Consider the following 51,075-nt stretch of genomic DNA (forward strand, 5'->3'; position numbering starts at 1 on the left):
TCTATTTCATGTTTCCATCTGCTGGTGGGCCATCACGATAAGAGTATGCATGCATAATATGATGTTAATTCCACTACGAGAGACACTTGATTATCACTAAAATTAGCTGAAGGTATCATTATTGGTTATCGGCCAAATAAGCTTACTCATGCATTCCTAGTTTTTTATAGTATATTCAAAGATTTTATAGCTTACATAGAAAAAAGAATATAGTTTTGTTTTAGATAGCTACTGACCGACTGACTGATTTAAAAAAAAAAAAGAAAAAAAAAAAGAAAACCATGACACAGATATGTTTGCCTTTTTGAGGACATATTTAGCAAACAGCATTGTTTTTAAATGAATAATATATACATATTTTTAATCATTTATGTTTTAATACGGGTATATTTCCGAGGTGGCAATCTGAATCACTTGCAAGGGCCCACTCTCTCTACAGGCCCCTCCATTCAAATGACAGCTGGACTGTGGTGGTATTACTATTGTGACTGGCAACAAGAGCAAAAGGCATCTGCTATCATCGATAGGATGCACAGACTGACTATAATATTGTTTGTGTATGTTTCTGTCCTGTCCTTGTCAGGTTTCACATAGCAATTCATTTTTTTGTGGACCAAAGCATAGCTTTTGTACGCAAAGTTTTATTTGATAGAATTTTTTCCAGCTGGCGCTCAGTAACATAATGTTAGTTCTTCATGGTTCTCTAACGCAATGTGATTGGCTGCTGACTGATTGGTTCAAAGTAGATTATCTGGGGAATTAAGTGTCGATTTGCTGGGAATGGGAATTAATTGATTCAGGAAATCAATTGATTTATGGCACACTTTTTAAATAACATACTTTTGAATATTTGGGCTTGGGGGAAATATCAAGTATTTTCAAGTCAAAAGGCATAAGTCCTAGTCTGGAGTCATTCGTGTTTAAGTCCAAGTCGAGTTGCAAGTCTTTTTTTTATATATTTATTTTTTGTCAAGTAAAGTCATTAAATTTGTGACTCGAGTTTAAGCTGAGTCAAAGTCATGTGACTCCAGTCCACACCTCTGCTGTCATGACTTGTAGTGGTGACATGATACCATATGTTACAATAAAACAATAATAAATTGGTAAATAATGTTTAATGTCACAGTTCAACATTCCTGGTCACCTGCTCTTTTCTACTGTGTCACCCAGCCCTCGGTCACAAATTTTCCATTCAACCTGGTTTTCTGTGCCATCTCCTCAAGGCAACTCATTTCACCTGTTCCTCATTACTCACAGCCAGTATGCACCCCAGCCTCACTGACACTCACTGCTAGGCTCTTCTTCTCCACTCATGTAAGACTCTCCAGCACTTTTTTCCAGGCTCATTCCAGATGCCGACCCTGCCTGCCTCTGACCTGCCTGCCTCGTCTGAGACCCTGAGATCTGCTTCTGCATCCTTGGTACCTGTTCGCCTGTGCCTCTAACATCTCACATTTTTTTAACATTTCATCATCTGATACTGGAGGTTCCATCCCACATCATCACTGATTCCTATGGTGTAATCTTATGAACACCCCAGAACAATCAAACTGTTATGTAACTGACTGTGCTACAATGTACAAGTTCATTGAACACCCAAATGCCAGAAGTCTCATCTGAAACAGGGCATTTACCAGGCTTACACAGTAGCGTATAAGTAGGCTACACAATCCCTGATCCTGACATAGTGTGACTTTGCTCAGTGCTGATCCCAGTCCTCTATTTGCAGAATAAACTAAAACACTAATATCTTCCTTAAAAGTCACATGCTTATTAGGCCTGGGTGTCTGATGCTTCAGCCCTGAATATTTTATGAATAGCCCCAGATAAGAGTAAAAATATATAAAAATAAGAGTAAGTCAATAATAATAATAATAAACAAAAGCCCTAGATCTAATAATGTGTCATTTCATGCATGCAGTAAAGCCCTGATAATAATTGTATTGTTGATCAAAAGAGCAAGTTTTGGGTCAAAGCAGTGCATTTTGCGCAATCATGTGCAATAGAGAGAGAGGGCACTGGTAACCACTTTAATGTTGCAGCTGGTAATGGTGGAGCTCTTCTTTAAATGCTCTATGTACTGCTGGGTGGTTTAGTGTAATCTTAGTTCTAAGTACCTAAAGCAGGCAAATAAATGTTGTGGATTAAAAAGTATGTTTCCCTTTGAGATCTAGTGGAGTAGAAGTATAAAGTAGTATAAAATGGAAATACTCATATACAAGCAATCCAAAGATATCTAAATTTTAATGATAACAGTTGCAAAGTAGCCTATTGTATTTCTACTCAATACTAATTATTGACAACTACTAATATATAATTAATCCATGAAATAATAAAAAAAACTTTTAAGGGTAGATAAAATGCAAGTGTGCATAAAAAAGCATGAAAATAAAGCTACTAGAAACGCCCCTGGGTCACACTGTGTGTTTATTTAGTCACATAGTAAAGATAAGAGTCAACAGTGAGAAGGAACGAGGCACATAATGGATAAAATTGGGCACAACAAATAGGCCAGAAATACCTATTTCACGCATGCACAGCGAATGCAAAACTAGTTATGGCACGGCTGCTGCCGCGCAGGTTTGTTTTGCGACAGTGATGGCAAGTGTCGCAAACGTGTGGGAGGCTTTGGGCGCTGTTCGTTACGTAGAAGGCAGCCGCCTACACTGACCTGGATATCTGCAGCTGAGGAGCATTCTACCGACCTGTTTTGATAGCATGGATTTTAGGACGAGAATGCAGCGTTTTTGTTCTCATCTCCAACGGATAGGCCTTCGTCTTGAAGGCGATTGTACAGCAAGTGTGATGCCCCTCTGGTCTGCTGAATAGTGACGCGAAGAGGGGATGGCTTCGCAACCTGATGGACAGTATCGATGACTTAGCAATCAAAATAAAGGCTGGATAGCCTCTGTGTGCAATTTCGAGGCTTTATTGTCTGCACTCGCTCCACTTGCTTCTGCATTTCCTGAGTGGAACTGGATACTATTCTTGAGTGTGTCGTAACATCACCGTTACCGACAACAGTGTATACTTCTCTGGAGCAAGGAAGTGGAGCTGGTGGGCCAGGCTAGCAGAACTTATTGAAGGAAAGACCGGAGGTTGGGTGACATTGCCGTCACAATAAAGGTGCCAAATAGATATGTTTGGATTTTGATTGCGGGCTTTTGGGATAGGACAGTAACGTAAAACTTGGACAGAACGTCAACGGAATTGTTTTACTAGTCATGGAGATCTCCGCCTTCGCTGTTATTGTGCACACTGCTGCGTAACACGGCTACTTTCGTTTTATTTTGGAAGCTCCGAACGGAAGTCGTTCCTGGTGGTGCGGGAGTTGATGCTTGTAGGAAGTGGGATGTGGTCAGAACGTATTTACGCTTCTGCCTAAGATATGAAAATCTTTGAATTAGCGCTGCTTCGGGAGCCCTGTTTCACCACCGGTCACAGCGGGGGTTACGGTGGCGTTGCTGTCAGTCGTTGTGGTCATTGTCGGTTGTCAGAAACGGCGAACACGACCGAAGCTGCTGTGTTGGTTTCTGCTGGACTGGACCACTTCCATGAGGGCTTCTCAACCTCACGCCCTAAAATTTTGAGTGCGGGGCTGCATTCTGAGCTTACGTAAGAAGAGTATGTGAATTGATACAGTCATATTGTTGACTTTTTTTATTTTATTTTATTTTTTTCTTGGACGAAGACTTTGTGCTTTCACCCCCCCTCCCTTTTATGCATATTTGTTGCAAATGTCAACAACTCAGCGTCAAGTGATGATGGAGTCCTCTCTAGCTCTCGGAAGACTGGAACTGACCTCGAGTTCAGGCGCTGTTGGGGTCAGCCTGACCCCGCGACTCTCTGGCGGGCTCCAGGCTAAAGAGAAGTGCGGTCAGCGGCCACTGGGGCCACAAGGCCAGGCTCACCTGAACGGCTGCGTCCCGTTGTCACATCAGGTGGCAGGTCACAAGTACGGAGTGGATACCGTGGGTAAGTAAACTGGATAAAGATACCTTTTCTTAACTATGATCAGAACTTATGTCAAAAAACATGACGTCCTTTAGGGACTGTTCTTTACTTATCAGAGAAGAGGGGTGGCTGAAGTGTGACTTTGTTTTTGTTTTTTTTTGTATGTTTGTTTTTCCCCAAAGCTAGAATATTTTTGTTTAAGCCCCCTTGAGAGACTAGAAGAAAAAAGCATGACTCTCCCGCCAACATAAATTGGTTTTTACTTAAAGAAAAAAAACCAAAAAAAAAACCTTACCATATGATGTTTAAAAGTTAAGACTTGAAGATAAAATTCTGGAGTTAAAAAACGCTTGATTTTTCACTCTTGTGATGAACGCTGGTTAGTTTGTGCAAATGGCTTAGTTTTGGCCAAATTTCAAATGAGACATAGAATTAAGAAAAAAAGGGCAGCACAGTGGTGCAGTGGTTAGCATTGTCGCCTCATAGTAAGAGGGCTGCCAATTAGAACCTCTGAGCGGAGCTTGCATGTTCCTTCCGTGTCAGCGTGGGTTTTCTACAGGTACTTCGACTTCCTTCCACAGTCCAAAGGTGACTTGAAATTGACGGTGGGTGTGAATGAGAGCACGAATGGTTGTCTGCCTACATGGGTCAGCCCCGTGGTAGTTGGAAATTTAAAAATCCAAGGATAATTTCTGTTTTTTAAGTTTCTGGGTTCAATAAATTGTATTGTTTTGGCAGTTAAAAAAACATGCCTTTGGAATGCATGCTTTCTTTAAAACTTGGCGGTAAACAAATACAAAATATACAATTTAAATTTGTATTTCCCACTTGTAAGCCAAGATTAAAAAAAACATAAGTCCCTCTCCGGTGCTTATAAAATAATTTGACATGCCTTCCCGTTTTTGCACCCCCACCCCCTAGTAAGTAATGGACAGTCCCTTGCTCAATTTTTTAATTAATACCTGACAACTAAATGTTCCTTTGTTACACATGACCAAGAAGTTTATGTGATATGTTTGGATACAGTGGGAAATTTGGCCTACAAATAACCCACCAACAATTTCTCATCATCTTTCATTTTTCTTTAAGCTGTGTGCACCTGCCACTAATGATGTATTACTGATAAAAGTTTATGGGACGTTAAATTAACCTACAAGTGAAAGATGATGTTTGTGAAAATAACAATTCAGACAGTTTCTTAGCTCTTGCCTTAGCAAGTATGTCATCAAGAACAGCACATAAGGAGATTTGACATGGTGATTTTCAGCATGCACCTGTGGATATGAGATAGATTATTTTTCTCTCTTTCACTACTAATCTACACCAGTCACATCTTCATATGTGGGTCCCTCCACTAAATCTGATCAAACAAAGATAATTTGTGGATTTGTAACCATTATGTCCCTGCTCCATGGTCTTCAGTGGCACACACTCATGCACATGCACATGCACACAGGACACCTGACATTATTAAAGCCTCCATTGTTTGTTATCAGGTGAGGCGTTTGGGTTGAATTGATTGTGCATGACACAGTCAGTAGCTGGTGATAGTTACAGTACCTCTCACAGGGATGAGTCATTGCCGGTTAGTCAGTTACCTCGGTGAATTGCATGCTCCTGGAAGACATTTCTTTATATTGTGGGGCAGGCATTCTCAAGAATGCCCGGTGGCCTGCCCTGCAGTCCTCCAGGATGCACCCAGGACAAACCTGTCTACCCGCAAGTTTTTTGTGTGTTGAGTGTTTTACCTGAGCTATTTTGATGCAATGTACACATTGTTTCCCTAGGCGTGTGATCAAACATTTACTTTCTTTCCATGTTGTTCATCTGTAAACAAAAGTTTCCTTTCTCTACCTGTCTGTCATTATTATGATTTATTAGCTCCGGTTTTAGTCTCAGCTAATAATGCTCATTATCTGTCATTACTTCATGAGCTCTTTGTGACATCAGAGACTATAAATAAATTCACCGTATTGCTGCATGACCATGTGCATCCCTAATGTCTGCCACTTCTGAATTAACAGAAAATTCATGTACAACAACACATTTATTAAAGGTCTCGTTTTGTGAAAAGTTAGGATGTACGTCCCCACATGACTGCTGGAGGCTGAACAGCCTTTGGCCGCTGTCAGAGTGAAGCTCAGTTGATAACGATAGTTTGTGAAATGTCCTATTGGAGTGCCTTACCAAAAGAAGTATTTATGTCATTGTGACAGCACCTGTTCTGACATCTTAACACTTAATATTCACTTCAACTTCAATCAGTGTCTTATTTCTGCTTTCTTCTCATAATGATGATGGCACCTGTTATGACAATCTTACATGCAATTAGGGTTGCAGCAATATACTGGTTTCAAGGTATACCGTCATATAAAAGTTGACAGTTATCATACCGTGTACATTTGCTTATATATGATATTGGGGAAAAAAATGCAACTGGATGTTGAATCTCCCCTCAATTTTAGTTTTTAAGGGTAGACTTTTTACACATACTTTCATCAACAAAATGGCTTCAAGTTTCAGTTATTATAATGAAATGTTTGTTCAACCTACAATAACCCTTCAGTTTTCATTCCTTTAAGGACCATTCTGACTGATAATAATATAAACTCTATCAGTCTCATACTGTTGCAACCCTACAGCTAATAGTCAGTAACGTTTAAATATATATAAGGTTTGTGTCACACAGATGCGGCTGTTCCTCAAACAAACTGATGTGGTGATCCTCTCTTTCCTCAATCGAAAACTGCCATTTTGCTGGTGGCCGGCTAGCTAGTAAGCTTAAAAAAAGGGATTTTATTATTATTATTATTTTATATCTTTTTTTTTTTTTTAAAGATTATTTTTATTGGCTTTTTTGCCTTTATTGACAGGACAGAGGGTGAAATGGGGAGACAGAGAGCGAGAGTGGGATCTGACATGCAGCAAAGGGCCACAAGCCGGATTCGAACCCCCTGCTGCTGCGGCGAGGCAGTGCCTCTATGCATGGGGCGCCGGCACTATCCACTACGCTACTGATGCCCTGGGGCTTTTATTTTTCAACGTTAATGATTTTAAGGTAGCGTTTTCAACATTGCGGCTACATAAAATGAGCCAAACAAAGTTGTCGCTCATCTGATGACAGCAATTTGCCTTCTTATGCTGTGACTAGAGTGTGTGAATGAACACAGAAGGGCTTCATGAGTAAAATGTACCAACTGTAAAGGTGCTGACACACCAAACCAACATCAAAGAACTAGGCGACGAAAGCTCAGTGGAGCCTGAGGAAGAAGCACCAGTTGGCCCCGGTTTCACTACAGGCAGATTCACTAGCTACAGGGGCGAGGAAATGAAACCTGAACAGCCAATCAGAGTGAACTCTGATCACGGACAAACTCCGTCACTGATTCAACTTGCTCAATCGGCTGAAAAGCCGCCGACGCTGAAGTGCCGACGGTGCGGGACACACCGCAAAAACTAGGGCGACAGACGCTCACCAACGGCAAACCATCAGCTTGGTGTGTCAGGGCCTTAATGCTTACATTAAAGTTGGTACATTAATGGTACTTTAATACTTACATTAAAGTTGGTACATTTTACTCATGGAGCCCTTCTGTGTGCAGTTTGTATGTTCAAAGACATGAACTGTCTTTGGACTGTTCAGGTTAATTGGTGCAGCTCTGTCAGCCTGTCAGTGCCTATGTATTTCGAAAGAGCAACAGCCAGTGTAGCAACACCAACTCTTACGTCATCACTCATTCTGATTAATGGTCTAACTTCATCACTCATTCACTCACTCACTCATGGACAGACTTTTGCACTTACAGGGCTGGCCTTGCCTCTGTCGTCCAGCCAACATGAGAGTGTTTGAGACAGAGGGGTGACTGCAGGTATATTCCCACAAACAGTGTGAGAAACATAATGCGTTTTCTGAACATTAAAGCATGTAAACATGTTCTAGTAGAAACCCAAAATACAAGTATGAGCCTGAATATCAGCATAATATTGGACCTAGTAAAATTACCATACATTCTCTGTTTCCAGCCTCTCCAGTTTGAAGAGTTGTGGTTTTTACTGTATTTGGATTTTGGACTGAGAGGCATTTGAGGCCATTACCCTGGTCTCTCAGATGGGATATTTTCACTGTATTCTGACATTCAATAAACTAAATGTTTAATCAATACATTGAAATAATGATTGGTTGAGTAAACAACAAAAACAAGAATTATTGTAGCCCTTAAATGTGTAATATTACATTAAGTTATTTGTCATTTGCTTTTTCACCAAACTTTTCCAAAAAGAAAATGACAACTTTGTCTGTGGCTCTCATAATATAGCAGTTTAGTTTTGCTGAACAGAAATCAAGCAATAAAAATAAGTAAGTGCCATGACACCTGTTTGCACTCAGGTGATAGAGAATCACACTTATTAACCCAATCAATAATGTCTTCTGAATAATGCAGTCTGAATGTATGCAGCGTTGGGAGGGTGTGTCTGATTCATTCTTTAGAACCTTTCTGTGATGATTTCTTTGGAATGTCTCATCTCTGTCTGCACTGCCCCTCCAGGCATTTAGAGAATCAGTGATACAGTACATCTGACAGTATTGTGGAATGATCTTATCTTAGTCATTCCTTGGGCTTGGCAGTAAACAATCATTAACACAGGTCACATATGTTCACATTAGCAGGCAGGGAAAAGTAGTATTGAGACTGAGGCAGGAGTTTCCATAAGTCCCCACAACTGTTGTAGAACAAGCAGTGGAATCCTGTTCAGCTTGTTGAGCCTGCTGACTGAAAATGATCCTGCTCACACCTCCTCCCACTGTTTCCCCAGGCCTATAGGTCTGTGGTTAAATGTGTAATAGTGATGTGCAGTTATGTGCTATGAAGGGCTGAAAGTGTGGAGGTTTCCAGTGATCACTGATGTTTACATGTACAAAATAGTCCAGGTTTTGCCCTTATTCCAAAAAAGACTGTCCCTACCAAGCTGTTTGCATGGTAGGGGTGAGAATCGCCAGATACTATGATACTTAGGTCACAATACAATATTATTGTGATGCTGAGTATTGGGATTAAATATATTATGATATATTGTGATTTATTACCTTTTTCCCAACTTGATTTTCTCAGTCTAGTAGCAAAAGTAGTTTTAAAATTAGGTTTGGGCGATAATACGATAATAACGTATCCCACGGTATCTAAAAATAGCAACCGTATCAGTATCATTACTGTTATTAAAAAAAAATCTGCAGTGCATATAGGCCTATAGGAGCCTAATATAATATTAAATATAATTTATTTAATGCCTAAATAATGAGTGTTTGTCCAGCACCTATGTATGTGTGGTTGAGTTTTCAATTTAATACTATTACAATTTAAAACAAGATGGCAAGCCGTGAGTTGGTCCCCCAAAAAAACACAGCTTCACAACTTCTGCAAGCAGCAGCTGCAGGCCCATTGGCCATGAGAGTGGAGGAGGGAGAAGCACAACCCGAACCACCCTAAAGAAGATGACTCTGGGCCGTCTCCTTCAAAGAAAAGCCAATGCGGTGGCAGGTCCGGTCGGCACCATACAGGAGCGAGCAGGAGCAGAGATACGGCCCATTGTCGCGAGCCTGTTTTCAGTATTCTTAAGCCTGTGTAATGTTTGCTATTGTGTTTCTGAACGGTATAGGCGCAAGCCAATATTTTGGCAACTCCCCCTGAGCCCTTTAAAGTGATATTTTATTAGTCACGGTAATTCCGTATACCCCAGGAAAATGTAGGGAAGGTTTAACGGTAACAAAATTTGGATACCGCCCAACTCTAATTTTAACATCAGTTAACTGAAGAAATAATCAACAGATTAGTCGACGGTGAAAATAATCGTTAGTTGCAGCACTACTTGGAGAGAAAAACAGCATTCTAGAGTGTCATATCTGTGGGCTCCAGCAACACTAAACACCTAAGCATGCCTGAGAAAGACTTAATGCACAAACCTGGTATTTTAAGATATCCCATTGAGAGAAACTCTCACTGCAGACTGTTTTCTTTTGTTCTGAAAATGTCAGCGTGCAACCCTGTTCTGTGAACAATAAATGAGATGCAGACTTCCCTCTGGACATTACTGGTGACGCATGCGTCACCAGTAATGTGAGAGTAATGTGGAGAGTCATGAGGAAATACAGCAAGTGCTGGATGGAGCAGTGAGTGACAACAACCCCACCCACATTTAAGAGCAGTGTTTGCAGTGGAAAGGCTAAACAGACCTAGGGTCTAGGTACCATGTCTGAAGGGTTATTTTTGGTACCAAAGGCACCATACCAAAAGTGTTTGGTGGAAACAGGTCTTTCGTGCATGTGTATAGCCCATTGGCTCACTCATTGCCACCGCTCTGCAGTGTGCTCATATGGCCTTTACCGCTGATATCAGGATGGTGTTGTCCTGGAAGTGTAGCTCACCCTATGGTTTTAACACTGTAAACTGTCAGCGCTCATTTTCCCTCCCTGTGCAGTAGGTGTCAAGGGTGGAGCTGACGGGCGAGTCAAGCTGGCTGTAACCTGAGAGCAAGCTGTAGCAACAGTCTGTTTGTCATCATTTAAAGTGGATGAAATGAAAGACTATTTGTACAGCTTTCATTTTCATTTAGCTTTTCCTGTACAAAGAAAAAACCTGCAAAGTCTGCCTGGGTGGCACTAATGTTAGCATAATAAAGGATATTCACTTTTGGTAATGAACGTGCTGCTCGGTTGGGAAGCAGTGGCACTCATGTCAAATACATGGCATTCCTGGAATTTGAGCCCATGTTGTGTTAGACTCACAAGTCAGTCTTTAGACGCTTTGCTTAACTAAAGACTGATGTCTTTCTCCCTGATTTTGTGTTTAGATGGGTGGATACAATTTCAGAGTTGAAAAAAATTTGTTGCAGAACCAATAGTAAATCCGCAGGGCGGTCCTTAGGTGGCTCGCTGAACTCTTGTGCTTGTAAACATAGTCCGACTGCATTAAAAGTTTTAAACAAAGTCGCTGTAAGTCCTTCATTTCCACAATCTTGTGGACTGAGCACACGTTTGATAAAACAGAGTTAAATCTCTCGGCATCCATTTTCAAGCTCTCTGTGTGTTTGTTTCCTTGCGGACAAGAAAAGGGGGAGCGCACATTTCAAGGAGGGCGTGTCCTTTTCAAAAATGCAAGAGGCGTTGCTTTGTTGCCGGCTGTTTTCTCCAGTGTGTTAAACACACTTTAGAAAGGAGTGTCCCCAGACTATCAGAAGGTGGAGATCTCCGATTGTCTGGTGGCGAGACTAATGTTGCATAGAAAGATGTTTAAGCATGTTGCTATTGTTTCCGCACTTAAATTTTTTTATTTTACAGACATTACAAGCAGCGTTGTTGTCATCTTTTGTTGTTAACTGAAGCCATGCTTTAGACTGTTTCTTTCTCTCTGCTGTGACTTCTTTTTGTTGGATGTTTCCTTCAGCGTAGACGTATAAGTTTGGCGTCATTGTTTTGTTATGCACAGCTTTCAGAAAAACATACCAGCATTGATAAAAGGAATTGATAAGCTCTGAGGCATACCAGATAGGCATACCAGATGGATCTCAACTGGAACCAGTTCTTGATCACATCCATCCCTATTTGTATCGATCATAATGTCTCCTGTTCTATCTAGACATGTATGATAAACATATTAACATCCATCCCCTACCTGCTGATTCTGTTTTTTTCTTGTGTACTTATAACATAACCTCACAGACAGCCAATCAGATCACTCAGATCCACTGCCCTCTGAACTACATATACAACCCACTACTAGTATGGATGTGGTGGACTACACTGAACTGATTAGAATTTGGTGCTCATAGATCAAGGTCACTGTGACCAGAACACATTTTTTGGCCATAACCCAAGATTTGATCAGCTAATTATGACAAAATTTCCGCAAATTTGTCACAAACATCCACTTGGACTCAACAATGAAATGATTAGAATGTGGTGGTCAAATGTCAAGGTCACTGTGACCAAAACACATTTTTTTGCAATAAGTCAAGTATTCACATGCTAATTGTGACAAAATTTCAAGTAACACTATAGATAAATTAAAGTGTACATAAATAATAAAAATGCAGATAGATAAATGTGTGAATAAATGAATAAGTAAAAAAAGTTAATATAGAAATACATTAATAAATATTAAATCTGTAAATGTATTAAAAAAGAAATTCACAATAATATTAATTGATTCACTAGTGTTTAGTGTTTCACTTAATTTGTGATTTATTCTTTTTAAGCATTAAATTACTTTTTTATTTATTTAAGCATTTTGTCATAGAATTATTTATTTATGTGATCATTTAATTAAATACCTATTTTACCTTCTAATATTTAAAATTTAACGGAGCTAGAAGGAAGTCTTGTCTACACTGGAGCCATTTCAGCTATGTTTCATAGCCATCTGTCTCGTACCTGACTGAACAGACATTCTGCTATATTAATCAATACAGCTGGTTGTGTAGGTAGAGTAACAGCAGCATTTACTCGTGCTGTATATGTGTGACCTCAACCGTCACTGAGGGTAACTACAGTGATTGTGTGTTGGGCTGTGAGCTCACTCACACTCATCTCTGTTCCTGGACACATCCTGTGTAAACACAGATGGAACACCGACGCTGCTGATGGTGCTCTGCTAACATGCTGCCTTTAGTACACAGCCTGTGTAATATCAGTATGTGATTGAAGTTGTCTGAGTGGATTGGACTGGTGGCGGTTGTTAAGTGCTCATGAGCCGTGCTGACACAGCAGGTTTGATCTGTCACTGGCTGCCTTTAGAAGCAGTGCGACAGCAGCGGTAGAGTGAAGGGATGACTGCCTCCTGCTTAGGCTCAGGATTCAGACTGATGACCTTACAGACACAGGCCAGATGTCCAGCCTCAGGCTTACATCACCACCCCCTCCTCTGTATGCCGGTTATTTTTACATGTGTACAGAGGTTTTGGATATTGTTTAGTATTTGCATGTGTGTGTTTGTTTGCACATCTGTGTGTTCTTAGAAGAATCTGGAGATCAAAGAGCAGACTAATCCTTTTCACTGCAGGTTCACTCAGTCCATCTGTAATCAGCTGTGGTCAGCATGTGATGATGTAACACGGCACTCATCTTTTCCTTACTGCGTCTCTCTTCCCTCTCTGGCAAAAGCCTGGCAATGGCAACCACATTAAGGGGTGATTTCCTACTCAGAATTTAACTTCATCTTAAGTAATTCATCTAAAAGTAATTTAATACTGCACAAAACAATGAAGAACTCTCATATAAAGAACAGTATTCATGTTGTGTGGTCTATACAAACAAATGATGAGGCCAAAAGTAAACAGCATAGCATACGCACCATACGCCCGCCGCGAGCCGTTCAGCACCGCGGACAGTCGGACTAATGGGATGTCGAACCAATGGGCTGTCGAACCAATGACATGGACCCGCATGAATGTAGGAGCAATACCTTTAGAAAATGTTTGCAATGAATTTAGGGGCACCACCCTCCTATGGAGGGAAGCGACTAACCAAATTAATAACTCTGAAAACCAGTTATTAATTTGTCAGTACACTTATCAATAATAAATCAATCTCAATACCTGGGTTTTGAATTCTTTATACAGTGATCTTAGTTCCTGCTCAACAGACACACAGACAATGACTTGGCGATAAATAAAATCAATCAATCAAGGAAATTTCTTCAAAATGGCTCAAACATTCACTTGGCCTCAAGGATGAACTTATTGGATTTTGGTGGTCAAAGGTCAAGTCTGTATAACCTCATCTGTTTCATTCTTGGGAATGTGATAACTTAAGTGGATGTGGGCAATATGGCCCTAAAATAATATCACAATATTTCAGGGTGTCTTTGCAATAATGATATTCTTTACGGTATGACAAATTAGTGAAAATAAATAAATAAATAAATATATATATGTGTACATATAAAGTAATTAAGTTATGACATTTTATAGCCAAAAGGTCAAATCTCAACTTCATTGTGACATCATAACGTTCTGCATAAAACACTTTTCTGGCCATTACTCAATGTCATATCTCAGGAACAGAAGGGGAGACATTTGGTCAGATACTGAATTGGTGACACTAATCTTGGGTGGCCACCTTGAAACTGTGCTGATTGTATAGATCTTCTGTCCTGCTGGAGGGAAGATGTGTTTGAAGTGTCCATGTTTTCACAGACATGGATGTAAACTGTAAGAGAAACTTGACTGGTACGCAGAGGCATACAACCAAGGGATGGTAATTCTAGTTTATTCCTTATGTAATTTCAAGCATGTGAAAACATGATGTATTCGTTAGAGTGTGCATGAAAAAAACAGGAAAAATCCTGTCCCATATCGATTCAATAAGGAACGGTGAATTTTTTTGTTTTGTTTCAGGGTGGCAACCTATTCCTCTCTGTAGGTAGGCGATGGACACTGTACTGTTGGTTACAGAAACAATCCAATTTTGTTCGGGGTGCATGTTCAATACTGTTGTTTAAGCAACAAATTTAGTCTGGTTGTCTGGAGTCTGGTTGTTAGTAACATTACAGATGTGAACAACGGGCACCAGAGCTCTATACAGCAGCGCCCTCAGGAATCGAGTGGATGATAGACCTGTGTTACATTGTTTTTCTATGACTTCACACTGAATGGTGTTAAGGTAAATTAATTTGTGCATTATTTTTGCTGTGTACATGAATACATTTTGATTTATTCTGCCAAAACTGTTGGTTGCATTTTGACATATAGAGCTGATGATGCTGAGTAATCCAGCAAATAAGTTGTCTGGAAAAAAAGCTGAGCCTCGGTCAATCGGGGCATCACCCTTATAACGCCACCTGTCTCACAGTGTTATAATCCTCTGTATAGCATTTTGACATCTGATAATACTTACTCATGTAACTGGCTTTCATGGATTGTGTTTATTTGTTTTACCTGTGCGTGAAAGAACACAGCCCCACCAGCTCAGTCAGCATTAGAACGCCCGGTAACTCCAACAGATAGAAATCCTTTCCTAAGTTTAGAAAGCTGATGAAATTGGGGTGTTGGTAGCGTAGTGGATAGTGCCAGCGCCCCATGTACAGAGGCGATGCCTCGTTACAACGGTCGCGGGTTTGACTCCAGCTCGCAACCATTTGCTGCATGTCTCCCCCCCTCTCTCCCTCACTCCCCCATTTCACTCGCTCCTGTCAATTCTCTCCTGCCAATTAAAGGCAAAAGCCCGAAAAAATAAAAAAAAAAAGAAAGAAAGCACATCCAAAGTTTAATCATGCTGTGTATAAGAATTTTTGGTCAGTCAGGACTGTTTTATGTCATGAAGGTATGAAACAATAGATACCGCCCAAGTCTGTCATATTCCTTTTATTACTTAGTATTTGACTGGTCATCAGTCATTTGAATATGCTGTCATCATCATTGCTGCTTCTGTCAGCTGTCAGTGAGCTGTCATCTGTCCATGGCTCAGTCCATGTGACTTCTCTTTTGCTGCGCAGAGGATTGTGAGTCAGAATAGTCAGACAAGCATGCTGGCCTGCACACTGCACAGTGTGACCAGGTGTAGTAGGACATCCTAGTACATTAGGAATACTGCATTCGACAAACTAAATACTGGGGCATACTAAATAGTATGATAGTATGGGTATTTGAACGCACCGTCAGTCTACAGAATGCTCCCTCTGTCCTCATCTTTGTATTTTATTCCTGCTGTCTAGTTTGAGTATGTGTGATGAATGTCAGAGTTTATGAGTCAGTGTTTAACATTAACCCCAGATTTGAAGTAGGGATGCACCGAATATTCGGTAACCGAATATATTCGGCCGAATATTGCAAAAAAAAACACACATTCGTTATTCGGTGGAATAAGTTAAAAGCAAGGCCGAATAATAGCGGCGTGTATTGATAAAGCAATCAAACAGCGTGCCGTGATGGGCGGAATAAAATGTCGGCAGTGTGGCGATCCGCCTGTCACGGCACTCGCATTTGCGACTAAAAATAGTTTTGAGCGAGCAAAATAGGCTTAAATCATTCAGCACGCTGTGCGAGCAGCCTACAGATTTCAACCAGCAGCAGAAACGAACGGCGAATCCCATCGGTTGTGGGTTGAACGGGGGTCACAGACACAGACAGTAACGCTAATGTATTCCTGTCAAATACGGCAGCCATCGGCTTACCCGGCGACAGAGAAGTCGGTTCCAATAATATCCTCTTCTTGGCGTCATGACTGCCCAGAAGTACCTGAACAGCCGAGCCAGCTGAACACAGACCGTACGTGATGTGTCAGAGGAGAAACGAGCCTTTCACATTTCTCTCTTTTAGTCTTTCAAGTGGCTGGTAACGGCCCACAAACCTCACCGCACTTTAGGGACTGTTCGTTACTTATGAAGGGACTGTCAGGGGAGGAGGGTGGCTGGTTGATTCTTATTTCATTTATAATCATAATAATAATAATAATAATAATAATGATAATAATAATAATAACAATATATAATATATATAATATTTATTTTATTTTGATCCCCCCTATGTTAATCACTTATTGATGCTGTTTTTGAAGTATGAATAAGTCAGTAAGTAATTTATTCCATTGAAATATCATTGATGTATTATAGAAAAGTGATTTATCTTTTCATAAATGACAAAAGGCACATCTGCTTCATTTCTGCTGTGGTATCGTGATACTACTCAGAACCATGATATTTTCATTGGTATCGTACAGTGGGATCCAATTTTGGTACCGTGACAACACTAATCTGGAGGGCGTTCATCTGCAAAAACTAATGAAAAACTAAACAATGATATTCGGTATTCGGTACTTGGTATTCGGCCAAGCGTTTAATAATATTCGGCTTCGGCTTCGGCTTCGGCCACAAATTTTCATTTCGGTGCATCCCTAATTTGAAGGCAATGAACACAGTAAACTGTTTATGGTTAAAAGAACAATCTGTTTTACATTTACAATCATTTACTTCTGAATGAACGTTTGACCAATATTAAATTGAGGTGTCTCATTTTACTGTACTTCAGTCCTGTAACACTGATGTGCTAAAACAAGCATTAAAGGCACATGTCAGCTGTTACTTATTACACTTTGCCATGCTTTACTTTGCTAAACTTAGCCTTGATTTTCAGCACCACCTTTGTCTCTGTTGCAGGTATTTTGCAGCATCCAGATGGAACAGTTCTGAAACAGCTTCAGCCTCCACCTAGAGGTCCACGAGAGATGCAGTTTTACAGCATGGTAATACCTCTCTTCTCTTACACAATCACATTTTACTTTTAGTTTTCATCAGGGTTTCCCTTTGAATGTTGGAAATTCAAATCATCAGTTGGAGACCCCTAGGTCAACTGAGGTTGCTTCAAGTGGAGCAGTCTTTTATTAATTTATGTATTTTTTTGCTAGTCAGTGTGCTGTGCAGTGTTCTTCTGGTGACGTTTTGGTCCCCAGATTTTGCTGCAGAGTGAGCACCCTTGACTTTCAAGCTACTCTATGGTACAGACAATAGCATACATGATGCAGCAGCACAGAGGAGGAGAAACTTTCCACTGGAAGGCTCCAAGATAACATTACATTACATTATCTTCTCTCTACTGCTTGGAAGTGGTGAATTTACAGCTCACAGCAACTTGATACGACACTCAGTACGTTTGCATGACATTAGAAAAAATTGATTTATTGTGTTAGTCGGACTAAAACTGGACTTCGAAAATACATGTGAACATGTTAGTCTGACTGAAATCATACTAAATCGAATTTCTCAAAGTCTGACTGACTGTATACATGCAGGAGTAATTTGACTCCTAATTACATTATCTGGGTTTGTTAGTCAGACCCAAACTGGCATAGGCGCTCTGCGCATGCTCCACAGTTTCCATCCTGGGCTTTGACCCGGAAGTTGAATAGCATAAAATACGTAACAGAAGAAGAGAAGGATCAGGAAAAGTTAAATGTACAGCATATAAGAAATGTACAGAGCTGTGACGTTGTCCACTGTGGTACCAGTTTGCCACGTAGCTAACTTGTTTGTCAGTTGTTTGGCTTGTAACGTATAGTTCAACCAGAAATACTAACAAGCTGAAGGGGGACATATCGCTACCTATTGTAGCGATGTCTGACATGCTTCGGTCAATAAATCAATTCCCATGCTTGTATACTGGGACAAGGACAGTATTGCAATTAAATGGCCTAGTTGAGCTATAACCACTAAACTGTGCATGTATGTGTACTGACAGTCTCTGGCTTTTTGATATCTAGTGTCGGCAAAATATGTTGTTGCACATTTCTTTCATTAGTGCAATTTGCTTGTTTACTGTAGTACATGAATGCTACTGTCCAACTGAAAGTCCCACAGAGCCCAATTTAAACTTTAAAACTTAAAAAAGGAGGAAAAAATATATATATATATATTTGTTGAATATTTGTATTGAATGGTAGCAATCTGATTCAACTGGCATAATTCTGAGTTAGGTACAGCCCTAGTTTTTATATCTTAATGAATATGAAACAGGTGTTGATACATTTATTGGCATTGTTCTAAAGTGTTGAAAATCTGTTTTTAAGAAAAAAAATTCCAAAAATCAGATTATAATAATAAAAAAGTAGAACAAACATTCTGTTGTCTCCCCATGTGCATGAGCTGTCTAAGCTTTCACCATGACAGAATAGCCAGGTGAAAATAAGGCTACATCCACACTTATACATTTTCATTTTAAAATGCATTATTATTGCTACATCTACACCAAGTGTCCAAACTGCTCTGTTCCATTTGGAACCCCTAAAATGGAGACCTTTAAAAAAAAACGTTGGTGATCCCGTTTTAGTTAGAAAACTCCAGGGTTTTAGGGTTTTTTGTGTTTTAGTCTGGTGGACGAATTATGGAGACCTTTGAAAACAGTGACATGGGTCTGATTAGTTGCAGTATCAAGTCAAGACTTTATAGTTAGGTCTTCATACCTTTTGTGGTTTTATCCTTCACGTGTGGATACTCCTTTCCTTTTCCCACGGCTTCCTCCGGCGATGGATAATGTTCCTGGTACTGCTCTAGCTTGATGCTGAATCTATTTGCTACAACTTCCTATCCGATTTTTGCCACCTTAACCACCTTACACTCATGTTACTTTCACTAACAGTTCCACCTCATTGTAGGTCCAAGCAAAGAAATCCCTGGTCCCACTTGTTGCCATCTCTGAGGTGTGTTCTGTAGGTAGTCTCGCTCACCAGACCTTTCTCAAGAAAAGAAAGGTCTGGCTGGGCCAACTCTCACTTTAAGATTGGAGAAAAAAACGCCCCGGCTGCTTGTATTTCTTTCAACCAGTCACAATCGTTCTTGGCGGTGCCACTGCAACGGTGCGCTTGCAAAAATATTGCCGGGGGGAAACAGGTTTTGGTGTAACATGCCCACAAAAATATCACCTACAGGACGCGAACCATGGCAGAAAAATGGCTACATCCCCGCAAGATAAAACACCGCAAAAGTTAGTAAAGGACATGTTGAAAACTGCAACCGGAGGTGGTAGGGCGGGACTTCAGCGGGTGGCTCGTTCTGCCCAATGGGAGGCTGATCTTTGCAGCAAACTTCCACCCAATCAGACTATTCTGTAGGCAACCAACTGCACAGAAGACAGTCAGCTTGTTCAGTACATGTGTGCCCAGTGAGTGTGAATTGTCATGTGATTTGTGTTTTCAGGTGTGTTAGTATGGATGGAGATTATTTCTGAAAAGGTGCTAAAATGCTTGCCTTGTTTTAAGACCCTGACACACCAAGCCAACAGCCGGCTGTCAGTAATGTTGGGCCATGGGTGAGCGTCTGTCGCCCTAGTCTTTGCTGCGTGGCCTCACAGTTTGCCCTTGGTCGCCTTAATCAGCTTTTATTCAACCAAATAAGCATACTGAATTGTTGTCGAAGACGGTGGAGCTCGTTGCTGACTGAAATCACCATGATTGGTAGGTCAGCTCAGCGCAAGAGAAGAGAAATGGAAGTGTGCAAAGTAAAGAAAGAGTTAAGTCAAGAGGGAGTGAGACCATAACAAACTTGTTACATACGGTCAGATTATTTTTCTTTATCCATTGAGCTCTTTAGCAGAAATGTTTCCTTATGGGTTGTGTTATTGTTCACTGGTACATGGTAAATATTCTGTTCTTTCAGCATTGGATTGTATTGGTAATGTGCTAACTAGGGTCAACACGGTCTTCCAGTTTCTGGGGCTGTAGTCTCCTGGTTGTCTAGTCTATTATTTGGTCAATATGCTCTCGTCCGACCAAATTCTCAGTCGAATAATTGCCGTGTTACTTTCATAAGGAGGAAAGTGCTACATCAATAGCTTTCCAGGGTTAATCCATTATTTCTTGCAGCGGGGAGGACAGCCAAAGTTACCTGTGAAAATGTTGACAGAAAGTTGAACTCGCAGTGACGCAGACCTCCTGTCAGTTTCTGTTAGCTGAAACCATTTCCCACAGTGGAAACAAAGCTTGTATTTACTTGTATTTCACAGATAAGAAACAATGAATTGTTAATACAGTCAAGCCCCCACTTAAATAGCATTTTAAGTCGTGTGTGATCTATCCTTCAGGGATTTATACTTCGGGATTCACCCTAGCTTCATATGAACAGAGGAAATCTCCGCTCATCGCTAGGCAAATTTATACAATGTAAAATGCCATAGGCTGGCACTAATAATGTTAGCATGTTGTATTTGCTTGGGAAATGTGTTTAGTACAGGACAGTTGTTTTGTCAGTGAACTTTGTGAGTTGTAATGGAGCCAAACTGTGTACCATTACCTTTGTTGAATGTTGCTGTTGTCCCTGGTTTCGTAAGAAGAGGAAAAGATCGCTAGACACTAGGCTAATTTATACAATGTAAAATGCCACAGACTTGTGCTAATAACGTTAGCATGTTATATATTGGTGGGGGAAATGTGTCCAGATAAGACAAGTGTTTGTCTGTCAATTCTGCGATTTATAGTGAAGCTGATTTGTGTATTTGTGTTTGAAACTGTCTCTATTAAGCCATATTTAATGTGTGTCTTGAATCAACTAAACTTTACAGCACTTAACACAGTCCTCCACCACCGACTAGCGTTTTGGAGGTGTAACTGCAGAGTGACACAGACACACCACCGCAGAAGTAAAAATAACATGCAGATTTTTTTCCCCCATGACTAATTGATCAGTTGAAGATTATGTACGACTTTAGTTAACCAAGATTTTGTTTGGTTGACTACAGCCCTACCAGTTTCCCTTTATGAATAAAGATTGCAGACAACCACAGTCTGTTGGTGTAGAGAGTTATTTCCTCTCACACAGGCACAGAACGTACATGCTGGTTTGCCATTGTGTCTGTAGTCTGTAGTCTTTGCGGTGTGTACGTATGCAACTTTTTGGCCAAGACACGGTGATGTAAGGCAATGCAACAGTTGGCTTTCGTCACCGCTAGTTCTCTAATGTCAGTGTAGTGTGTTTGGGCCTTTAAATGAAAATGTATATGAGTGTGGGAGTGGCCTAAGTATAGTGTGAAAAATAAAGCTTTTCAAATGTAGTCTAATAATTTACTTTTCATTTGCCACCACTGTATTGATTACATAACCAATTGATTTAGTTAACATTTTTTACATTTAATATTAAGGTGTCAGTTGTTGCAGTAATCATCAATCCACAGATTTTTTTTTTCCTGTAAAAGGTCAAGTATAGTGAAGAGTGGCATCTTCAGATGTTTTATTTTGTTCCAAAAAAAATTACAGATGTAAAACAGAGAACTTCTTTATATCTGAGACTAGTTTTTTTTTCAACTAACTAATCATGTACATTCTTAATAATCAGTAATGACATTCCATATGGGTGGATGTCATCGCACAGTGGCACATGTGTGTGTGCTGCTTCACAGCTTCAGTGTTTGCTTTAGAGCTTAGCAGCACTGTCAGTCTCAGCAACTCTCATAAAAACAGCAGTGAGTCATAGTGTCATGTCCGCCCGCCTCTTGACCAAACCAGTCACACCTAACCCCACATCCTGCACACAGCTGGATGTCTTGTAACTAAACAGGACATATTTAACATCACGGGGCTGCTGTAATACTGTTTATTGTGCTGAACTGTTGCCATTTTCATGATAATGAATTCAGTTTTTTCACTTTCCATCAGTATTTTTTTTAGTATCCAGGCAGAAAAGCCTCAGAAATACATCTTTTGAAGTTTGGTTCAGACAAAATAAGCACTTTGGACTTTGTCACCTTGGACTCTGGGAACATGTGATGGATATTTCAGTATCTTCTGATATTTGATTGATTAACCAATTAATAGAATAATCCAAAAAGCAACAAACAGATTAAAGCCCTACACTAAATTTACAGTGTCTGCCTATATGTGCTGTAGTATGATGAAGTTAAGTGTGTGTGTGTGTGTGTGTGTGTGTGTGATAGGTGTATGCAGAGGACTGCTGTGATCCATGCCTTCTAGAGCTCCAGAACCATCTGCCCAAGTACTACGGTACCTGGTCCTCTCCTGACAGCCCCAATGGTGAGAGACTGAACTCTGTGTGTATATCCATCCCTCTCTTACTTATGTCCAAAATACATGCAGGTTAGGTGAGTTGGCCCTTCCTATGATATACTGGTAAATATAGCCCAACTGATGCTGGGTTTCTGAATCCAATACTGATAGTGAAAGTTGGAAATTCAAATCATCAGTTGGAGACTCCTAGGTCAACCGAGGTTGTTTCAATGTTTTTTTCTTTTTCTTTCTTTCTTTCTTTTTTTTTTTTTTTCTCAAGTCAGTGTCCTGTGCAGTGTTTTTTGAGTTATTTTTGAGTTTAACAAAATCCTAATTTTGGCCAACATTATTTGGCACAACACAAACAAACAATCTTTATTTTTGAATAATGATCAAGAGACTTACTGAGCAGGACATTTTCCAGCTGAAAACTAAACTCGTTACTCGCTACCTTGATGACTGTGCCACCAAATTCAGTGGAAATACTAAAATGACCTTTACCTCAGTTTGGCTTTTCTGTCCTGCAATTTGTTGTTACATAGACATTTTTTGGCAGAAAGTGGGAAACTAATATATTGGTGTAGCTCTGGTGCTCATTTCTCTGACCCTGTGTATGTTGGGTTAGGTACAGGCCCTGTAGCACTCAATGTGACAAGTGGGTCAAACCCCGATTGGTTTCATTTTCAAGGGATCTGAAAATGACTATTTGTATATCAATTAATAATTGCTTGTCCCCTTGAATTTGTGAAGAACTTTGTTTTTCTTGCATGTTGCCACGTTTAACTGAGAATCCAAAAAAGGCGAAATTGAAGTAAACAGGGACCGCATTTAACAACAGCAAAACTAGGTGTGGGTGAATATCGAATATCGAATATACTGAATGTGTTATGGCTTGTTTGTTGTGAGCTGTATGAACATTGCGAACACTGAGAAGATAAAGTTAAACAGAAGAGTTTGTTTCCACAGCTCGCTGTGAATAAATCCTCATGTTTAAAGGAGCAGTGGCAACAGTTTAATTTTCTGCTAACTCCTAACATCTGACCGTTGTCCAGGGCCCTATTTCAGAAAGCGGGATTGGTGAAAACTTTGAGTATGTTACTATATTACTGTGGCAACGTACAATTTTGCTAAAACATTATGATTTAAAACACATCAGTATAAATAGTCTCATGGAGTCTCGTGTTGTTAGTAAATATGCATGTGTTTGGGAAGTACTGAGCATCCGACTGGATCAATGAGACTGGGATTATACTACACAAGTTTTGTCAGAGTTTGAAAACAGATGTTTTGATATAGTTTTGTTTAGGGCTGGGCAATATGTCTTTGTTGTATGAGAGTTTGCAACTAGATGTTTAGATATAGTTTTGCTGTTGCAAAATGTGAACCCCTGCAACTTCATTTCATGAAGATTTTGGGATTCTCAGTTTACCGAATTCAAGGTAACACAGGGCAAGTATTGATATACAAATGGTCATTTTGTTGGTGAAGTATTCTCTTATGGAAAGAAGGTATCGGTGTAATTTCAGCCATAAAATCCAAATTATCATAAGCTATTGTTATTTCTTCTACAACCTAAATTCTTCTTATTCGTCTAAAGAGTATGTGATGCTCCTGTGATTGAGAAAGGATTTTACTGCAAGTTAAACTGTTGGGTAAAGTCCTCCCTCATCACTCTGTAAACATTTCTCTCAGATGTGTGGTGTAAAAAAACAAGGTCATATGAGAAACATGTTATCAGCAATATTGATTGTTCAGTATGATTTTTTTAATAAAAAAGCCTATATTAGTTTCATATAAACAAGCCAATAACAACTGTATACCACACCTCAACACTGTTGTGTCCGTGCCGCTGCCTCAGACCTGTACCTGAAGCTGGAGGATGTGACTCGACGCTTTGTCAAGCCATGCATCATGGATGTGAAGCTGGGCCAGCGGAGCTACGATCCATTCGCCTCACAGGAGAAACGGGAACAGCAGATCAGAAAATACCCACTGATGGAGGAGATAGGCTTCCTGGTCCTTGGCATGAGGGTGAGTTTGACCTGTTGTGCTGGTGAGGAGGATCTTTTCTCTGTCAGTGTAATGATTTAAAAACTCTGAGAGGTGTTAATGTAATAATCTTTTATTTTAGTGTGAAACTGGTGTACTTTAATCTGAGAAACAACCTCTAGACCTGATCAGAACAATGACTAGGAAATGTACATATAAACAAACTGTTCAATGTGATTGAAGTTTCATTAATGTCAAACAGTCATTCCACTCCTCTTGTACCTGCTCATTAATTTAAGTCTGTGGCTATTAGTCTTGACCCCTGCTTGATGTGACACAAAGAAAAACATTGGCCACTGCCAATGGTTAATGTCATATTATTTGCCAACAGGCTGATGGCAGTCAATAAGGTGAATATCTGCCGATACCGATGTTCAGCCGATAAAGCGGTGCATCCCTTATTAGTCAGAAATTCCAAATTTCCTTGAGGTCAAATACTTTTAGTTGTTTTTGCTTTGCCTATTTTGATTAAAATAGCCAAAGCTACCTTAGTAAATGTCAACATTTGTTGCACAGATGTTTGTTTTACCAAACTTTATTAGTTAACTAACAAAACAAGCAACATAGATCTTTGTAAACTAACATGAATCTTCAAGAAAGGTTTTAAATAAAAGCATATTTATAGCCATAATATTTTCAGAAACCTTTTATGAATGAAAATACAACTTTAGCTCTAGTACTTTACCTGGCGTACCATGAGAACAGAAGTAACCGGTTGAACATCCTGAAATGGGTCAATGTTTAACTCGTGTGAAATGTGAAATATGTTTATGTTGTCGACTGAGCTGAACAGCAAATAATTCACCCTTTCATGTGTTTGAGTAAATACACAGGCAGACAGACAGACGTTGACATCCATGTAAATCAGGTGGGCAATTAATTTTCCCAAGGGGCCACATGAGAAACTGTGACTATTGTGGAGGACCGAACCAATAGGCTGAACTTAATTCTGCTCAATATTAATTGTATCGCTTTATAAAAAGCAATGCAGTGCTCCTAACATCGTGTCGATGATTGTTGTCCCTTTATTGACTGCATTGCTGCCAGCTCCTCCACTACCTCAAAGTCCTTCATTATCCCACGTACAAAGAGGAGTAACTGGGCTGTGTCGTGGACATCGCAGCTCTCATCCAAAGCCAGGGAGGCTCCTCAACAGTGAAGTTCTTGTATTTCTCCGCGTTGAGTCACGTAGCAGTGATTCAACACAGCGACCTGTACTCCACAAACTAAGCACACAGCGTTACCTTTGACTTCAGAAAGCAAATACTTAGATGTCCATGTCTTGGTAAAAACTCTACATTCTGTATCAACCTGTCTTTTTTTACTGTAAGCTGACATTTTCGAGGGCTAACAGCTAACTCAGCGTCTCTTGTCGAACACATGAACGTGCGTAAGCACACACGCATGCATGCACATCAGGAAATCACCTTCAAAATAAAAGCAATGCAGTTGAATTGCGTGCATGCCATGCACTTGTTTAGCCTTTGATTTCAAATTTCTGATAGACCTCCTGCGGGCCGGACACGGACTGCCAAAAGGCCGGATGTGGCCTGGGGACCGTAAAATGCCCAGGTCTGGTGTAAATAGTGTTTGTTTATCTGCAGCTGTTTGTTGGATCTCTGTATAATCCTAACCCTGACCTCAGGCTGTGAGCAGGAAACACGCATCATGTCAGTGTCTCATTATTTAGTCCACATGGGTAAAACAGATAAATGTCAGGAAAGGAATAGAGAACTTCTTATCCGATGGAAAGGAAGAGAGTCAAATAGCGAAACCTTTATCACTCTGATCAGTTTCCATGGCAGTCTGCAGTCAGTATCATTATCATCAGTGAGTGTCCTGGTTTGAGTTTTCCTTCCTGCAGCAAGAGACAAACAAAAAACACCCAATGAACTACATTAACTCTTTCTGTCTGTATTTGAGATTTCTGTCCAGTTATTAGTATGTTAATAGTGATTTGGAACTCATGGGTTTGAAATGAGACAGATGCCAATAGTATACCATGGTTCAATACTGACACCAGAATGATATTATTAATGTCTAACTTTGCTGAGTATAAACACATTATTCAAAAACTCAGTCTTTCATGTAATAAGATTTATCGAGTCACAGTTCTCATCATCATCATCAGCATGAATGTTTTTTCTTTTTTATGCCTCCACGCTAGGGGTGTAACAGTACACAAAAATCTCGGTTCGGTATGTACCTCGGTACACAAGTCACGGTTCGTGTTTTTTTTTTTTTTTTTGGTACAGTAATGAAAAAAATAGACAACTATTAAATATCTTTTACTTATTGGTAACCTTGTTAAAACATACCACCACAGCACAATTTTTGAATGAAACAAATATATATAAAATCCTGCTTTTTCACATTGTTTGAATGAAAATAGAAATATGAAAGTAAAAAATAAAATCCTGCTGTTTTTTAACACATTTTTTTAATGAAAAATATAAATATACATTTCTGCTTTAACAGTTTTACTCAATTAAAATAAAAAGTATAGTGCAGCTGGTCAGCTTTAAAGTCTGCTCAGATTCAGTTTTACTAGGAACTTACTTAGCTTTCCCACTTTGTTAAAGTGCAGTAAACAAAACATGCTTATATCTAAAGTGCAGCTTGAACAATTTTACTCAACTCCAATGGCGTTGATTATTTCTTTAGCGCGATGGTCACGGAAACGCTCTTTCTTTTTAAACGACGACGATATCTTCGTATTTTACCCTGAAACCAAAGTGTTCCCAAACGGAGGACTTCAGGTTTGCAGGTGGGTCTTCAGGTTCGTCAGGCTCACTTGCCATGTTGTCAAAATGCGAGAATGCACTGCACAAAGTGAAAGCGGAGATTTACGGGACTTGGTCCGTCACTCAATTATGTCCACCGGGGAACTACAGTGCCCTCCAAAAGTATTGGAACAGTGAGTCCAATTCGTTTACTTTTGTTGTAGACTGAAAACATTTGGGTTTGACATCAGAAGATGAATATGAGACAAGAGATCAACATTTCAGCTTTTATTTCCAGGTATTTACATCTGGATCTGATACACAACTTAGAAGATAGCATTATTTGTAATGGAACACAAAATTTTTAGGTGAGCAAAAGTATTGGAACATATAAACTTAAAATAGATTAAAGTGAATGAGATTTAATATTTAGTTGCAAATCCTTTGCTTTCAATAACTGCATCAAGCCTGTGACCCATTGACATCACCAAACTTTTGCATTCTTCTTTTGTGATGCTTTTCCAGGCTTTCACCGCAGCCTCTTTCAGTTGTTGTTTGTTTTGGGGGGTTACTCCCTTCAGTCTCCTCTTCAGCAGGTAAAATGCAAGCTCTATTGGGTTTAAGTCTGAGACTGACTTGGCCAGTCTAAAACCTTCCACTTCTTGCCCCTGATGAACTCCTTTGTTGTTTTGGCAGTGTGTTTTGGGTCGTTATCTTGCTGCATGATGAAGGATCTCCCAATCAGTTTGGTTGCATCTTTCTTTAAATTAGCAGACAAAATGTTTCTGTAGACTTCTGAGTTCATTTTGCTGCTGCCATCATGTGTTACATCATCAATGAAGATGAAAGAGCCCATCCCAGAAGAAGCCATGCAAGCCCAAGCCATGACATTACCTCCACTGTGTTTCACAGATGAGCTTGTATGTTTGGGATCATGAGCAGATCCTTTCTTTCTCCAAACTTTCGCCTTTCCGTCACTTTGGAAAAAGTTAATCTTTGTCTCATCAGTCCATAAAACTTTTTCCCAGAATTTTTGAGGCTCATCTCTGTACCTTTTGGCAAATTCCAGCCTGGCCTTCTTATTCTTCTTGCGAATGAGTGGTTTGCATCTTCTGGTGTAGCCTCTGTACTTTTGTTCATGAAGTCTTCTAACAGTAGATTGTGATACCTTCACTCCTGCCCTCTGGAGGTTGTTGCTGATGTCACTAACAGTTGTTTTAGGGTCTTTCTTTACAGCTCTCACAATGTTTCTGTCATCAACTGCTGATGTTTTCCTTGGTCTACCTGTTCGACGTCTGTTGCTTAGTACACCAGTGGTTTCTTTCTTCTTCAGGACATTCCAAATGGTTGTACTGGCTATGGCCAATGTTTGTGCAATGGCTCTGATTGATTGTCCATCTTCTCTCAGATTCACAATTGCTTCATTTTCACCCATAGACAGCTCTCTGGTTTTCATGTTGGTTCCACCTCTAAATGCAGTCTGCACAGGCAAAATCTATCGTAACCAATCTGAAACTGAGCTCAGACATTCAGTGCTATTTATTGTTTGAATAATCAATGTAATTGGGAGACACCTGGGCAACAAAACACACCAGTCAGTGACATGTTCCAATACTTTTGCTCTCATGAAAAATGGGTGGGTTCAAACAAAAGGTGCTATCTTCTAAGTTGTGTATCAGATCCAGATGTAAATACCTGGAAATAAAAGCTGAAATGTTGATCTCTTGTCCCATATTCATCTTTTGATGTCAAACCCAAATATTTTCAGTCTACAACAAAAATAAAGGAATTGGCCTCACTGTTCCAATACTTTTGGAGGGCACTGTAGATATTTTAACTGGTTCGGCTCGCAAAAACGGAATTAAAATAAAACAAAATAAATGTTATTGTTATTGTTATTGACTTTGAATTTTGCTAGCATAACTCCAGCTTTCTGCCCAATAGCAAAGCCAAAGGGTTCCATGAGCTGGGCAGACTAGAGTATCTCCCATTGATGAGTCATATCTAGGGTTCGTCCTAGTAGTAGTAGTTCGAGTAGTGAATAAAGTTTCCATTGCATTAGAACCTTACGGGGTGGCAATGATTGTTCAAGGTAAAAGGTAGACCCTCAAGTGTTAGCTTTGAAACTTGAGTTATGGAGATTTTGATTGCAAAAAGCCTAAAAATATGAATGAATATTCTTACTTTTTATTTACAATTTTATTTTTTATTCAGTAAGTGACCATAGTATAAGTGGGATAATACCCTTCGCTTTTAACAGCCTTCGCAGAGGCAACTGTTCATGCCTCCATGCAACCGTTAAAAAAGTGTTAAAACGGACAGTCTGAGTCAGTGTGAGTTGTGGATGAAGAAATGGGTTGGGGTGGTTGCTGAGGAGGTCATGAACTGTGTTTCAAGGAAATAAGTAATATATTTGTAACTGCTGGTCTTTGTGTACCTGAAGAAAACAGCCCACTGATTGATGTTTTGTCCTGAAAGGCCTGGCAGTGTTTGTCTAACCTGATCCTCAGTGTAAAGTCGCTGATGGGATATCAGCTTTATGGCTGCACGTCCCCACCCTTTGTAAACTGGTCATAAATATACTGTCCACCTCATGCTCTGACTTTTGCTCCTTTGATGAGATTGCTGGAGATAAATGTACAGAAGGTGAATGTTTGATCTGTGTTACAGCACAATAGGCTGACAAGTGACAATGCATATCACAATAAAACATGTACATCTTTACCTGTATCCTCTATTGTGTTTTAGAGGAAAAATCTACTTAACTAAAAGCTGCGCCAGTCCATATTTGTATATGATTGGCGGGTCAAATGATTTTTTGTAATGTGACAGACGTTGCTCGTAATGACGAGAATCCTTACCAACTATACAGTTCCTCTCAGCTTCACAGAGTGTTGTAGTCTCTTTCAGCCCAATGTGTTGGATTTATTGCCCTAAACTTAACTGTCTGATTCCCTGCTCTCTAATCAACCTTATTTCCAGCAGCAGGCAGCTGTTTTCAGTTGAAAAAAAAAAAAAAAGCTCTGATAAACCCACTGTACACTTCCTGCTCAGCACCACATAGTAGACGGACAGGTGAAAGACATATCATCATCATGATAATATGTCAATGTTTTACAGTATTTACCACGGTAGTAAAAAGAGGACTGCTACAGCGTTGGAGGCAGGGCCTCGCTCATTCCTATGACAGTTGTTCAGTGGCGCATGAAGTTCAACTGCCTCGTTTAAAATTACCTGGATGATCAACACTGCTTCTACACTGTGTGGCTCGTAGAGCAAGTGAACTAGAGACCTCATACAGCCAAGCTGGGTACTTCCAGCTTAGCGCTTAAGTAATGTGAATGGGGATAAAATTATTCAATCATGCAGCTCTTTTAGACTTTCCAAATGTTATCAGACCGAATGAATAAAATTCTGAAAGTGAATCAAGTGGTTTCATGGGTTTGTGTATCCACTAATGTACAGACATCTCTTTTGCCACATAATTCGATGGGACAACATTTTTGAGCCACATGGCATCTCATGACAAATGTCAAATTAATATTTCCTCTATGGATGTTACCACACAGAGTAAAAGGGGGAAATGATGGCGTGAAACAGCAGAGGCACTTTGTCAACCCACTGTCATTAGCATCAAGCTAGCAAACAATGGTACATCCTCACGGTCGGACATAAAGTAATTCATTCATTCATTCATTCATTCATTCATCTTCTAACCGCTTCATCCTCTTGAGGGTCGCGGGGGGGCTGGAGCCTATCCCAGCTGACATCGGGCGAGAGGCAGGGTACACCCTGGACAGGTCGCCAGACTATCACAGGGCTGACACATAGAGACAAACAACCATTCACGCTCACATTCACACCTACGGACAATTTAGAGTCTCCAATTAACCTAGTCCCCAATCTGCATGTCTTTGGACTGTGGGAGGAAGCCGGAGTGCCCGGAGAGAACCCACGCTGACAGGGGGAGAACATGCAAACTCCGCACAGAAGGGCTCCCTCACCCGGGATCGAACCGGCAACCCTCTTGCTGTGAGGCGACAGTGCTAACCACCACACCACCGTGCCGCCCATATAAAGTAATAACATTAACAAACAGCGGCGGGGCTTTTACTCACTACAACTGCAGAGGCTCCCAGCTTCATTTGAAACAAACTACATTATAGACGGTCTGTTATTTATTAATCCCTCTGTGTGTTTATATATTTACTTTTTATCCGTCAAAGTCAAGCAGTGCCCCTATTTCCTCTTACAAACCTGATGTTCCGATGCACTATAAAGTATTTAAAATGGATGCTCCAGTTCGGTACAAGTATCTCAAAATTGTACTTAAGAACAGTACTTGAGCTGTATAATACTTGTACCTGTATACAGGTACATTCATCCTAATAAACATTATTAGGTGTCTTAACAAAGTTTGGCCTCTCTGGTAGATGTTATTGATTTTAATAGATGGTGGGTGTGAATTCTGTTGCCAGTACAGCAGGAGTTTGTGAAAAATGAGTCCAGAGGTGGGTTAAATGGAAATAAAGATCAATTGCCCAAGCTGTAATTCAATCAGGTGGTTGACATCACTGAAATTAGACTGTGTTGTACCCTAGAACAGGAAGTTCGGAACACTGTGTGCTAGACACTGAGCTGGGAAAATTCCTATACTAAACTCTGCTATGTGTTTGTTTAGATAGAGAGCAGACTAATTAGTGGTAAAGATCTTCCTGATGGAGGTATGATAGTGTGGGAGGAGAGAGCTCGAGACAGATTGAAAGGAAAAGATAAAAAGAGGTGATTAAGTGTCGTCTGAGGAGATAACTTTCCTGATCTAACAATAAAACTGTGAAGCTCGTCTTCCTGCAGAGTCAAGCACACAGCCTAGACCTGGACCCTGTTCTTGAAGTGTGGCTTTCATATAACCGAACATGCTGTTAGCAGACTAAATAGACCTTGCACATTTTCACTCAGCAAACCTGGTACTTTAAACCCAGTTTGAGGATTGAGTCGTTAATCCTGAATGAAGTTATATTGAATAATAGTGCCCTCTTATTTTGAAATAAAGACTAAATGAGTCAAATGAGAGTTGAAACCATGATCGGCACTTATGTGACTGGCTGAGTCATGATGATCATGTGATTGCAGTTACATGAGGTAGGTGTGCTGAGAAACCCTCCCAGCATGCACTGGGGCAAGAGAGTCATGGATGTAAGCTGTGATTGGTCAAGTTCTCCCTCAGTTATATTTGGATTGGTTCTGTTAGAGGCCGTTTACACGTACACAGTGATTTTGATAAACGGAGACATCTTCCTTCGTTTGTGCCCTTCGTTTACACACAAACGGAGATTTCTCCTCTGAAAACGAGTCTTTCTAAAAACTCCGGCCAGAGTGGAGATTTTGGAAAACTCTGGTTGCGCGTTTGCATGTAAGCTGAGATAAACGGAGATAAACAGAGTTATAGGCAGCCGACGTCACAGTATGCGCCGTAACTTGCGCCTGTGTCAAAAGTGCAACCTATGTTGCTATGGTGACAATGGATACATGGAAGGCTTGAGCTTCTCGTTACACTGCCACCTACAGGTTTGGCGTGCTCTTGTGTATATATACACAGGTAAGTGTAAACGAAGATCTTTTTGATAACGGAGACGGTGAAGTGTCCGTTTATGAAAATAGCCGGCAATGTGTAAACGGCCTCCCAGTGTGCACACTTAAATTTGATATCAGTGTGTCTGCAGGGTGTCCAGATTTAATTTTTATAAATATTAGGCCTTAAAGGTTCAGTGTGTAGGATTTACAGGGATATATCAGCAGAATTGAATTTAATTGTAATAACTATGTTTACTTTAACTAATAATCACTTGAAAACGAGTCATACGAGTCGTTATCTTAGAATGAGCTGTTTATATCTACATAGGGAGCAGGTCCTCGTCCACGGAGGCTGTAACATTTCACTGCCAACTTTCTACAGTAGCCCAGAACAGACGAACCAAACACTGGCTCTAGATGAGTACATTAGCATTTTTGTTTCAGCTGCTGAAGTTCTCCTACACGCTTGGCACACAGGAGAAGTTTCAGTGTTTCAACCTCACCACTGGATGCCACTAAATCTTTTACACTGGATCTTTAAAAGTCATTAAATAGTTTAAAATTTGATTTTGTGAGGTCTTAATTGCCACTAACATTAAATCTAATTTCATTTACTCATCTTTTAATTTTTTTTTTTGTCAGAATGAGCAGAGGTCTCCTGCATCAAAGTCCACATTGTTCATGTAACAAATCTTTAAACTTACCACTCAACCTAATGCTGTCTTTTTTCTTTATATTTGGATTTACCTATTGGCAAAGTATAGATTAACCTAACTCAATCTTGCAACCATGCTTAAAACCTGCCTCTGCATAGAGCCACGTGCTTGAATAACAGATGATTCGTCCCAGAATCTGTTTTAAAGTTGGTTAAAAATTAGCAGTACATTGAAGTGTCTGGTACCTTTAGTAACCCTTTTTTCTATATTATAATGAAAATTGATTAGATATGATAGAATTATGTGATTATGAAGATTTTTTTTTTCTGTTCTTATTTTATGTGGCATCATTCTTGTCTGCTTATCCTTTGTTGAATTAGTGTTGAATCTAAAAAACAACAACAATAAAACTGTTAATAAAAAAATGGAATGATGTTCAACACAAATATTCAAAAATTCAGTTTGTTTTTTTTCATGTAAAGTTTACAGTTTGAACAGGTTCAGCGGGACGTTCATTGTGACAGCAGTATTCATGTAATACAGTAAAAAGCTAAATGAGGGATCAGAAATGTGTAACAACATTTTTTTCGACACTATATATCAAACAAAAGCCAGAGACTGTGTCGTATTAAGTATCTGTGAGCTGTATATTCACCACTTCCCGGCAGAAGAGAGAATATAATCTTATCCCGGAGCCTTACGGTGCAGAGTCTCTCTTCCTCTATGCCACTGCATCACGTCTGTACTGAAGAGTAGCATGAAAGTCAAGAGCACTCACTCTGCAGCAATATCTGGGGACCAGCACACTGACTGGCAAAAAAAAAAGGACTGCTTGACTTGAAGCAACCTCAGTCAACTGAGGGGTCTCCGACTGATGATTCAAATCTCTGATTTTCAAGGGGCAGTCCTGTAAGAGACTCTCCATTATACAAACTAAATTATGATTACACCAGCAGATAATTCCTCATGATCTGTATGTTCTCATCGAAAATCCTAATTGTCTCATTATTCTTTCATTTTAAATCTAAGAAAATGAGACATTAGTTCATGTCTGTGGCCAGCCTTCAATGTCTTGGTCATAATCAGGCTAACTGTTAATAAGCTGCACTTTTGCAGGTTTGTGCCTAAGGACATTTTTCTCTGTTAAAGCTTCAATGAACCAAAACACCCAGACTGGTGTGAAACTCTAACCTGGATAACTGAAGTGCCTGGGGCAGCATGTATAGCAGCATGTGTAAACATGCTTTAAAATTTGCTGTCATGTGACGCCACACCACACTGCTCTGTCTGCCTCTTGGTTATCTGTTTTGCACTGAGCTTCAATCATCAGGGTTGGAAATTAGCACCAGCCAAATGCTGGTAAAATATGCAAGTGGCTGATAGATTTGCTTTACTCACCAGCCAAAAACACAATAGTCATCTGTTGTACAGGTGGTAGATTTTAGAATCAAAAAATTTAATTTCCAATCCTGATCATGATATGGCTCATCATGCAGCAGGCTTACAATAGCTGTTATGGTCTGCTCTGCAGTCATTGCTGATCAGTTTGATGTGATGGAGGCAGGTGTAAGTGCAGCTGTGAACCACTAGGTGGAGGCAATGGACCTTTAGAGAGAATCAGCACTTGAGCTGTGGTCCTTTTTGCTCAGCATGCATCCTGATGCATCTGTTGCCATTAAGCCGTGAGCTCTGACTTTTGAGAGATGAACACAATAACAGAGAGAAGCAGACTGTGCACAGCAGTCAGCTTGTTTTCAGTAGGAACAACTCTTCTTTTAGTTTGATCAATCACAAAGGTGGGAGTAAGTCACACATGTGCAAGTCATAAGCAAGTCTCAAGTCATAACCTTCAAGTCTTAAGCAAGCCCCAAGTCACTGTGGTGAAAGTCGAGCAAGTCAAGTCATGCTCACAAACTCACAAAGATAATATGACATAAGCTGCACCCAGTGGTGGGATGTAACTAAACACATTTACTCAGGTCCTGTAAGGACCCCAGTTCCCTCACATAATTTTTAACCACTCAGAGCATTTCAACTAAAAAACTGTTTCTGAACTTGAAAAGTTGGTTCTCATCTGGATCAAAACATAGCAAGTTTTTAGTGACCTGAAGTGTAAATCATGATAACATCAGTGGGCATATGATATTTTACAGGTTAGAAAGAGAGGATAGAGAAGGCAACAATGGAGCAATCAATCAATCAATCAATCAATCAATCAATCAATTTTATTTATAAAGCCCAATATCACAAATCACAATTTGCCTCACAGGGCTTTACAGCATACGACATCCCTCTGTCCTTAGGGCCCTCACAGCGGATAAGGAAAAACTCCCCAAAAAAAACCTTTAACGGGGAAAAAAACGGTAGAAACCTCAGGAAGAGCAACTGAGGAGGGATCCCTCTTCCAGGACGGACAGACGTGCAATAGATGTCGTACAGAATAGATCAGCATAATAAATTAACAGTAATCCGTATGACACAATGAGACGGAAAGTGAAACAGAGACAGAGAGACAAGACTTGTGATGCCTGTTTCCGTCTCACAAAGTTATCTGTTAGTTACATAGTGAAAAATGGCAGAAGAAAAGAAGACAAGAAAACCCATATTGGTCAGAGGTGGAAAAGATATACTTCTGGAGAAATACAATCACAGAAAGCAAAAAACTACAAAGTAAATTTGATAACAGAACCAGTCAAGGGATTCCTTACGTATAAGACCAAGACAAGGAGAAAACCATAAACACTTCTAAACATTTTAAAGAAATCTCAAGGAGAAGCCTTAGGGTGTTTTGTGCAACTGATTTTATTGTTAAGAAACCTTAACAGGGAGGGATGATCTGAGCAATAGGAGCTGGATTATTTGTGTCAGTTCTATGTAAGTCTAACATATCTGAGCATAGCATATAATGTGTTTTAGGGACAAGGAGCAACACAAACACAGCTCACTCTTAATATAATGTGTCTATTCTTTATCTTTATCTATTCTCTATTTTCTATTTCAGGTGTATAAGATGTGCAGTGACACATTTGACTCATACGACCAGCACTACGGGAGGGGATTGGTGAAGGACACCATAAAAGATGGTATATGTGTGTCTGTTATGCATTTGTGTGTGTGTGTGTGTGTGCATGAATTCTGAGGTTTTCACTAACACATTTAAAAAGTGACTCACTACCACTGACAGTGAAATGTGAAATGTAACCTTCTAGAATAACCCTCAAGTGATCACATGTTTAATCACATGTATAGAGACAGAGCGCAGGGTGTCATACTCTGAGAACCACGCCCACCAGAGGGGAAAACAGTTGATGCCACAATATGTAACCAAGGGCAGAAATGCTGTAGCTCACTAAAACATTAGATTTTCATTTAGAAGTTGAAGGATCATTTTAGCGCCCAGTGTCTACCAATGATATGACATTTACCAATTTCACAAAGTCTGCCACGATACAATTTCGATTTAATTCAGGGGCCTGTGATCGATATGAGATGATATTATATTCCCATTCAACACAATTTGTTACAGAAGAAGCTGCCGCCCCTCGCTTTTTTTTTTTTTTTTTTTTTTTACATTGGCCATAAAAGATTAAAACAACACAAAAATAATGTTAATAATTGTTACCAGTTATCAGTAAGTGCAGTAAAGTTTACTTTAAAGTGACTCCACTAACACACATAAAACAGCACATGGGATAAGTTAAACTTCTGGGCTTTCTGTCAGAGAGTCCTTTCTGAAGGAAATCCTCTCATTCTAACCCAACACATGTGGTGCGTTCTGAATCAGCTTTTTCTTTTTACTTTTAGTAGGTACTGCAGCTGCAGCTGCTACTGTTGCATGCAGTATGCACACAATCGAGACTTGCTACTGTCAAATAACATTATACCCTGAACTTTGACCCTGTTACTTTTATTTCCATTACCTTGGAGACAAAACATATGCCACTTACTGAGACCTCTGCTGTTGTTACTTTTCAGTGTATGTATTGTAACTTTAAGTTATAACTGCATAGATTATAGATTATAACGTGATATTTGTGACAGTGAAATTACATCTGCAGTTCTCCGTCATTGTTATTTTAATAGTTATCTCCTATTGTTGTTTGTAATATTTATGATTATTTTGTTCACTTAAACAGTCACTATTCCTATTATTACTATTTGACTGGTCATGGGTCACTTGAATTCGCTGTCATCCATCATTGCTGCTTGTGAGAGCTGTCAGTAGGCTGTCAAGCTGTTTGGGGCTCAGTCAATGTGGTGTATTGCTGCATAGTGGATTGTGGGTCTGAATAGCCAGAAAAGCATGCTAGCTTACAAACTCAGGTAATCGTACTTGTCTCTGTGCTAAGAGAAAAACAGCCAACCAGACACAAGTGTGTAAAACTCTCTCCTCTCCTTCAGGCCTGGCTAAATTCTTCCATAACGGTGTTAGTCTGAGGAAGGATGCAGTGTCAGCCAGCATCCGCAGAGTGCAGTGTATCCTCCGCTGGTTTGAGTCGCAGCACCAGCTGACCTTTTACGCCAGCTCCCTCCTCTTCGTCTACGAGGGCCTTCCCTCCTCTTCCTCCTCATCCTCTCTTTCTTCACTTCTAAGCACCCCATCAATCAGCCCGACTGCGGGGAAAACCGCAATGCTGCCATTGGCGGGCGACAGCAGTCGAGGCGGGGAGGGGAAAGTAAGACAGGAAGGGGCGGGGCAGGAAGAGGAAGTGGCTGAGTACAACAACAACAACATTCAGGTGCCAGTACCCTGGGACTACAGTCTGAGCACCATTTACACCAACCACAGGAAAGGTGGCCGTCACCACTGCACCAAGGGTCTTCTCCATGGCAACAGTGGAGACAGCGACGTTGTGGAGACAACAGCCAGCTCAGTTTCTGGAGGCAGCATCTCAGCACTGTGTAAAGAAGACAACTCCGCGTGGAAAAGAACAGGTGAGTCGCAACAACCACCAAACGGAAACGGAAACAAATCACAACTGGAACAGGAGGATGAGGATGGAGAGAGGGAGGACAGAGGCAGGAGGAGGAGGGAGGAGGACAATGAGGATGTGGAAGCGAAAAGACAAGGAGGCGATGCAACAGAGGGGAATGGAGGAGACACGGAGGTGGAGGTCAGGATGATTGACTTTGCCCACGTTTTCCAGAGCGAAAGCCCCGATCATGGCTACATCTACGGCCTCAAACACCTGCTGACAGTGCTGGAGCAGATCCTGTGTGACGCCGCCTAGAGCTCTCACTCCTCTAGACCTCCTCTTTACCTCCTCACCTGCTCAGTGAACCACTGTGTCCCTCCTGTCGGCCTTCCTTTCTTCTCAAAAGACTAAAGCCTTCAAAGGAGAGAGGGAAAAATCAAAGAAGTGAATATTAAAACAGAACCATCATCATCATCTCACCTGTTTGTGATGGTCCGCCAGTCATGTGTGTGTCTGTGTTTGTGTGTGTCTGTCTGTGAGCGAGGTGGAGATAGTAGAGGCTTACAGTTGTGTTTTCCTGTGATCAGCAGCACTACATGCACTAATCAATCCATGAAGGCATTGCGACCCTGTACTTAATCACAACACCTTCAGCTGCAGGAGTTACCGATGCTCACACAATTTGTCACTTTACCTTAAGTCCAATTGAAATGTATTCATAGAAAATAGGGTTCGACAAACATTTTCATACCATAGCCAATGAAAATAGCTGCTAGGTTTCTGTTAAAGCTGCATATCAGTACACCTCAAATTAGGTATTTGCTGGGCAATATGTAGTCCTTGTTGGGGATACTTTAGGATGCATTAGTGTTTACACTACAAAAGATACGTAGTCAAATGTGTCCCAGACCACCTCGGCCAATGGTTTGAGTGATCAGATCACAATGTGTCTTGGTTGTCATTACACTTACATTTAGCGCTGTCTACTTGCAATCGATTCACCCCGGACACATGTTAATACCAGGTATAAACAGGTGATACATTTAACATCAGCTATAGGAGTTTGCTCAGTTGTCACTGTGATTAACCTGTCAACATGCAAGCGTAGTAGCTAAACTAAAACCATAAAATTTTTGACAACTGATGTGTTAAACGCAAGCTAATGCCGGGTTCACAGTACACGATATCAGCCCAATTATACCCCGATGCAGCGTCGTACATTGTCAGCTCGGATAGTGAACGGCAAGGAGTGTCATATGCGATAATCCATCGTTTCATCTTGTGTAGTGTGTCATAGTAGATGACAACCAATGCCACGTCTAGGATGCTTCACAACGTTCCAACAGAAAGTCTAGCATGTTTGATTCTCTTTTGCTGTTGACGACCTCTTCCATCACAGCCGTCACTTTGATCAATAGAAACACAGAGCGATCTGCTGTCATAGACAAAAGTATGTCAACAGCACCCCACCCTTTTAGATATTTCCTCTAGGGATGTTACCACACAGAGTAAAAAGGGGAAAAATGATGGCACTTCAGCAACCCGTTGAGTACTGCCATTAGCATCAAGCTAGCAAAGAATTTAATTTCTTCATGATGGAGTATATAAAGGGACAGAATTAAAAAATAGTGTCCGGGCTTTTATTGTGAAACATTTGTAGGAATTTGTTGTGGAGGATTCAGTGACTCGCACAGTTTTTAATGTGGTACTTAAAATGTAGCTTTTTACGTTACTACAACAACATTTTGGCTGGCACATGAACATACACAGTGACTGAAATAATAGTATAACTAATAAAAAATAGAACAACAATAGCCCGATGACATCACACATGTTGTGAAAGATGACATGGAATGATTGGTGTGGACCATCATGTAGTCTGCCATGTCTGTCGGCCAAGTCATGGCACGATTTTATGACCCCACAAACGTGTAATCTAACATAGCGACTGTCAGAACAGACAGAAATGTTGTGTAGTGTGAATCAGGCATAAGGATGGGAAATTGGGTCCTCAGGATTCTACAGTAATTTTTGTAATGGCTGGTCCATCCTTGAATTTTGTGATCAGGGTGTGGGCGGATCCACTAGTTTTAAAAGATATAGTCTGAAAAGAGAATTAGCAAAAAGAGTTTTGTGTGTGTTTTGGTTAAGGCAAGGTGTACTTTGGATTATGCAGTCCCAATGGAAAACTACCTACACCCAAAATTGAAACCTTTTTCTTTTATCGGCATCCTGGGCATCCACAGTGATGTACTGGATTTGGATCATTTAGATTGGCTTGAAATCTGTGAGCATCGGGTAAAACAAGAAGTCTGGAGACTGTTGAGGTTCAAGTCCAGTTGTCCTTTTTGTGTTTTTGTTTTAACCACTGTCTACAGGTATCTAACTCAGGTAAATTTACTGTAAGAAGAAATGCTTAATATTACTACTATTATCTTCTCAGCAAGATGATCCTCATGCTGTCTGGTTGTTCGGTTCTAAACGATTGTTTTATATCGTCTTACTCTATGTTGATTTTATCTCATGATTGTCCTTATCTCATCCATGTTGACCTTGGGGTCGTGTTTTTGACTTGCCTAACTTTACAATGACCTTCCATGTGGTATTATCTTTTACCATTGCTGTTTTAATTGTTGTACATGTTCAGCTGCCAAATCAACTCCTCCCCCTCCACCTTCTCCCCAGGAGCCTGTGCTCTTTGCTGTGTTTAATCCAGTGATATGGTGCGCCCCAGTTTTAGGAACGGCACTAAATTGCTGATGTCATACCTTGTACTCCAGATTTGTTTTTTTTTTTGTTTTTTTCACACTTACATTATAAGGTAACATTGCTCATGGGTTCAGTGCCATTGTTCTAGCATTAACCATGAGTTAATGTAGTTTGATTTTAACAATAGGAAACTCAAGCAGTTCCCTCTCAAAACTGTGGAAAGATGATTGAAAGTGTTTTGGGGGTTTGACAGAAGCAACATGTTATACTGTATGACACATGATGTGCTGTGAATGGTTCTCATCATAGGACTTCTCCAAGGATTTTAAGATTGTAGTAAAAAGATATTTGAAACATGCTGCTTTAATGCGAGTTGACTGACAGACTCACCGCAGAGTGACAGAATGCGAAAGAGAAGAAAGACAGCAACTGAATGGTTTCATGTCATGTTTTATTGTATTGTTTGGTTTATTTAGGATTGGAGCAGATGGACAGGAGTGTCAGAATACTGGCTGCCAGTAAACAGAAGTCAGCACCTTTTTACACTAATCTCAGCTTGAGAAACAAGTTTAAGTCAGTTACGTTTTTTTGTTTTTGTTAAAGTCATATTTGGTAGGGTTGACTAATACAGGTTTTCAGGCTGGTACACAGACTGATGCTGGAGATATTCTGTATACATTTTACAATTCTAACATGTTTATGTACGATGTCAAAGTTAAGTGAAACTGAATTAAGTGTTTTCCTGCAGTTATTACTTTCTTATTATTCTCTCCAAATTAAACTTCATTTAAGAAAAATAATTTATAACAAGGTCCACACCTCTGGAGCTTTCAGCCTCATCTCAGGACCTTCATCAGTAGATTGTGTTTAATCCACAGTTGAGGACCACAAGATACAGATCTGGGAAAAAAAATTAGTATGTGCAGGGTCCACACGGTCATGAAAATCTTGGAGAAGTTATGAGATTAGATAAACAGTTTTCCAGGCCTGGAAATGGTTTGTAATTAACAGAATGTTTTTTGGGGAAAATATGTGGAATATACATTGTTTTGGCTAATATGTAAAATATTTTCATAATATCCCAGAACATGTCTAATGTTACATGAAATCTGTTCCTTGTATTAGTAATTTAAAATCTAGTGCTGCGCTGCCTGATTGCGGAAATGTCACTAGTATCTTGTGATACACATAGACCAGACTGGCTTGCGTTATTGCCAAGGCCACGTCCCCTTTTGGGGGAAAAAAATGCACAGTCACATCAGAGAAACAGGAAAATGCTGAAAAGCTGTTGTGTAGTGGGTTAACCAAGGCTCTCAGACTGAGATCTGAGGCATATAAGATACGCCAGTATTCACTGTTAATTTGGTAAACAGCTAAATGATGTTGGTGACAGCGACTACTGATGGAGAGCTAATGTTAGCTTGAGTGGAGGCTGCTGCAGATATGTTACAGTCATACAGCATCAGACTACCGTCACCATCTAAATCTCAGCCTGTAGATCAAACAGTCAGCTGTTAAGAGTTTAGTTATTTACAGACATCACTTAGCCTTATGATACCCAATAGATATTGTGATCCCAACATCTATACATAAATAGATGTCCAGATAATCAATATCCACCCACTGTGTTGGGTCATGACAAGACAAAGAGTGACGAGACATGATAGCAAACAACCATAAGTAACTTAAGCTATCGTGTACACTCAGGCTCAGGCGAGTTAGCATTAAAACAAAAGTTTTTTTTAACAAGAAATAAATGCATAGAAACTTGTCAACTTGATCTGAACAGATCAAACTGCAGTGGTATCTACAGGATCTTTGGTTTTCTATCCCCCAAAATCAGCGTAGCCTTGGCAGTTGCACAGTGCCCATATGTGCTAGTCTGGTTTATTAACAATGGGCATAACTATGCAGCTAGATTGAAGCAGGAATGTTTAATGAGTGAAAAGTTAGCAGGTGGTTGCAGTTTGCTTATCTGCAAAAGCCTGAGAGTATGGCTGTATCATTCCGTAGACCTACACATTTTAATCTACTTAAATAAAGTCATGAAAATGGGGTCAAATATGGACAAATTATGGGGAAACAATGTTATGAAAAAAGTCATTGGTAAAAATGTGAGAGAACCCTGTAAGTGGACCTTGTGATACCTTTTTTTTTTTTTTTTTTTTTTTTTTTTAAACTGCTATTTACATCTTTTAGAACAGTGGTTCCCAACTGGTCCAGGCACGCGGTCCAGATTTCACCCTAGTCATTAGTTCGAGGTCACACAATTCAGCGTCATACTTGCATTTGGCCTGTCGTCAAGCTAGTTCACTGACTCTCTCAAGTAGCTGTCCATTAGTCACTCACTCTACAGCAGGAAACCACACTTAAACACACAATAAAAGCTCTGTGCCGGAAATTCAGTTTGCGAGTCACTTATGGTCCATTCAAAGTGAACTGAAAGCCACTTTTGGACCGTGACCCAGCAGTTGGGAACCTCTGCTCTAGAATGAACCTTCAAGCTCAAACTCTGTTTACTCTGTCAAACATTTATTAACATCTTTATCCTGAGAGTGACATGTAGTGGTCACAGCCAAAAATAACTTTTCATGGAGAAACACACCTGATTGAGCAGGAGGAACAATGCAGTTCAGTCTGGTTTGTAGTTATTAGATTCATTTCAAGTCAGTTAACCAACTTATTCATTCCAGGCAGAATTTGAAGAGTCCAAATATGTTTGGTAATATATTGAAAGTCAGACTGCAGCTTTCACAGCAGCTCTCCTCACCTCAGTCTGATCTGCACTCAGTCCTGTATTAGTCAGTCCTACTCTCCAGTGTGGTGACAGCAAATGAAATATTCTGTCTTCACACACTGGGCAAATCATTTTTCACGATTTAATTGCTCACTTTCAGAAAGTCAGTCGCTTATTTTTAAGCTCTAAGCTTTTTAAGATCATTTGCTGTACATTGTTTTGACTTTGTCATCCTACAGGCTGAGCAGTTGTTTTGTCTCACTGTCTGGTGTTATGGTTTCTGTAAAGGTTTACTGACTCCAGCGTCTGCTCTCCTAATTAACTCTGGAGCTGCTTTAAAACATCAGGCTCCAGTACACAACCCCAAACTTTGATATAAGCCAATAATATGCACAACTCTCTTCAGTTTATGTAGCTTGTAATATATGAATATAATCAACAGTATGAGAATCCTGATCTTTTGTAAAATAACTCAATTAAATGCTATTATGATTTTAATCTGAACCAAAAGAGATTGCGAACTATTAGAAAATAATATTTTCTCTAACGTTGTTTCTTTTTCATAAGATTGATTTTTTTGTTAATCAGCGTAAAAAGTTAAGGAGTCTTTTAAAGAATGTTTACAGGACTTAGAGGTTTTTTTTTCACTGCCTTATTTTCTGTTAATGTCTCCATGTCGCCTCTGTGGTTTGAATATTGATTATTAATCATTCCGGCAGCTTTGTGAATCTCCTCTTTGTTTCTAGCCTGCTGTGTCATGGCTAACCAACAAACACCATATCATGCATTTATATACAGGGCATTGTTAACGGCATTGATTTAATAGTGATGCAACCTTTGACTTAAACTCCCTTCCATCAGTGTAAAAATCAGAAGAGCAGCTCATGTTACTGAGACCTTCTCTGTCAGTGGAGGTGCGCAGAATCACCAACAGCACATCTGCTCTGTTCCTTTAGTCCTTTTAAAGGATGACACAAGTGTTTTATTACATATCATTCCTTCTTTACATTACAGCTGAAACACAACATGGTGTTGTATTGCTGAATATGGTTTTGCAGCTGCCTATCAAGCAGCCAGTGGTTTCCAGTTCACATTATATTTTTATATTATACCTTTTAATGTTTTACAGTTATTTTAACATGCAGGCTGATTTTAAAATAAAGTCTGAGTCAGTGAATTACCACACAACATAACCAAAGTAGAGGCAGACAAGATGTTCAGTATGAGGGTGGAGTGTGCCATTGGTATAATTAAAGGCTTTTACAGTGTATGCAATTGGTAAAGTGATCAATTCAAAAAAGAAATTACAAACTAGGGAACACAATCACAGTTGACAACTGTTGGGAAGGTTACTGTTGAAATGTAATAAGTTACAGATTACAAGTCACCCTGTTAAAAATAAGTTAGGTAACTATTTTAATAACTTCATCAAAGTAATGTCACTTATTACATTTGATTACTTTTTGAGTACTTTTCTAACAAATGTTTTAAACGGGTAAATAAAAGTTCTGAAACATAAGCTCATGAGTATTGTACTCAAATTTGTTTCAACGCCTCTGCTTATCCACGTTGTCCAAAATGTGCCAAAAGTAGACATTCCTGCACAATGAAAAGATTCAAAGCAACAGAATGAATGTTCTATTGTACATGAAAGGTTTTTACCAAAACGATTATATTGGAATGTAATCCCTTATGTTGTGTTCACACCAGGTGCAAATAAAAGAATTAGCGCAAATGAATTACATTTAAAGTCAATGTAAAGCCGTGATTAGAAGTAAATTCCTACCAAGTGGACAGACTGTGTGCATTTTTGTGTGGATTGAGTGTTTTGATACTTTCAGATAACTTACACAGCACCTATACCTGCTTTATAATAAAAGAGACATGGAAATCTGACTTTTTACAATATGGGACCATTAATTACATATTTTTCTTAGTAACTATAACAGATTACAGTTACATTTATTTTGTAATTTAATTATTTAACTCTGTTTCTTGTAACTAGTTACTCCCCAGCACTGCAGGTGTTATCACAATAAGGTATTATATTGATTCTTTAGACAACAATACGATTTTAAGTCTGCCACAACACAATTTCAATTTGATTTACAGTAATTCAATTGTCTGCCTGATGCTAGGCCGCTAGCACTGTTAGAATGTTTATGAAGGAGGTGTGCCTCAACAGAAATGGTGACACAGATAAAGGTGTATCTTAAAGATGACAATATGAATTGTTTTTTACACTTTGTATCAATAATAAGGGATCATTGATCACTAAGTCAAAACATTAATGCAGATCAATGTATCACCACTATTATAAAAAGATTGGTTACATTTGCATTTAAATGATCCAATGTAAAAGTAAAAAAAATAAATAAATAAATAAAAGCTCATTAAATTTGCAAGTTAATTTTGTTACCTTAATTTGCCTTTAAATGTAATAATAGTTGGATTTTAGAAATCTGACCAATCAGAGCTCCTGCTCAGTGGTTCATTTTATGTTTTTGCAGCACACTGCTCATACATAAACAATATAAGACACTGTGATGAAATGATAACTGTAAATATTACAGCATTAAAGTTGTACTGTGGAATCTGGTAAGCAGAAGAAAAAAAATAAATTTAAAGAGCTTTTCAGATTTATTTTAAAATTCCATTTTATTCCATTCATTATTTAAAGACAGGAAAACAAATTAAAAATTGATGATTTTTCAAAAAATGTTTTATAATACATCACTTAAATTAATTTATTCTAACTTCTAAATTAATTGATTATAATTGAAACACTGTGAAGGTCTATTATTATTTCAGTGGCACAGTCCAGGCTAAATGTGACAGACGATCTATGAAAAATATGTTTCAGGTCTGTAGTTGATTTTCATACCACAGTGGATAGACACCAATGGCTGCTGAGGAAGCAGAAGACGACAAAATAATTCTACACAGTAGATGCAGTTTGAAGTAAAGGGGTTCAAACATGCATAAATGTGGTCAGTCAGACCTTTATGGATGTCTGCTTGCAGCAACACAGACATGGCCTGTACCTCGCAGCCATGATAGACCTGGTCACTTTTAAATGTAACATTTGAAGCCAAATGAAACAAAGAATTGTAAGAAACATGGATGTAGCATGTTTGGGATGCATGGTAGATTTTTTTCTACAGTCAGGGAAGAGTAACACTGCCCACCTCCTCTGCATCAGAATGTCTCAGTATACACCTTTACCCATACTGGAAACTCATATAACACCATTACATGTACTGAACATACTGCATTACATGAGTCATCTCAGAGTGGAGCACACTGACCAGTCCTGACTGATGACAACACAACCTGAGTGTGCAGTGTGAGTCCAGCTGTGCTCAGCAGATGTTTTTCTGACTTTTCACCACTGATGTTGAGGATGCAAAATGACAGTGATTAGATGAGACAGTAGTGAACCTGTGTTAGGTCTGACTTCATGCTGCTCTCTGTGCTCTACTCATTTGTTTACATGTAAACTTGCTCTCCTTGTGACCGGGAAAGATTGATTAGAGGCCAGAACATGAGTTCTATTCTTTAACAGGTTGATAGGTAGTAAGTGAAACTTTTATTTCTATTTTTTTTTTAAATTTGTCTATCACACACTGCAGACTAATGGAATAGCCAGTGTATGATATATGTTTTTCTTTCTCCTGTGAACAAAATAACCAGTTGCTCACCATGAAAGGACCATAAAGGTGGTGTGACATATTTTAGACCATTAGCCACAAATGATGTTTACTGTACACTGCTGCCCATTTTCAAAGCATACTTTCAAGATATTCTGTACAATCTCATAACTAGTTATATTAAATCAGGTCTTCTTTTGGTATGATTCTTGTAATAAGATATATTTGTCAGTATCATAGCAGATCAACTTAAAGGTCAGCTTCAGAGTTTTTCAACCTGGACCCTATTTTCCCATGTTTTCTCTCTAAGTGACTAATGGGGACAATCACTTTTTTTAAAAAATTTGTCCAGTATTGAGCAAGACAGGCTGCAAAGGAACCACTTGAGCATTTGTGCACTGTCCCCCGCTGGCACTGGATGTCAGAATGATGTCAGAAAGACAATAGACCAGGGGTCACTAAACTTAACGAAGAGCCATTTTTGACCAAAAAAGAAAAAGAAAAAATCTGTCTGGAGCTGAAAAACATATTTGAGCCTCATAATAAAGGTAACAGAGACTTTTAAGTTCAATTTGTCTATCAACATTACTAATAGCACTACATGAGCATTCATTAATATGTTTTAGTAGAAGGTGGCTATTCTGCATTGAGCTATTTTTGATTATGTGGTATTACTTTGCAATGTTGCAGATGAAAGCAAATAAATTTGTCCACGCACTATTAAATTATCTATTTTCCCCTGAGACTTTTCCCTCTTTGGATTTGGTATCCACAGCTAGCCTATCTAGGAGGACTCAAGACTACTGTAGCCATCTAGTGATGAGAGGAAAAGGCACCAGGCCAGACATATGACACACATTTTAGTTGATGAAATTTTTAATTTTTTTCTTTTTTTATATGTGTAAGAATCCCTTTAGGTCTACAACAATACATGAAAATTAAAATGTAAAAAAAAACGTTCATTTTCATATAAGCCAATAGTCATATGGCAAATTTCATATGACAATCAGTCATAAATTCACAGCGCACTCCCACTAGTCAGCAATTAGCATACATCCCATCCATGAATAGCCAGTGACCACCATATATGGAGGTGACAATTACTATGGATAGGCGCATCCTGTCGACCTGCAAACATGGAGCAAACAAAGAAAGAGAGAGAGAGAAAAAGAAAATTGTCCGATGCTGAGATTGAAGTTGTTTTAGGTGAAGTGGCGTTGAGAAAAACATTTTATTTTATCTGTTATTAGTGGTGTGTTAGAGACAGGTAAATCAAAGGCTTGGAAGGAGTTAACAGGTGTGGATAATTCTGTGTCCTTTGTTGTAAGAACCAATAAGTTATACAAAAGTAGTTTGACATGAAACTAGATGCAAAAAAACCCACAAGTACACACACAAAAAACACAACAGCTACAGGAAGCTTTTTCCAGTCACAGCTCTCTGCTGCAGACGAGCATGTTGCTTGCATCATCAATCAATCAATCAGTCAATCAATTTTATTTATAAAGCCCAATATCACATATCACAATTTGCCTCACAGGGCTTTACAGCATACAACATCCCTCTGTCCTTAGGACCCTCACAGCGGATAAGGAAAAACTCCCCAAAAAAACCCTTTAACGGGGGAAAAAAATGGTAGAAACCTCAGGAAGAGCAACTGAGGAGGGATCCCTCTTCCAGGACGGACAGACGTCATCAGAGAGACCTCTCTGTCAGTTTGCCCTAAGCCTCAGCATTGCTTGTCACTGTTGTAAAATTAAACCACTATTAAAACATCTTGATACAGAGAGTCTAATGTAGGCAATAACCCACCCAAGTTTAACAACAAGTAAGTTAGCAAGATAGTATACCATCTCCCTCCAACTCTCTGCCAGATTCTCAATTTGAAATTATGTTTATGTTTCCCATGTTGCGTCTCTGATAATTAAATCAAACAAAAATGACATGCAGTTTGGGGCTACACTGCGTAAAAATGGCAGAGGGGGAGTGCGTTGGTTTGTTATTTAATTTATTCAGAGAACAGTGTTTTCCAGTTTTGTATTAAGTTGATTTAAATAACTCATTCACATTTTTAACAAAACCATTCTGAAGCTTAGATCTGCCAAATGACAACTAATTTACCCAAATGTGTTAAATTTCTAATCTCGTCATTTTTGACTTACTTGTTTCGCAAGCATCTATGTATTGTGAACATAACAGAGCACAATATGAAATAAAACTCTAATTTCTAATAATGAGCCCCCTCGCGACCCTCAAGAGGATGAAGCGGTTAGAAGATGAATGACAAGCAACATTTACATGCAATATCTTTTTTACACGGGCACTGTGAGCACTCAGAAGCAGGTGTAGATTTTGTGAGTACCAGTGATAACACTGGAGCTAGTAACTTGTTGATGAATGCCGAAATATAGGTACATTTCCTTCGGCGAACAGTTTACACACAAATTAGTTCTGCTCACATTTCATGAATGAGACTTGTTGGGTTTTATTCTCTGTACTTTATGACTAAATGTCATTATTCTACATCAAGATGACGTTGGCATGAGATGTTTGGAAAATTTTGGATTTTGGTTACAGAACAACACAACTTAAAACCAACAAAATATCAATGTAATCTGTCCTCAGTATTTTACATCAGTTGAAATTGGAATTAGGTGTTGTCCTGACATCGACTTTTGGTCACCTGACATAACCCAAATTCAACCAAATATTAGCTGGCCAGCTGGGTCAGTTTACATCCACTTTTTGCCACTGACAGGCTCAGATTATTTAAGTGTCTGACAACTTTACAGAAAGCATCCCTACAGAGACAGACCTTTTTGTTTAAGACTTAGATCCTTTTTGTCTAACCAGAAACAGCCCTGAAATTGCTATCGCTAAACCCACCGGACTCTGTTTAAAAAAATAGTAATTTTAACATAGTAAAAATGCACCTCCTTCAAAGTCAACAGATTTGGTTGAAATAAACTTTTAATTTATGCAGATGTGACAATGTGCTGACTCTATACATGCTAGAATTATTGTTTATTTAAATGGAGTCTGGTGGGTTTGGCGAAGGTGATTACAGGGCAATTTCTGGTTAAACAAAAAGATTCTTACTTTTTAACATAAGTATCTATCTCTGTAGGGATCATTTCCATAACGCTGTCACACACTTAGAATAACAATCTGAGCCTGTCATTGGCAAACAGCCATTTTAATGGACAGAAATTTACTGTGCTCAGTTGCCGGCAGGGATTACACTGCCGCCCATCTCGCTCATTACTGTACCAATTTAAAAATTGTTGTTCCCATTAGTCACTTCGACACAAAAACATAGGAAAATAGGTCCGGGTTGAAAAATACTTAAGTCACCCTTTTAATCATGTTGTTATCACATTGAGAACTGAAACCCGAGATGTTTTAAAAACTGGACAGCAGTTCTAAAAAACTCAAGTAAATGGGGTAAAACATGCAAAACCAGCAGTGTGGTTCCTTAATGGAGTCTAGGAAGAAAAAAGTGAAGGGGGAGTCATGAGAGATGAGTGTCTTCTAGGCTAGTCAGCCATTTGACTTTCCCTTGTGTGTGAGCCTTCAGCTGTGTCAGCTGGGTTTGTAATGCTGCATTTATGTCATATGGGAAGAGCCATCTC

General features: G+C 39.5%; 1 protein-coding gene across 1 annotated transcript; it reads left to right on the forward strand.

The window, feature by feature from the left end:
• Positions 1-2,498: 2,498 nt before the first annotated feature.
• ipmkb (inositol polyphosphate multikinase b) lies at positions 2,499-41,795 on the forward strand. Its single transcript, XM_049563895.1, has 6 exons — positions 2,499-3,975; positions 17,100-17,185; positions 22,360-22,456; positions 24,288-24,460; positions 36,433-36,514; positions 37,833-41,795. Exons 1-6 carry the CDS (start codon positions 3,738-3,740, stop codon positions 38,660-38,662), a joined length of 1,506 nt encoding a protein of 501 aa, XP_049419852.1. The 5' UTR covers positions 2,499-3,737; the 3' UTR covers positions 38,663-41,795.
• The last annotated feature ends 9,280 nt before the right edge of the window (positions 41,796-51,075 follow it).

The sequence above is a fragment of the Epinephelus fuscoguttatus genome, linkage group LG20 (assembly GCF_011397635.1).
Source record: "Epinephelus fuscoguttatus linkage group LG20, E.fuscoguttatus.final_Chr_v1".
In the NCBI taxonomy this organism is placed as follows: domain Eukaryota; kingdom Metazoa; phylum Chordata; class Actinopteri; order Perciformes; family Serranidae; genus Epinephelus; species Epinephelus fuscoguttatus.

Bases quoted from the DNA above. Each gene is read 5' to 3' on its own strand.
- ipmkb (XM_049563895.1), top strand. From the start codon at position 3,738: ATGTCAACAACTCAGCGTCAAGTGATGATGGAGTCCTCTCTAGCTCTC. The intron at 3,976-17,099 runs GTAAGTAAACTG...TCTCTGTTGCAG, and splicing joins GTACGGAGTGGATACCGTGG to GTATTTTGCAGCATCCAGAT. The intron at 36,515-37,832 runs GTATATGTGTGT...CCTCTCCTTCAG, and splicing joins GAAGGACACCATAAAAGATG to GCCTGGCTAAATTCTTCCAT.